The sequence below is a fragment of the Triticum aestivum genome, chromosome 7B (assembly GCF_018294505.1).
Source record: "Triticum aestivum cultivar Chinese Spring chromosome 7B, IWGSC CS RefSeq v2.1, whole genome shotgun sequence".
NCBI classification, from domain to species: domain Eukaryota; kingdom Viridiplantae; phylum Streptophyta; class Magnoliopsida; order Poales; family Poaceae; genus Triticum; species Triticum aestivum.
The window spans coordinates 628938290-629010378 of NC_057813.1; the positions used below are offsets into that span (position 1 = coordinate 628938290).

Sequence of the window (72089 nt, forward strand, 5' to 3'; positions counted from 1 at the left end):
TCTCGAAAGAATTGAGTGGGAGGATGGTGGATACTTGATGAGGTTATTGAACCGTCACTTCAACTAGTGTGTAGAAGGGCACAGGAAGTTGTTCATGTGGCGCCTACACCAATTGAAGTGGAAGCTGATGATAGTGATCATGAAACTTCGGATCAAGTCACTACCAAACCTTGTAGGTCGACAAGGATGCGTACTACTTCAGAATGGTACGTAATCCTGCCTTGGAGGTCATGTTGCTAGACAACAATGAACCTACGAGCTATGGAGAAGCGATAGTGGGCCCGGATTCCGGCGAATGGCTCGAGGCCATAAAATCCGAGAGGATCCATGTATGAAAACAAAGTATAGACTTTGGAAGAATCACTTGATGGTCGTAAGGCTATTGGATACAGATGGATTTTAAAAGGAAGACGGACAATGAAGGTAAGTATCACCATTAAGAAAGCTTGATGATGTCTACTACGCAACCTTCTTCTTTTAGACGTTGTTGGGCCTGCAAGTGCACAGGTTTGTAGGACAGTAGAAAATTTCCCTCAAGTGGATGACCTAAGGTTTATCAATCCATGGGAGGCATAGGATGAAGATGGTCTCTCTCAAACAACCCTGGAACCAAATTACAAGGAGTCTCTTGTGTCCCCAACACACCCAATACAATGGTAAATTATATAGGTGCACTAGTTCGGCGAAGAGATGGTGATATAAGTGCAATATGGATGGTATTTGTAATATGAAATTATAAAAATAGCAAGGTAGCAAGCGATAAAAGTGAGAATAAACGGTATTGCAATGGTAGGAAACAAGGCCTAGGGTTCACTAATGGCGCACTAGTGGCGCACCAGTTTTGCCTACTAATGGCGCACTACTGGTGCGCCACTAGTACCACGCCACTAGTATTATATACTAATGGCGCACCATAGGTGCGCCATTAGTATACTAGATACTAATGGCGCACCATGTGGTGCGCCATTAGTATACCATTCGGTGCTCCACTAGTATTCCCTCCAGGTGCGCCACTAATAACCTTATAGGTGCGCCACTAGTAATAAAGGAAGGTGCGCCACTAATACGGGCTTAAATGCGCCACTAGTAATGTATTTGGAAAACAAAAAAATCTAACTTTACAGAAAACAACCTATAAGGAAAAATAATTTAAAAACAAAAAATGAAATAGAATCATAATTTTTATTATAGTAAGAATATTACAATGTCTTTACAAGTTTCCAATAAAAGGAAAATTGCAAGGAAATAAAAGAAAATCCTAAAACTAATCTTCTAGTAATCTTTTCTTCTTTTTCATCACTTTATCCCTGCAAAATGTAACAAAATAAATAGAAAGACAAACAAACTATTTATAACATGTCAATACTGTCATTTTTATGCAAAACTAGATATGAGCATATATTTCCAAAATTACATGGTGTGAATATGTATGAGTAAGATTATAATGGAAATGAATTTCGATAGGAGCCCACTTTCGACGAGTATTTATCTGACAGAGCTAAATAATCAGGGTATTTATCTGCTTCTTACTGTACACATGAATACAAGGAGTACATGGGTCTCTATAACTACTTCATGTCTACATCAGTGCTTGTCTACAGGAGTAATATGAACATCATTCTACATGGGTCTCTGAACATCTTCTTACAAAGTTGGCTACAAAACAGATCAAGACAACGCAAGAATACTTTTGAGTACACTGTTGATATGCTCCAGCTAAATGAGTACAGTACAAATGAGTACTCCTGCTGCTTAATGATGCATCTTAATTAACAGAAAATGTTTCAATTAATTTAAATTAAAGTAATAGTCGTGCTGCTTAATGATGCATCTTAAACAGGCAAATGAGTAGAAAAATATCAGTTAATTTAAATTAACTGAAAAGGTTTCAGTTAACCTCTTCACTGCCACAAACTGTCCATTAGCAAGTTGTCCTTTGTACACCTCAGCATGCCGTCCCTTTTTGATCAAGTTATCTACAGAAACATTGTACATTCAGTTTTCAAGCAAAAATGTTTAGAGATAATTAAGATACAGAAAACTATGGCTGGTAATGCTTCATTAACATAAGAAACTAATTCTTACTTTGACAGTAAACACACAACAACTGAAAGTAGGGAGTAAATAAGTTTTAAGTGTATGATGCATCTTAATTTCTCATAATTTTGAAGAAAGCATCAATGCTAACAGTAGGGAGTAAATCAGTTAAGAAATGTTTCAGTGTATGATCATGATAATGTACACTACTGAACAAGAGCAGTACACTACTGAACAAGAAGAGAAGAGAAGACAAGAGAATAGAGAAGAGAAGAACACTAAATTCCTACACTACTAAACAAGAGCAGTACACTACTGATGCACTTGCTACTCTAGAATTTGGAAGCAATACTCCAATACCGCGGTATTGGAAGGAATACTGTAGTAGTTCAAGCAGTACTTCAGTGGAGTAGCTGCAAAGAATTAACACTAAGCATAAGATACACTAAGAATTTTTAGTGGAGCAGCTGCATAGAATTAACAGAATTAAGAGAGCATCAGCAAGTTAACAAGCTACTGAAAAAACACTGCAACCAATACAGTACTGCAAAATTACATAATTTGCAAAATTTTGTAAACTGAAGTTTTTGCGAAGGAAACAAAATTTTATAGCTTCAGGCCTACAGAATAGCTTCAGGCTGGAGAACTACAGTTGTTGGTAAGACTTCTTGTAGCTTTAGGCTGGTTGGAGTACTACAGCAGCAAACATTTCATGGTTAGAGTACTCCGTTTGCAGTAGCCAAACATTCAGATATCTACAGTAGCTTCAGGCTGGTTGCCTGACTAAATAGTCATCCTCTCGTGAGGATTCTGGAGCAAAAGAGCTGCTGCTTAGGTAGTGGGAGTAGTTGATACTACACTAAATTACTCTTTGCAATTTTGGACTGAATGTGTTGAGATCTTTAGCTACTGTCAGCAGAGTTACAGAGTAGTGATTGATGGACGTGGTGTCATGGGATCACCGAGGTAGAAGGCGGCATACTCGGCGTAGACCTCGCCACAGCGGTCGTAGGCATCGCCCAGGAGGCCCCAGCCGAGCTTGGCGTCCCCCTCCTACTCGAGTTGCTCGTCCTGCCATTGGCGACGCCTGCCCGCCTCGGCCTCCCGCACCCGCCGCCCCTACAGGTCCTCGACCAGCGTGGCCTGCCGCAGCTCGTACACCGCCTCCTCGGTCGCCGTCCACGCCGCGTACCTTCTTCACCTTCCATTCCACTAAGAAATCAGTGGAAAAATTAGGGAGCAGAAGCTCAACAGAATGCACCAAATCGCCAAAATTCCATCCCAGCTACCTCCAGAAGCAGCAACCGGGAGTGAAGCTTCCGGCCTACACGCAACATCCCCCGCAACCCACAAGATAGTGGAGGAGGGAAGCACCTTGGCGGAGACCGCTCGGGAGGCGGGCTGGGCCAAAGGGAGAAGCCGCCATAGGGACCCTCTGCCGCGGCGGGACGACGCTGTCGAGGCGGGAGACGGCAGGCGGAGACCTCCATCGGCAGGCAAGCGCTCCGGTTGGTGGGGAATTTTCACCTCTCCTCCGTCGCTAGTGGGGGTGGGGGAGAAGAAGAGGGAGGTGGAGCTCCTTGGATTGCTCGTCATGGAAGGTGGCTGGTGGCGGAAGGGGTGGCACCTGTAAAGCTCGTGGGGCGGATCTGGCCGGTTCCCGGCGAGTGGAGACGGCGGCGGCTCCACCACTCCCAGATCTAGCACCGAAGCTGCCTTCCGACCCGTCGCCGCCGAGCTCGGGCTCCTTGGCTGTGACAGCCGCGAGGAGGCGCGAAGGGGACCGAAGAGAGAGGAGGGCAAGGGCCGCCGCACAGGAAGAGGATGGAGCACTGGGAGGCGGCATCGATCGGGGCCGGGGCGAGGCCGAGAGACGTGTGTGCGTGGGGTGAGGGATAAGAGGATAGGGTTCCTTGTGAGAGAGAGGAGAGAGATGGTGGGCGGTCGGGCTGCGGCACTTACCTACAAAACCACAGTGGCGCACCGCATGGAAAAGTGCGCTATTAGTATCAAAAATAGCAATGGTGCATCAGGGAAAAGTGTGCCATTACTATGTCCAGAAGTGGGTCAAAGCTTGGTCAAACATAGTAATGGCGCACTTTTTACTCGGTGTGCCATTATTATTTTAGATACTAATGGCGCACTATGTATAGGTGCGCCATTACTATATAGTAGTGGCGCACCGCATGTATAATGCGCCATTAATGTCTATATTATCTATAGCCTGTTTTCTAGTAGTGTTATTGCAACTCCTACAAGCATATGTTCCTCCCTCATAATAATTTTTAGTAGCATCATGAATGAATTCAACAATATAACCAGCACTTAAAGCATTCTTTTCATGATCTACTAGCATAGAAAATTTACTACTCTCCACATAAGCAAAATTCTTCTCATTCGGAATAGTGGGAGTATCCTAAGAGACTTGAACACTAAAAATTGTTTCCACATTAAAAGAGCAATGTTCAGAAAAAGGGTAATCATAATCATGACAAGATTTGTAATTATAATCATCACTACTTTTTATAGCATAAGTTTCATCACAATAATCATCATAAGTAGCAACTTCGTTCTCATCATAATCGATTGAAACCTCTCCCAAGATAGTGGAATCACTAAATAAAGTTGACACTCTTCCAAATGCACTTTAATATTTATCAGAATAAAATTCAACATCCTAAAAAATAGTGGGATCACTACTTCCTAAAGTTGACTCTCTTCCGAACCCACTTTCATCAATATAATCATCATAGGTAGGAGGCATGCTATCATCATAACAACTTTGCATATCAAAACTTGGGATGCTAAAAATATCATCTTCATTAAACATAGCATCCCCAAGCTTGGGACAAACATTAATTTCAGCAAATATATTCTCAAATATTTCATCCTCATCAAACATAGCTTCCCCAAGCTTGGGCCTTTTCATATCATAAACATAATCACTCTCATTATTAATAGTATGGATAGCACCAATAGTATAGCAATTATCGTCATCACAATGAGTAGTAGGAGCAACATCATTTGGAAGGGATACCTTTTTACCTTTGTTGCCCCTTGTCGGTGTCAAAACCGGCGGATCTCGGGTAGGGGGTCCCGAACTGTGCGTCTAGGCGGATGGTAACAGGAGACAAGGGACACGATGTTTTACCCAGGTTCGGGCCCTCTTGATGGAGGTAAAACCCTACGTCCTGCTTGTTTGATATTGATGATGTGGGTATTACAGGAGTAGATCTACCACGAGATCAAGGAGGCTAAACCCTAGAAGCTAGCCTATGGTATGATTGTTTTATATTGTATATCTGTCGACTAGCCTGGCCCTGGTTTATATAATGCACCAGAGGCCTAGGATAACAAGAGTCCTAGCCGAATACGCCGGTGGGGGAGGAGTCCTTGTCTTGATCGCCATGTCTTGTGGAATCTTCCTGGTATGTGGCAACTGTCCGGACTGGCCCATGAGTATACGGCCATGGGGATCCTCGGCCCAATCCAACTGATTGGGAGACGACGTGGTAAGTACCCCCTAGTCCAGGACACCGTCAATAGCCCCCTGAACCGGTCTTCAAGTTACGGACGCTCCTCGATTCTTCCGAACTGTTCTTCATCTTCGGTTGCCGGTCTTGAAAACTGGTTCAACAAATCTTCTCATCTTTGATCTGGAGGATCGCCGAAATGCATTCGACAAGTTTATACGTTGGGTATCCGAGGAGCCCCTTTAAGTTTTCGGGCTTTATCCATGCCTTGTTATTTTTATGCCACACCTCAGGTTTGAAGTTGTTCCCAGGTGGCAACGTCCTCTTGCGTCCGAGATCCAACGCCGGACTACATTCGAGGTATCTTTTGCAGCCAAGCACCAATGCCGGACCGCTTCCCAGCTCTAACGCCAAAATGTATCCGAGCTCCAACACCGGACTATGTGTACGAGCTCCAACGCCAGACTATGTGTCCGAGCTCCAACGCCGGACTATGTATCCGGGCTCCAACGCCGGACTGTATCCGAGGTGTCGTAAATCACCTTGGTTCAAAGAAGTTTGAAGGAGTTTAGCCAAGCTTAATGCCGGAAATGCCCTCTAAGGAGCCAGCCACTTGCATCCGAACTATATGCCGAATTGCTTCTGAGGTGGTGCACCACCCCGAATGTGGGCTGATTTTTGGTCAATATTTTTTATTGATGCAATTTATTCTCTGACGAGATATATAGCCAGTAGCCCTCAAGGTGTCTATCGGTCTAAAACCCGAGATGCACCTGAAGGATGACATAAGACCGCTGATCCCAGTAACCGCTGAGACTCAGCTTGATTTGCCAAATCGGCCTGAGGATCAAGTCCTAGCTCGGCAGAATACTTCGGGGCGCAAAAAGCGGCGTGCTCAGACCTCAAAACTCAGGTTGGGTGCGGCCGACCAACCTGAGGATCAAAATCTCCTCGGAAACTGTATTGCACTTAAGATTTTCTGCATAGAACAAGCAATCCAGTAGCCCCTGAGACACTGGTCGGGTGGCAACACCAGATCAGGGGATCAATGTGCCCCTTTAATATTTGTAAATAATAAGCCCGAAGCCCAGTAGCCCCCGAGCCTTAATGCGGGCACGGGAGGCCGAATTAAGGATCAATATCCATAGTAAAATCCCAAATTATGTGTAATGACTCAATGTATCCAAGTACTTTATGTCATTAATGCTCGGATCCGCATTGTACAAAACTTTGTTGACCGACCATCGGCTTCAACCTCCTCGGCCAGTAGCCGAGGAGTGTTTGTCCTACTTTATAAAGCCTTTATGAGGGCAAAGATTTACGACAAACAAGGCAATCTCTCCATACGGTTTTATAAACAAAGGTACGTAGAGAGATATGTTATATTGCTGTTTAACAGAAGAAATGTCTTTCAAAGAAAATAGTCCCGCTATCGGTTCCTTTCTATGGTTGTCATGCTAAGCATGATCATGAAACCTCATCTCCAATGTAAGAGCAAAAGATCGAGGATTTAGTTTGGGAGGCCAGTTAATAGCCCCCGGTAGTGTTCGGCGACAGTCGAGGTCAAGCCGGAAACACTTCGGCCAATGTTATGAATGGCCCATCATTTAATATAGTCATCGGATTGCTGACCAGTTTACACCTATTGTGACAGTCAGTTTTCGGCTTTCTCAAGTGAGGTGCTTGACCATGCGAGCTGGAAGCACAATCGCAATGGTTCTCCCTTTGCACACCTAGCCGAACAAAGCGGAACGTATGAGGCAAGCGCGGGAGCCGGGCAACCCAACTATTGACCGAAGACACAATTCGAAACTGATGCATATATAGCAATATCTGAGAATGTTTTTGCCGAATCTCTAAAGGTGTCCGGCGTTGCGCTGCGAGACTTGTGCTGAAAACACACAAATAGTTAAAATTTCCAAGAGCTTGGAAAACCAAAAAAATGTCAGTAAAAACATGACGTCCGAACAAGATCAAGTGTTCGGTGCCAATCAGAAAATTGGTCTTTAGAAAAAAAAGGTGCTTCTGCCGTGCTTTAACTTTGCAATGACTAAGAAGAAAAACACTTAGTATGAAACGGCTCAAATAAACATAAGAGCCCCCAAGTGACTTGAGTAAAAGTTGACTATAAAATGTAAGGTGACATGTAGAATGCCTTCTAGCCGGATTGTAGATCGTTTGTCGTAGCGGACCTTTTCGCTTCAACCTCTGGACCCAATAGTCCGGAGTGTGTCCGAATACCCTCGCGGTTATAAAAACCGGGGCATGCGTGGAGACCAGGCGTAGGGGTCATTAGTGCTTTATCAGACAAGTGCCCAACTAGTTATTTTATATTACATGGTTAGTAAGAAACATCTTCCAGGGAGAATAGTTCCGTTAGGGGTTCCTTTCCCTGGGAGGCATGCCCTAAAGTGCATGTCCGGACTGCGAAAAGAGCAGAAAAACATCTGGGGGCCAATAAGTAGGTAAGAAATCATCTTTTAGTTCACCGACCGAGTATTCCCTTAAGAACGCTAGCTTTCGGCTTCACCTAGTCTGAGGTACACATCCGGCTGACCCGGCAGTAACAATCGCAGAGGTGCTCCCTTTACAACCTAGCCGAACAATTGGGAACGTAGCGGTAAGCACAGGAGCCAGGCAACCCAGCTTGGCCAAAACTTAAGTCATATCGATGCATATAATGGTGAATAAAAGGTACATGCAGAAGTGTGACACATGTGTTGGGCATAAAGCCCGTAGTAATAAGCTTCTATTAAAGAAGCCCCCAGGTATAATGAGCGCGGGTAGCGCGTCAAGGGTGTTCGAACAAAGTTTCGACACGGAAAATTTTTACAAGCAACTTTTTTCCAAAAAAGTATAATGCTTGGTCGAACTGAACACAAGTTAGAAATTTAAAACTTTGAGCATGAAGGAAACTTAGCTGGTTAATGTGTTCGGTATTGACGATGCGGTCCGAGCTTGATGCGGGACAAGGTTCTATCCCCCAAGTCGGTCCCGAGGTGGCGGAGCAAAGAGCTCAGCACTGTGAAGTGGTGACTTAGCACGGTCAATGCAGGACGGCAGAGTGATGCCGAAGTCCCTGGCATGGAGTAATGAAGTGTTGACGAAGCCCCCCGTCCAGCCGAGGTGACATCAAAGGATATAGTCCGGCTGGATCAGTTTCCTGTGCACAAAAAATAGTGCAAACCAGAGATAAAAAAAATGTTGCATAATAAATAATTTATGCAAAGCGAGTAATAAAAGAAATATGGCCTGGCGCCGAAGTCGGTGCAAGGCGGCGGCGTGATGCGGTAAAGGCATGGCAAGTCCTGAATTCGCAGGTCGGTTCGAGTTCTGGATGCGGCGTTCGCCGGACTATGTATGGAAACTGACCGAACCATCATGCGACCATCGATAATGCGGCCACCCCTTGATAGACCTGTGTACATATGATGGACAAACCAGAGTAATAATTCCTTGGAAAAAATGAGCCCAAACAAGCAGAAAATACTAGGATTAATAGCACCTGGTTTATTTGTTGTAGTAATCTGAAGGAAGGTGATTCCCAGAATCGGGACTCGATCCGCGCACCCATTGCCTGATGGGCGATAAAACGACGGCATGGTAATGCTGGCAAAGGTTGGCTTGCCGAGGCAAAGCCCTCGGCCCAGCTAACGTGACGGAGCTGGTCGGCTAGTGACGCCGAAGTGTCCGGAGTAGGTTGATGAAGAGATGATGAAGCCCCTGGTCCAGCAAACGTGATGAGGCCTTGGTGTCAGCCGATGAGTCAAAGTAGGTCGGCGTGATGGACACCAGCTTGAAGAAGCAATAGTGTGGCCCTGCCGATGCAGGTCGTGACATGGTCGATGCCGGCTTGATGAAGCGACCATGCGGCGATGCCGGTATGCCCGCTCTGTGTAATCCATGGGGCGGTGATGTTGGTGATGATTTATCCTTCGCGATGCCGGACACTTGCTCGGATTGCCAAGATGATGATCCGAAGAAGTTGAGCTTGGCTCAACAAAGTGACGACCTGTCTAGCGCAGGTCGGCAGCCGTGGAGCAATGTTGCCGGACTGGTTTGACACCAGCATGATGTCGAAGATCATGTTCAAAAGATCTTAAAGTTAGTGGGATGTGTTAGGGAACAAAACACAATACCCCATACAAAACTTCCTTCAAAACGGATGTCCGAAATCCCGTTCATAAAAAAGACGAATTCGGGTCGGATTCGTTTTCGCGTAGAAAACAGATCCAAAAAGTGATGCACTAATCGGAAGGTTCCCGGAGTTTGGACGGTCGGATCGAGCTGAAATTTTGAGTTGTGGTAGATATAGGAATTCCGCAGCCGATCAATGGTTGGATCTTCCAAAGGACGTCCGAGCTAGAATCTGGACACCACGCCCTAAACTCGTCCGGATTCTCGTCCAGATTCAATGCGGCTCCGATATATCGGAGATTGCCAGAGATTCCCCAATCGGAACTCGACGAAATTTTCCAGGGTTGTTGTAGACTCAATTCCGCACAGTTCCACCGACGAGGAGGCGGTCGCGGCGGGCACAAGTCCGCTGTCCAGAAAAATAGTACGGTCGCCCGAGGGCAATGTTGACGTTGAGCCGCCGGGCTCCCTGGATGATTCCTCCATGATCTTGATAGAGATCGGAGTTGATGTTGATGAAGGCCCTCATCCAAACATGACGATCGGAGGTAGGGCGCAGTCCTTGATCGAACCAAGGTGACCAGTCGAGCTGGTGACGAAGATGCCGAAGTCGCAGTTGATCTGCAGGCAAGCCATCGACCTTTTGCCGAACACACAGAGGAACTCTCAATGAAAGCACCAATGTCGGTGTCAAAACCGGCGGATCTCGGGTAGGGGGTCCCGAACTGTGCGTCTTGGCGGATGGTAACAGGATACAAGGGACACAATGTTTTACCCAGGTTTGGGCCCTCTTGATGGAGGTAAAACCCTACGTCCTGCTTGATTGATATTGATGATGTGGGTATTACAAGAGTAGATCTACCACGAGATCAAGGAGGCTAAACCCTAGAAGCTAGCCTATGGTATGATTGTTGTATATTGTATATCTGTCGACTAGCCTGGCCCTGGTTTATATAATGCACCAGAGGCCTAGGATAACAAGAGTCCTAGACGAATACGCCGGTGGGGGAGGAGTCCTTGTCTTGATCGCCAAGTCTTGTGGAATCTTCCTTGTATGCGGCAACTGTCCGGACTGGCCCATGAGTATACGGCCATGGGGGTCCTCGGCCCAATCCAACTGATCGGGAGACGACGTGGTGAGTACCCCCTAGTCCAGGACACCGTCACCCCTTCTTTCCCTTTTCTTCTTCACATTATGTGTGGGTTCAACCTTCCTCTTTGAGATCCTTATTGACGAGATTGGTTGAATAGAAAGCTCCTCCTCGTTACCTGATTCATCATAAGAAATAATAGGAGGATATTGGGAAGTCTCTTCCCTTTCATTAGTATTCTCATCATCTTATATTTTCTTTCTTTTCTTTATGTAATTGGCAATATAAGGATTTTCAATGCAATTCTCCGCACAATACAAATAAATCTTCTCTAGATCAATATCAAGGAATTTCTTTTGGGCAAATTCTGGAAGGTCCTGAAGTAACGTTTCAATTCTTCATAACCCAAAAGCAAACTAAGTTCCTTGTAATGAGCAAGGGAGATCAAATCATCAAAAAAATTGGACACGATTCGATCATGAAAGAATTTGCATAGGAGATGTAAATGGCCACGTTCATTGGAAAGTTCACAAGTACGGCAAAGGAAATTCAAAATTTCAGCACTCACATTTAGCCTTTCTTGCAACCATTTAGTTTCTACATGCTTATGCCTCTTGCAATATATATCTTCTCTATTTGGTGTGTTCATGCAAACATGCACTCCACAAAAGTTGACATGCTCAAAAGATATATTTTCATCATGACTAGAGCAATCATCATTAGTACTATGGATATTCAAGGAGTTTATACTAACAACATTGCAATCATACTCATCATTCAAAGATTTAATACCAAGCATTTTAAAGCATTCTTCTTCTAGCACTTGAGCATAATTTTCCTTTCCATCGAACTCACGAAAGATATTAAAAAGACGAAGTGTATGCGACAAACTTAACTCCATGTTTTGTCATTTTCTTTTATAAACTAAACTAGTGATAAAACAAGAAACAAAAAGATTCGATTGCAAGATCTAAAGATATACCTTCAAGCACTCACCTCCCCGGCAATGGCGCCAGAAAAGAGCTTGATGTCTACTACGCAACCTTCTTCTTGTAGATGTTGTTGGGCCTGCAAGTGCACAGGTTTGTAGGACAGTAGCAAATTTCCCTCATGTGGATGACCTAAGGTTTATCAATCCGTGGGAGGAGTAGGATGAAGATGGTCTCTCTCAAACAACCCTGCAACCAAATAACAAAGAGTCTCTTGTGTCCCCAACACACGCAATACAATGGTAAATTGTATAGGTGCACTAGTTTGGCGAAGAGATGGTGATACAAGTGCAATATGGATGGTAGATAAAGGTATTTGTAATCTGAAATTATAAAAACAGCAAGGTAGCAAGCGATAAAAGTGAGCGTAAAACGGTATTGCAATGGTAGGAAACAAGGCCTAGGGTTCATACTTTCACTAGTGCAAGTTCTCTCAACAATAATAACATAGATAGATCATATAACAAGCCCTCAACATGCAACAAAGAGTCACCCCAAAGCCACTAATAGCGGAGTACAAAGATAGAGATTATGGTAGGGTTCGAAACCACCTCAAAGTTATTCTTTCAGATCAATCTAATAAAGAGTTCGTACTATAATAACACCTTAAGACACAAATCAACCAAAACCCTAATGTCACCTAGATACTCAATTGTCACCTCAAGTATTCGTGGGCATGATTATATGATATGCGTCACACAATCTCAAATTCATCCAACCAACACAAAGTACTTCAAAGAGTGCCCCAAAGTTTCTACCAGAGAATCAAGAAAATGTGTGCCAGCCCCTATGCATAGGTTCATGGGCGGAACCCGCAAGTTGGTGACCAAAACATACATCAAGTGGCACGTGATATCCCATTGTCACCACAGATAAACACGGCAAGACATACATCAAGTGTTCTCAAAGTAAAGACTCAATCCGATAAGATAACTGCAACAAGGAAACTCAATTCATCACAAGAGAGTAGAGGGGGAGAAAATTCATAAGATCCAACTATAATAGAAAAGATCGCGATAAATCAAGATCATGCCATAGAGAGAACACGAGAGAGAGAGAGATCAAACACATAGCTACTGGTACATACCCTCAGCCCCGAGGGTGAACAACTCCCTCCTTGTCATGGAGAGCGCCGGGATGATGAAGATGGCCACTGGTGATGGATTCCCCCTCCGGCAGGGTACCGGAACGGGCTCCCGAGAGGTTTTTGGTGGCTACAGAGGCTTGCGGCGGCGGAACTCACAATCTATCTTGATATTCGATGGTTTTAGGGTATGTAGGGTTATATAGGCGAAAGAAGTCGGTCGGGGGGTGCTCGAGGAGTCCATGAGACAGGGGGCGCACCCTGGGGGGCTATCTCCTGGGCTCCTTGAGTATCTTCTGACTTGAACTCCACGTCTCCAGGATGATACTCTTCCAAAAAATCACATTGCCGAAGGTTTCATTCCGTTTGGACTCCGTTTGATATTTCTTTTCTTCGAAATACTGAAAGAGGCAATAAAACAACAATATGGGTTGGGCCTCCGGTTAATAGGTTAGTCCCAAAAGTAATATAAAAGTGTATAATAAAGCCCATAATAATTCAAAACAGATAATAAAATAGCATGAATGCTTCATAAATTATAGATACGTTGGAGATGTATCACTCGACTTGTCGTTAACATATTTTCTGACAAGTTCAAGGAGTTGACTATGATGAGACTTTCTCACTCGTAGCGATGCTAAGAGTCTGTTGGAATTATATTAGCAATTACTGCATTATTTACGAAATCTTGCAGATAGGATGTCAAAACATTGTTTCCTCCATGATTTTCTTGAGGAAAGGTTGTATGTGATACAACCAGAAGGTTTTGTCAATCCTAAAAGATGCTAACAAGTATGCAAAGCTCCAGCAATCCTTCTAAGGACTGGAGTAAGCATCTCGGAGTTGGAATATACGCATTGATGAGATGATCAAAGATTTTGGGTTTGTACAAAGTTTATGAGAAACTTGTATTTCCAAAGAAGTGAGTGGGAGCACTATAGAATTTCTGATGAGTATATGTTGTTGACATATTGTTGATCAGAAATGATGTAGAATTTCTGGAAAGCATATAGGGTTATTTGAAAAGTATTTTTAAATGGAAAACCTGGATTAAGCTACTTGAACATTGAGCATCAAGATCTACAAGGATAGATCAAAAGACGCTTAATAGTACTTTCAAATGAACACATACCGTGACAAGATATTGAAGAAGTTCAAAATAGATCGGCAAAGAAGGAGTTCTTGGCTGTGTTATAATGTGTGAGTATTGAGTAAGACTCAAGACCTGACCACGGCAGAAGGGAGAGAAAGGACGAAGGTCGTCCCCTATGCTTTAGACATAGGCTCCACAGTATGCTATGTTGTGTACCGCACCTAAAGTGTGCCTTGCCATGAGTCAGTCAAGGGGTACAAGTGTGATCCCAGAATGGATCACAGGACAGCGGTCAAGGTTATCCTTAGTAACTAGTGGACTAAGGAATTTTCTCGATTATGGAGGTGGTAAAAGAGTTCGTCGTAAAGGGTTATGTCGATGCAAACTTTCACACTAATCTGGATGACTCTGAGTAGTAGACTGGATTCGTATAGTAGAGCAGTTATTTGGAATAGTTCCAAATAGTGCATGGTAGCTGCATCTAGGAGATGACATAGAGATTTGTAAAGCACACACGGATCTGAAAGATTCAGACCCATTGACTAATAACCTCTCTCACAAGCGAGATATGATCAAACCCAATGAGTGTTGGATTCATTACAATCACATAGTGATGTGAACTAGATTATTGACTATAGTGCAAGTGGGAGACTGTTGGAAATATGCCCTAGAGGCAATAATAAAATGGTTATTATTGTATTTCCTTGTTCTTGATAATTGTCTATTGTTCATGCTATAATTGCATTAACTGGAAACCGTAATACATGTGTGAATACATAGACCACAACATGTCCCTAGTGAGCCTCTAGTTGACTAGCCAGTTCATCAACATATGGTCATGGTTTCCAGGCCATGGGAATTAGATGTCATTGATAGCGGCATCACATCGTTAGTAGAATGATGTGATGGACAAGACCCAATCCTAAGCATAGCACAAGATCGTGTAGTTCGTTTTCTAAGAGCTTTTCTAATGTCAAGTATCATTTCCTTAGACCATGATATTTTGCAACTCCCGGATACCATAGCAATGCTTTGGGTGTACCAAACGTCACAACATAACTGGGTGGCTATAAAGGTGCACTACAGGTATCTCCGAAAGTGTCTGTTGGGTTGGCACGAATCGATACTGGGATTTGTCACTCACTATGACAGAGAGGTATCTATGGGCCCACTCGATAATCCATCATCATAATGAGCTCAATTTGACTAAGTAGTTAGTCACGGGATCATGCATTATGGAATGAGTAAAGTGACTTGCCGGTAACGAGATTGAACGAGGTATTGGGATACCGACGATCGAATCTTTGGCAAGTAACATACCGATTGACAAAGGGAATTGTATACGGGATTGATTGAATCCCCGACATCGTGGTTCATCCGATGAGATCATCGTGGAACATGTGGGAGCCAACATGGGTATCCAGATCCCGCTGTTGGTTATTAGTCAGAGAACATCTCGGTCATGTCTGCATGGTTCCCGAACCCGTAGGGTCTACACACTTAAGGTTCGGTGACGCTAGAGTTGTTATGGGAAATAGTATGTGGTTACCGAAGGTTATTCGGAGTCCCGGATGAGATCCCGGACGTGACGAGGAACTCTGGAATGTTCTGGAGGTGAAGATCAATATATTGGTTCAAGGGTATTGGAGTCTGGAATTGTTCTGGGAGTACCGGGTGACGACGAGCGTGACCGAAAGGTGTTTCGGAGGCCCCGGCAAGCGTTGGGGGGGCCTTATGGGCCAAGGGGAGGGGGCACACCAGCCCACTAAGGGGCTGTGCGCCCCTCGCAACCCCTCTTACGTAACTTGGAGAGGTGGGGGCGCCTCCCCTAGGGCAGCCGCCCCTCCCGGCTTGGGGGCAAGTTTCCTAGGGGTGGGGCGCCCAAACCCATCAAGGGTTTCCCCTGTGGCCGCCACCCCTCCCCTAGGGAACCCTAGGGCGCCTCATCCACCCCTTCCCCCTATATATAGTGAGTGAGAGAGAGGGCAGCCGCACCCCTTGCCCGTGGTGTAGCCCTCCCCCTCTCCAACTCCACCCCCTCCTTAGTAGTCCTTGGCAAAGGCCTGCCGGAGAACTGCAAGCTCCACCACCATGCCGTCGTGCTGCCGAAGCTCTCCCTCAACTTATCCTCTCCCCTTGCTGGATCAAGAAGGAGGAGAAGTCCCCGGGTTGTACGTGTGTTGAACGCGGAGGCGCCGTCCGTTTAGCGCTTAGATCGGAATCGACCGCGATCTGAATCGCTGCGTGTACGACTCCACCAACTGCGTTCTTGTAACACTTCCGCATCGTGATCTTCAAGGGTATGAACATACAATCATCCTCTCCCTCTCTTGTTGCTAGAATCTCCATAGAAAGTGCCTCTCATCGTGATCTTGGTGACATGTAGGAAAATTTTGAATTATTGCTACGTTCCCCAACAAGGAAGTGCCTCCTTATTGCGCACAAAAAATGAATACCCCCTGCCAGCTGGGACCCACCATAGTGGGAGGCTGACTTGTGGGCCTACTAAGTTGACGGGGACGGAGGGCTTTGTCAACTTAGTCAATATGAACGATTCTTGCTCCACTGACTGTACGATGTCCATCCAACGGCCATAGTGCATCTTCAACATCTGGTCTTCTTGCTACAGCCGCCCAATCCAGCACTGGTCGTGCCACATGCTCCTGCCTCCCGTGGCCGACTGTGATGTCATGGAGGCCTCACCCACACCCCTTGTTATTCTGCGGCGACGGCAGCCACACACCGCACCTGAACCAGTGAACCCTCGTACTCCACTCTGCGTGGGCTTCAACTATCGCGTCTTCCCCGGATCCGCGTCATCCCCTTCCTAGGCCTCGCCGTCGTCCATCACCCTGGTGCTCTCAGTGCCGCGTGGTCGACGTGGTCAGGGAACGACTTCCATCGAAAGAGTATTGTATGTGGAGAGGCTGACAGCTGGGTCCACGGCAGCCGCAAGGAAGTGCCTCCTTATTATGGGCAAAATAATTATTCCTCCACCTGACAGCAGGGACCCACCGGACGGGCCACGGTATTTCGCGAAAAAAGTTCCCCCTGACTGTTGGGACCCACCACCTACATCTTTGCATGCAAGGAAGTATGTCCGGGCAAAAAAAATGATTGGCCCCCTTGACTGCTGGGACCCACCAGCTACATCTTCGCACGCAAGGAAGTGCCTGGCAGTCAGGACCCACCTGGTGGAAGCGTATGTAGCATTGTCATTCTTGTGAGGAATGTGTACGTACATACAGGTCGATCGGTCTGTCTTTAGGCTGCAGCGATGAACCGTGACCGTGCAAGGAAGGAAGGGCACATGTCGTAGTAGAGGCGCGCACGTAGCATGTACACATACGTACAGCGGCCAGGGTGCAAGAAAGTAAATACGGCCACGTACGTACATACGGGCGGGGTCTCAAATGCCTACTTGCGCATACATATGGTCCGGGCTCGTGTACATAGCTGTGTCGAAACGGAGAAACTGCATCTTCATCGTGTTCTGGGGAGGCAACCGGCTGGGTCGGAACAGAATGTGTCATCGTGTTCATCGTGTTCATCATGTTCATCGGAACAGCCGATAGAAATGAGGCCTGGCGTACCGTAGAATGGAGAAAATGGCCCTGTGTTCGACCGGCCACGGTCGAAACTGGATCATGTTCATCAAGAGGGGTCTGGCGTACCGCAAAACGGAGGAAACGGACTTATGTTAGACCTCCTACAGTCGAGACGGGGTCTTGTTGATCGGGAGGGGTGTGGCGTACCACAAAATGGAGGAAACGGACTTGTGTTGGAGCGCTACGGTCGAAACAGGGGTTCTATTCATCGGGAGGGGTGTGGCATACCGCAAAACGGGACTCCACGGGATACTGTTCATCTCCATCGTCGACCTCCTCCAGCCTCCACGAGGTATTGTTCATCCACTGTCAACCTCCTCCAGCCTCCACCTGCGACTGTTCATCCATGGGCTCCTGTTCATCCAGCCTCCACCGCGCTCCTCCACCGGCTACTGTTCAACCAGCCTCTCCATGGGGTCCTGTTCAACCACCCCTCCACAGGCTACTATTCATCCAGCCCTCCACCGACTACTGTTCAACCAGCCCTCCACGGGGTCGTCCTATTCATCCAGCCCTCCACGGGGTCCTGTTCATCCACCCCCAACCGGCTCGACCGATGTCCTGTTCATCCAGAGGCAACACCACAGGGTCCTGTTCATCCACCCCCACCGGGAACTGTTCATCCAAACCCCCCTGTCGGTGTCAAAACCGGCGGATCTCGGGTAGGGGGTCCCGATCTGTGCGTCAAAGCTGATGGTAACAGGAAGCAAGGGACACAGATGTCTACCCAGGTTCGGGCCCTCTCGATGGAGGTAAAACCCTACTTCCTGCTTGATTAATATTGATGATATGGGTAGTACAAGAGTAGATCTACCACGAGATCCTAGAGGCTAAACCCTGAGAGCTAGCCTATATTGGTATGATTGTAATTGTGATCAGCCTTCTAAGGACCAACCTCTCTTGTTTATATAGACACCGGAGAGGGCTAGGGTTTACATGGAGTCGGTTACAAGGAAGGGAATATAATATCCGGATCGCCAAGCTTGCCTTCCACGCAAAGGAGAGTCCCATCCGGACACGGGCCGAAGTCTTGAGTCTTGTATCTTCACGCTTCAATAGTCCGGACGTTGTACACAATGCAGCTGTCCGGATACCACCTAATCCAGGACTCCCTCAGTAGCCCCTGAACCAGGCTTCAATGACGATGAGTCCGGCGCGCAGTATTGTCTTCGGCATTGCAGGGCGGGTTCCTCCTCCGAATACTCCAAAGTGGTTATCGAACACGTAGACCATGTCCGGATCTGCAAGATGATCTTCATATGCCACCGTAGAGAGAATGATATTTCACAAATGCAATCTGCTGACAACTTTTTTCGATGACGTGACATGTTATTACGGCCGGATCATTATTCTATCCGTTTTGCCACAACCAGCTACAGCGCATATTACGAGGCGGTTTTTTTGACACGTCTTGTCAAAGCAGAGATCGTGTCCCCTTATCACGGGATTCTCATCAATACGGGTATGGGTAATCTCACCCCGCCATTAATCATGGCGCTTGGGAAACAAGTGATTCTCAACGGGCAAGTGGGGAGGCGCACCGCTCTCGGCTCCTCTATAAAGGGATAAGATTTTTCCCATTTTCACCCACGCCTTCTTCCTCCTTTGCCCACTCTTGCCCCCTCGAGCTCCAGCGCCCAAGCCCAAATCTTCTCCACACAGCTAAACATGTCCGGAGCAGGAGGCAAGTGGGTGGCTTCCACCGTCAAGGAGAAGCACATCGCAAATCTTCGGACGGCCGGATACTTGGCCGCGGACATAGCGCACCGTCTACCAGACACCGGGCAGGTCATTCCGACCCCAGGACCCCACGAAAGGGTCGTATTCGTCGCCCACTTCGTCCGTGGACTGGGATTTCCACTCCATCCCTTCATCTGCGGGCTCATGTTCTACTACAGGCTAGATTTCCATGATCTAGCCCCGAACTTCATCCTCAACATCTCGGCGTTCATCATCGTATACGAGGCCTTCCTCTGCATCCGGCCTCACTTTGGCCTATGGCTGCAAACCTTTTGCGTGAAGCCGAAGGTTGTAAGCGGCCAACAAGCGAAGTGCGGAGGGGCCACGGTGGGCAAAATGCCTAACGTCACATGGCTCGACGGCTCCTTTGTGGAGACCGTAAAAGGATGGCAATCGGGGTGGTTCTACATCACCGAGCCGCGCGGCGCCAATTGGGCAGCGGCCCCCAAGTTCCGATCCGGAGCCCCCATGCGACTCACCTCTTGGGAGAAGAAGAGCCTGTCCTGGGGCGATTCCACGAAGCTGGTCAGACTCCAGACATGCATCAAAAGCATGAAGGAAAAGAACATCAAGCTTGTCAACGTGATCCAGGTCATGCTCGTTCGGCGGATCCTGCCCTGCTAGAGGCGGGCGATCAATCTGTGGGAGTTCGTCCCAACCGAACACCGGACGCTCCAGAAGCTCTATGACATGACGCACAAAGGCGCATGGAAGGTGCTGTTCAAGGCCTCTGAAGTACCTCCTCCAACATCCGAGGACCGCGGGCTTCATGCTGCGCGGGCTCCTAGGCCGATAAGTTCTCAGACTGACTCCGGACCCAGTTCTTCCCGATATATTCATGGGAGTGCCTTAAGTAGTTTGAGCATATTTGCTTCAGGACTATGTGGAGATAACGGAGCAGGTCTACTGTCTGGCTCCGCTGCCAGAAGGCCCAGCGGATGCTCTCCTGACGGAGATGCTGGTCCCGGCGCCGTACATGGTGCCGGAGAAGAAGGCCGAGAAGAAGGCCGCGGGGATCCGAAAGGGTCTCCGGCGTAAGGTTGTGCCGGAGGCCTCATCCGAAGACAACGAGGCAGACTCCTCCCATGAAGGGGAGGAGGAAGAAGAAGAGAACACCCCATCTGAAGAGGATGAGAGGCCCGGGGAAGCGGACCAGGGGCCGGAAAAGGCCCTCGGCGCAGGGCCGTCATTCCCCTGTCGTCTGATGACGACGAGACGGATTCTTCCCACGGAGGCGGGGGGAATCAGGAAGAGATTCTACCTCACCACACTGGGGGGAGAAGAAGAGGAAAGCCGCCTCGGGAGGGGAGGCTGGGGCGTCCAAGAAGGGGAAGGGATCCGTTTCGGACTATTCTGTCACGACCGCTCACAGCAAGGAGGGGTGGCTGCCCAGGGGGAAGCCCCCAGTGCGATCGTAAGTGTCCGCATTCTATCATGTTTTCACTTCATAGTTTTTGTATTTATAATGCCAAAAATACGTGCAGTCCGGCCAGGGATCACCCTGAGGTATCCTCCTCCAGGTCCCTGAGCAATTTGGAGATGAATTCTCTTCCGAAGGCCACTACTCCTCAACCCGCGGACGACACAGAGGTGTTGTCCCAAAGGCTCCCAGAGCGGGGGGAGGTGACTCTGGAGACACCCCGAGGCGGGGTCCCAGACGTCGGACACGCGGGGTTCAAGATCCCCGCGGATCATGTCGATGAGAGCCATGGCCAGCCGGGCTCTCAGCCGAACACAATTCCAGAACCTTCGATGGTTCCGGACACAGGCGGGCGTCCCCTCATTAGGGAGGGCGAGCCGTCTATATCGAGGACTTCCGTTGCGCATGAGGCGCCGGACTATCTGCTGGAAGTGCTTCGCGGCGCTTCCATAGATGAAGAGCACCATACTCATATGAGTACAGTGATTCGAAGGGTTTTGTCCGCCAAAAGCGGACTAACCGAAGCTTGCACCAGCCTCCTGACAGGCTTTGAGGTAAGTAATAAATATGTGCAAAATTGCCACCCGATAGTTAGTAGCCCTTGATACTCTGTTTGGTGTTCGGAAAGAAAAACCAAACGGAGGGTCAATAATAATCCGCAGGAGTCTAACAATAAATATTTGTGTGTGTAAGCAGGCTGTGCTGCTTGCTGCTGCTGCCTGTACTGCCGAGGTTGCCGAACTGAAGCGGGGCCTAGAGCAGGCGCAGGGAGAGCTCAACCTCACGAGGAGGCAGCTCGAAGAGAACAGGGGTAAGTGATTCCCCTCTCTTATGTATTTGAGAATATACCAAATTGGCTAGTCTAACGCCAAAGCATCGTGACTGCGAAACAGGGGCCACCACCGAAGTGGCATCCCTGAAAAAGGTGCTATCCGAGGCCGAAGAAAAGGCGGCCTCAGAGTGTAAGGAGCGCGAAAAGAAAAGTGCTAGGGTAGGTGAGGTACAGCAAGAGCTCCAGGACCTCGGCAAGAAATGCGAGTCTGTGGAGCATGATCAGAAAGCGAAAGAGGCCGAGCTTGCGAAGGCCCTTGTGAATTTGAAGGACGCCAAGGCCGAAGCCGAGAAAGCACAGCAGGAGATCCAGGAGGCCAAGAAGATAGCAGCGGGTAAGAAGTTCTTTATGCAAAGCGAACATGTGGAGGAGGCGTTTCTTTTACTTACTCGAATTCGGAGCTCTCCATGGGCGTTCGCAGATCTGCCACACGGCGTATCAGACGCTGCGGAGTTCTACCGTGCCCAGGAGGGCAACTCAACGGAGAAGCTGTTCTGGTCCCAGTATGCTGGGGCTGAACACCCGATGCCTCTGAGTGACCAACTGAAGCAGTTGGTCAAACTCCACAGGGCGGCCGAACTAGCTATGAAAGGTTTCATAGTCCGGATGTGGCCTGGTGAGCTCATGCCTAGTAGCTACTTCAGCCTGATCAAGCGGATGGTGGATGCCTACCCGTGGCTTGAGGTGATCAAGTGATCCATGTGCATCGAGGGTGCCCGCCGGGCCTTTGCCCGCGTCAAGGTGCATTGGGGCAAGCTGGATGCGGAGAAGCTGGTCAAGGACGGGCCACCGGAGGGCAAGGTGCATCGCCATCCTGAGATGTACTATGATGGCGTTATGAAGGGTGCTCGTCTCGTCGCCGATGAATGTACCAAGGACACCATTTTTGAATGAATTCGCTTCTGTCATGTTTGTAATTTAAGGACGAAGTTACTTGCGCTCTGTAGCGCTTTTGTTATTTAAAATATTACCTTCTGTGCGGCTGTTTATAAAATTCTGAAAGTAGGCCAGTCGTCGGCTTCCTCCCCCGCGTAACTAGTAGTGGGGTGTTCGTGGAAAACCCGGACACTCTTTATCCAAATGTTTGGTCCCTTAAGGAGGTGTCCGGCACAGCGAACAAGGCAATCGGACTATACGACTTTATAACTTTCACTTAGCCATAGAAGTCTACAATTTTAAATTTCGGCGAAGCCCCTAGAATACGGAAGACCGAATCGGGGCGCTATGCATGGCTAGATCGGACGAAGCCGATATATCGCCTAAAGTAGAAAATCTTTAAGGATTTTAAGACCTCTCGAACAGCGACCAGCTCTCGCCACATCATGCCGGTCAGTTTTCGGCTTTCTCTACTGAGGTGCTCATCCGGAAGAACCGGGACACAATCGCAGTAGTTCTCCCTGCACTACCTTAGCCGATATAATAGAATGTAAGGCACCAAAACAAGGGAGCCGGGCTATCCCAACTGTAGACCCAAGACATGATTCGGAGCTGATGCATATAGTGCTATAAGTTCGGGATGCCGCACTATTGAAAGTGTTCAGACTTTGCTTACCATATTACGGGGTGCCATGAGAAGCCCCTGGCAAACCGACGGTACCAAGGTGTACGGATGCGATATCGAATAAACATTTATAAGAGAAAAAATGCTCAAATAAGAATAATAAGCTGACGCTATATATATAGTCTCCCATTGACAAAAAATGTATTTAGGCGTATGTTTACAATGGATGCATTAAGCAGAGATAAAAATAGGACTATTTGACATGTCCTATCCATGGGCGGGCTGTGTACAGATAGACAAAACAGGTATAATGATCGTAAATAGATTCCACCTAGGTATTTCCTTCTGTGCACACCGTCTGTTGCCTCCTTGGATGTCTCTCCCATATGAGTCCGGCAATTCGGCTCTTCTGAGGATGCTGCACTAACGCGGTGTCCTGAAACGTGAGGGGAAAAGAGTATGAAGGTATTTGGCAGTTACCCGCACTATTGAATGAGTCGTTGATGCGCCTCCGCTTATGCCCATGGTATCTTGAGTGCGTAATTGTGTACGCGTGGCGTGAATGCTGCTTTGAAGGAGCTTGGGCGGAGGCCGGACTGCTAATCACGCTCTTGGCGTTCAAGATGATCCTGTTGCGTGGTGCTCTAGACTCGCTTGACTGTACTCAAAGTTGTCGCCGGATTGGTTTTTCGGAGTAGGCCCCATTGTACTTCTGCCGCGAGGGCTGCCGTATGTTCTTTTGTTCGAAGGGAGCAGTCCATATTTCCATTGACAGTGATGACCCCACGCAGTCCTGGCATCTTGAGCTTGAGGTATGCATAATGTGGTACCGCATTGAATCGAGCAAATGCGGTTCATCCGAGCAGTGCGTGGTAGCCACTTTGGAAAGGGATGATGTCGAAAATTAATTCTTCGCCCCTGAGGTTGTCCGGGGATCCAAAGACCACTTCCAGTGTTATAGAGCCTGTACAGCGGGCCTCTACTCCAGGAATGACACCTTTAAAGGTGGTTTTAGTGGGCTTGATCCTTGAAGGGTCAATGCCCATCTTGCGCAGTGTGTCCTGATAAAGCAGGTTCAGGCTGCTGCCGCCGTCCATAAGGACTCGCGTGAGGTGGAATCCGTCAATGATTGGGTCTAAGACCAATGTGGCTGAGCCGCCATGACGGATGCTGGTAGGATGATCCCTACGATCAAAGGTGATCGGACAAGCTGACCATGGGTTGAATTTGGGGGCGATTGGCTCCATCGCATAGACGTCCCGTAGTGCTCATTTCCGTTCCCGCTTGGGGATGTGAGTGGCGTAGACCATATTGACAATTTTCACCTGGGGGGATTTCTTTTGTCACCCTGTATTCAGACGTCGGGGATCTTCGTCGTCATCGATGTTCAGCCCCTTGTCCTTGTTTTCAGCGTTTATCTTACCGGCCTGTTTGAACACCCAACAGTCTCTATTGGTGTGCTTGGCTGGCTTGTCCGGTGTGCCGTGAATTTGGCACGGGCGCTCTAGTATGCGGTCCAGACTAGACGGTCCCTGATTATTTCTTTTAAATGGATTTTTCCATTGTCCGGACTTAGATCCGCTGAATCTGGCATTGACTGTCGTGTCTTCAGTGCTGTCACCATTGTTCCGTCTCTTATGTCTATTGCGCCATGGCTTGCTGTTAGCATCGCGGCCGTTCAAAGTGCCGGAATGTGGCGTGGTGCCACTGCGAGCCAACCAACTATCCTCACCTGCACAAAAACAGGTCATTAGGGTTGTGAGAGCTGCCATAGACTTGGGTTTTTCCTGGCCGAGGTGTCGAGCGAGCCACTCGTCACGGATATTATGCTTAAAAGCCGCCAGAGCTTCGGCGTCCGGACAGTCGACTATTTGGTTCTTTTTAGTGAGGAAACGAGTCCAGAATTTCCGGGCGGACTATCCGGGCTGTTGGGTAATGTGGCTCAGGTCATCAGCGTCTTGCGGTCGCACATATGTGCCCTGGAAGTTATCAAGGAATGCGTCCTCCAGGTTTTCCCAACTGCCAATGGAATTTGTTGGCAGGCTGTTTAACCAGTGCCGGGCTGGTCCTTTGACCTTAAGGGGAAGATACTTGATGGCATGTAGATCATCTCTGCGGGCCATGTGAATGTGGAGAAGAAAATCTTCAATCCATACTGCGGGCTCTGTTGTGCCATCGTATGATTCGATGTTTACGGGTTTGAACCCTTCTGGGAATTCATGATCAATTACTTCGTCAGTGAAGCAGAGGGGGTGTGCGGCGCCTCTGTGCCAGGCTATGTGGCTACACAGCTCGAATTGGTCTGGGTTGCTGTATTCGGCCCGGCCGGACTTGTTGATGATGTATCCAGCGCGACTTTCATCGTCGCACGTTGGGGCGCCCCCCCGTAATTCGTAGATCGATCTTGGCTGTCCTGCTTTATTTTCCAGAATATCTTGCAGGTCTTGCCTGTTGCCCCGAGCCGTAGTGTATCGGCGTGGGGGTGCGGGCTCGTATCCGGGATGATATCTCGTTTTATCCCGGCCACGGGGTGGCCGGTCGGCCGTTTGGTGTTCGAGTCCATATTCCTAGGCTGCCAGGACTTCAGTCCATCTATCTGTGAGCAGATCTTGATCAGCTTGGAGTTGCTGCAGCTGCTTCTTCTGGCTCCCCCAGTGGCTATAAGCCTGCGCTTGAAGTGCTCCTGTTCTACGGGATACTCAGGCATGCCGAATTTGTCGGCGCCGAGGCTTATCTTGTCTTCGGAGGGGGCATGTAGTTGTCCTCCTCCGGGTATGCGTCTGTTGCCTGTTCTTCTGGGCTGGCCTGCTCATCTTCCTGTTCGGCCTGCTCGAAGGCGGGTTGGTCAGGGTCATATTCTTCTTCGGCGCCATCCGGAATATTTTTCTCTCCGGGGCCGGTATTGCTGTGGCGGGGCTTGGAGCGGCGCTGACGATGCCGATGCTTTGCCTTTCTTCCCGAGGGGTTATCCTCCGTTGCCTCATCGCCATTTGTTTCCTTTGGAGTGTCCACCATATATATATCATATGAGGAGGTGGCCGTCCACCGCCCGGTGAGCGGTGGCTCCTGTAATTCTCCTACATCGTCGTCCATGCCGTCGATGTCTTCGGAGTCGAAGTCAAGCACGTCGGTTAGATCATCGATCGTGGCAATGAAGTGGGTGGTGGGTGGGCAACGAATTACGTCGTCGTCTGCTTCCCACCCAAGCCGGACATAGTTTGGCCCAGAGTCTCCTGACAAAGAGAGAGACTTCAATAAGTTCAGCATGTCGCCAAAGGGCGAGTGCTGAAAAACGTCCGCCGCGGTGAACTCCATCACCGGAGCCCAATCAGGCTTGGCGGGCCCGGCCAGACTGGGAACTACAACCGGATATGAATCTGGGGGTCCGGAGTCACAGGCTCTCTCAAGAGCGAGGCATGTGTTCGGCTCCATCGCCGACGAGGGTACGGCCTGCGGGGCGGGGTCCAGCCCTCCATCCTTAGGCAACGCAATCTGCCCCGGATTTAAGTCTAAGGCTTCTGCCGGGGTGATTTCCCGAGCAGCATCCGACAGCAGGTCTAAGCCATGCTCATCATGACTGTTCGGCGCTCCTGACGCTGGCCCGAATCCGTCGAAGATCAAGTCTCCTTGGATGTCCGCCATGCAGTTCCAGTTTCCGAACCTGACCTGGTGGCTGGAGGCAAAGCTATCGATCTTCTCCTAGTGGCCAAGCGAATTGGCCCATAGTGCGAAGGCGCCGAACACGAAGATCTATCCGGGGAGGAAAGTCTCGCCCTGGACAGCGTCGTTGATGATAATCGTAGGAGCCATCGAGCCTGACAGAGACGAGACAGAGGAACTCTCAATGAAAGCACCAATGTCGGTCTCAAAACCGGCGGATCTCGGGTAGGGGGTCCCGATCTGTGCGTCAAGGTTGATGGTAACAGGAAGCAAGGGACACAGATGTTTACCCAGGTTCGGGCCCTCTCGATGGAGGTAAAACCCTACTTCCTGCTTGATTAATATTGATGATATGGGTAGTACAAGAGTACATCTACCACGAGATCATAGAGGCTAAACCCTGAGAGCTAGCCTATGATGGTATGATTGTAATTGTGATCGGCCTTCTAAGGACCAACCTCTCCAGTTTATATAGACACCGGAGAGGGCTAGGGTTTACATGGAGTCGGTTACAAGGAAGGGAATATAATATCCGGATCGCCAAGCTTGCCTTCCACGCAAAGGAGAGTCCCATCCGGACACGGGCCGAAGTCTTGAGTCTTGTATCTTCACGCTTCAATAGCCCGGACGTTGTACACAGTTCGGCTATCCGGATACCCCCTAATCCAGGACTCCCTCACCCCCAGCAATGCTCACTGTTCATCATGGGAAGGAGGCAACAGCGTTCGATCAGCTTCAGTTAGCAGCTGTAGCAAAGAAATCACTCGGGTTCAGTTAACAGTAATGGATCGATCGCTCGGGTTCAGTATCGTAGCTAGTGCGGTCGCTCGGGTTCAGTTAGAGCCCAACGCCTTGCTCGGGTTCAGTTAGAGCCCAATGCCTTGCACATATGCGCGTACGTGAATGAGAGAAACGCGCATTTCTCGGCCCCGACCACCCACCGTAACCGGGAACTCCCCGAAATTTTCCTCGCCCTTGCTTCTACCACGGTTTTTTTCCGTCAAGGACGGCCCAAAGAATGTCATGCAGCTGCGTCTCCGGCCCGCCTAGGACGAAAAGCCCATTTTCTATCAGGATTTTTTGTCATAGAAGTAGGAGCCCACCACATATATGATGATACTGGGTTTTGTCACAATTATCGTCATAGAAGTGTCATAAGCATGAAAAAAAATTGTTCGGCCCAAAATGTCACGGATGTGTCATTTTTTTGTAGTGAAAGTCTGGTACATTCTCAGTTTGATCTGCTTATCATAGGGAATGGGAGCATAAATTTGGACAACATATGCATGCGGAGGATGGCCAAGGTCAAGCAAATCCTATCCCCATTTGGGATGACATCTAGAAACTTAAGGTGCCGGCTAGTATAACATGGCATCCTTCCCTGTAAAGGTGTACTAGCAAACAGACATGTTTTAACACAAGCGCAATGTCTGGTCTGCTTGAGGGGAACTGATGATATTCAACACTGTCTTTTTAGCTGTAAGAGGGTTAAATTTATTTTGGTAACAGTTGGATCTAACAGAGACGATCAGGAAGGCCATATGTCGAGACCGATCATGTTTTTTAAACTTGAATCAATTTAAAGATGAGAACTCAGGGAAGAGTATTGGAGGTTTACATATACCCGAGATTGTGATCGCGGCATCTTTGTACCTTTGGTGGCAATGTCGACAGCTAATAAAGAGTGCATCAGTACTGCCAGCAGATAGAACAACAACATCCATTCGAGCAATTGCCACAAATTTCTGGAGAGCAATTGAAAAGAAGGATGAAAGGAAGAAGGAACCGAAAAAGTGGTGCAAACCATTGCATGGCTTTATGAAAATTAATGTAGATGCTTTATTCCACGTAAAAGACCGATCAGGAGCAAGTGAGGAAGTCATCAAAGATGAATTGGGTTATTTTGTAGCTGCTGCAGCATGTTCGTTCCACATGTTTCTGATGCGGCCTCTCAGGAATGGTATTAATTTGGCAGCTCATGTGGGATGCTTGAGGATAGAAGCTGAGTCAGATTGTGATCTTGTGATTGATGTAGTAAAAGATACTTATAGATTCAATGGTTCCCAGGCAGCAACAATTATTGAATGCATTCAACTCTCTTGTGACTTCGGACAGGTGAAATTTTATTTACGCAACCGAGAAGCAAATAGTGTAGCAGATGCTTTGGCTAAACAAATATGCTGAAGAATTCTTATGTTTGGGAAGATGACCCGCCTGATTTCATTTCTTCTTTGATTGTAAATGCCATTGCTATTGTCCGAGAAACAAAATCTTTACCCTGTCAAAAAAAATTATTTCTCCCCAATTATTTGCTCATCATTGGAATTGTTCTCAAAGTTTATAAATTTATTCCATGCAAGAAACAAAAATATTGATCCGCTTGCACCTTCAATTAGTAATTTGGACCAAAGTGTCTGGTCTGAACTAAAGTGCCTCTTTCTAGATGCTTAAGAAATGACACTTAAGAATATGACCGACCGTTTTGTAAAGAAAACATGATCGACCATGATCTAGAAGCCCCTAAACCAAACCAAGTTCGCCAATTGGGACTGGAAAAATGATGCAAAAGAATGAACACACCAGAAGGGGAACTCAGATCCAAGCTGTATTTTGCGGCCATAGAATAAATCAAACAATGATCCAACTCATGTTCTTCAAGGTACCCATTTAGAAATTTGTTAGCACTATCAAATAGCTCCTAATCTGAATACTAAGAATGTGATTTGTATCCCTACTTTAATGTGTATTTGATCCTTTGAATCTACTCAACTATAGCAATTGCGGTAGAGGAATGGTATTAGGAAGACATCTAGGAAAAAATGATTGATTAAATTATTAAATGACTACATGGCATAACATTTTTATTCCCACTCTTTTGTTTGTTTTTCTTATCTTTCAAACTAACTAGATACTTGCTTCCCTTTGATCTCCACCGGTGAGCCCATGGATTCGCCTCCTCTCCGCCTGCTGCTCCGGCGGCTGGTGGCGGGTGAGGGAGTCCTGGATTAGGGGGTATCCGGACAGCCGGACTATATACTTTGGCCGGACTGTCGGACCGTGAAGATACAAGACTCAAGACTTCGTCCCGTGTCCGGATGGGACTCTCCTTTGTGTGGAAGACAAGCTTGGCGATCCAGATATTAGATCTCCTTCTTTGTAACCGACTATGTGTAAACCCTGGTCCCCTCCGGTGTCTATATAAATCGGAGGGTTTGGTCCGTAGAGGGACAATCATAATCATCATAGGCTAGCTTCTAGGGTTTAGCCTCTACGATCTCGTGGTAGATCAAATCTTGTAATACTCATATCATCAAGATCAATCAAGCAGGAAGTAGGGTTTTACCTCCATCGAGAGGGCCCGAACTTGAGTAAAACATCGTGTCCCTTGCCTCTTGTTACCATTAGCCTTAGACGCACAGATCGGGACCCCCCACCCGAGATCCGCCGATTTTGACACCGACATTGGTGCTTTCATTGAGAGTTCCTCTGTGTCGTCGCTGCAAGGCTTGATGGCTCCTTCAATCATCAACAATAACACGGTCCAGGGTGAGAATTTTCTCCCCGGACAGACCTTCGTGTGCGGCGGCTTCGCACTGCGGGCCAATTCGCTTGGGCATCTGGAGCAGATCAACAGCTACGCCCCTGGCCAGCAGGTCAGGTTTGGAAACTTGAACTACACGGCCGATATCCGCGGAGACTTGATCTTCGACGGATTCGGGCCTACGCCAGGAGCGCCGAACAGTCACGACGAGCACGACTTAGACCTGCTGTCGGACAATACTCGGGATATCGCACCTGCAGGAACTCCAAACTTAAATCCGGGGCAGATTGCGTCGCCCGAGGACGGGTGGACGGACCCCGCCCCGGAGGCCGCACACTCATCGGCGGTAGAGCCGAACACAGACTCCACCCCCAAGGAAGCCTGTGTCATCGGACCCCCGGACTCGTGTCCAGATGTAGGTTCCAAACCGCGTGCCCCCGAGCCCGCCAAATCTGGTTGGGCTCTGGTAATGGACTTCACCGCTGTGGACATTTTCCAACACTCGCCTTTCGGTGACATTCTGAACTCATTAAAGTCTCTCTCTTTGTCATGAGACTCTCAGCTGAACTATGTCTGACTCGAGTGGGAAGTAGGCAACGAGGGAATTCATTGCCCACCCACCACCCACTTCGTTGCCACTATCAATGATTTGACCGACGTGCTCGACTTCGACTCTAAAGACATCGACGGTGTGGACGACAATGTAGGAGAAGAACAGGAACCACCACCCACGGGGCGCTGGACAGCCACCTCCTCGTACGATATATATATGGTGGACACTCCAAAAGAAACCAATGGCGATGAGGCAATGGAGGATAACCCCTCAAGGAACAAGGCAAAGCATGGGCGTCATCGGCACCGCTCCAAGCCTCGCCACAGCAATACCGGCACAGGAGATGAAAACAATCCGGATGGTGCCGAAGAAGAATACAACCTAGGAATTTTTACTGGTTGGTAAAAGAGGAATTATAGAAACCGTTGGACATCTTGACATATGATGTTCTTAGCCACGGCTAGCTCCTGAAGCCACATGCACGGCTTGAGCTTGACTGAGCTATGGACGGAACAGGCGGGTGTGGCTTGCCAATGGACGAGCGGGCTGGCGTTTTTATAGCCGGTGTGAGAGTGCGGGAAGCGGTCATATAGAGAAAAATTCACTGTAGGTCACTAAACTTAAGGCGGTTGACAGTTTGGTATCACTATTTCAAAATACAAAACTACGGTCCAAGTACTTGCGTAAGGGGTTCATTTTGGTCCATTTGTATGTTTTCGTGTACGTATTTGCTGACTTGGCCAAGTGAGCGGCCGCCAGCCCGCTTTGACCGCGACGTAGTCGATTCTAGGGTGAATACTATTCGATACAGTTTTTTTACAAAAACGCCATGACCAGCTCCCTGTCTGTCTTCTTCCGCATGGTTGGATTCCTCAGGAACAGATTGACCTTCCTGTCGAGCCAACCCACGGTGGTGGTGCTGTCCATCCACCACGGAGATTCGCTCCTCCTCTCCGTCGTGGATTCGCTCCTCCTCCAATCCCGCGGCACCGTCCTCCACCACGGCTCACTCGCCTCCCTCGATGCTGCCCTCCTCTCACACGGCTTCGCCGTCCCCGCGCAGCTCAACCCGCTAGAGTACGCCCTCGAGGTCATCCACTAGATACCCCATCCCTCGCCCTCCTCCCCTGAACCCAAGTCAGCGCAAGATCTCACAACCAAGGCATCGGATTCGGACCGCCACAGGCCGGCCTTGTCGTGTACTTCGCTGTGCTCACGGATACATGAGTTCGTGGTTCTGTACAAGAGGGCGTGGAAGGTGGTGTATCGCAGCAAGCAGCTGCTATTGACCAACTTCCTCGAGGCTGTGATCGTTGGGACGCTGCTGGGCACCATCTACATCAACGCCGGATATGGCAAGGCCGGCGCACACAAGCGACTGGGGCTCTTCGCCTTCATGCTGACGTTCCTGCTCACCTCCACCATGGAGACGCTGCCAACGTTCATCACGGAGCGAGTAAATTGCTCAAAGCCACCACATTTGTGGCTAGGGTACTCCAAAACTACCATTTTTGCCAAAAATCATAAAAAACCACCAATTTTGTGGCAAGTGAGTCACAAAACGCACTGATTCAAAACTGACCAACGCTTAATAGCAAAACTGACAGGGTTGGCCCAACTGTCAGGCTGACTTGGCATGCACATCTGTACAATAAAGTGAGGTGGAAGGGGGCCCCACCTGTCATACTCCCATCTCTCCCCCGTTGACTCTGGCCCTGCCCCGACTCTTGGTGCCCGGTGAGGTAGGCATGCGATGGCGAGCAGCGCCGCTTCAGCTTCGGCAAGCGCCCCTCCCATCGAGGTAGCCATGCCGGCGGCACACAAACCCAGCAAGCCGTGCCCGGAGCCTGAGCTATCAAGCAGCGCCGCTCCAGCTCAGGTGGTGCTGTCGGTTCCCGCTGGATCTGGTGCCCGCAGTACGGCGGGGAAGACCCAGGCCGGCAATGGGCTCGAGCGCGGAAACAGTTGAGCACAAGCGCAAGGTGGCCTGGTCGGGGATTGGTAGATCTCTTCAGCCGGGGAGGGGAAGACATCCGTGGGTCGGGGACTGGTGGATCGCCGGCGGCCGTGAGTTTGCTCACCGGGCGGCACATCCGTCTTGGTGTCCGGGTTGCGACGGCAAGCAGAAGGGTTGAGACGGGGGCTAGGGGAGGTCGGAGCACTAGTAGAAAAGGGGGCAATGGTCCAGGCCGGGCCATCCCATTAGTCCCGGTTCAGTCTAGAACCGGGACCAATGTGGGCATTGGACCCGGTTCGTGAGCCCCGGGGGCCGGCCGGGCCACGTGGGCCATTGTCCCAGTTCGTCTGGACCTTTTCGTCCCAGTTGGAGGGACGAACTGGGACCAATGGTCCTCGCTCCTGGCCCACCACTATTGGTCCTGGTTGGAGGCATGAACCGGGACCAAAGGCTGCCCATTAGTCCCGGTTCATGCCACCAACCGGGACTAAAGGGTTGGTCCTCGTTGCGGCCAGAGGTTAGTCCACCTCGCCAACCGAAGGGGGCTCACACCGGTTTATAAGCCCCTCCCACTCTGCCTTGTTGAGCTCCTCTCAAAATGAAAATAGATGCCCTTATACAGGGAATTTGACCTAAATTCATACTGAATTTCTCTGAAGTTAGTAGAAATTTATTGTGAATTTAGGTTGAATTTTCTCTATAAGCGCATCTATGCTCATTTTTTTAGTAAAGTTAATCACAACTATTTTTTCTTCTATTTATTTCTAAGTAGTTTTTTATATAGTTTTTTTTCTTTTCTACTATATTTATTTTTTTCTTTTTAATTCTGAGTTGTAGTAAGTCATTAAAAATAAGCATCTATGCTCATTTTTTTAGTAAAGTTAATCACAACTATTTTTTCTTCTATTTATTTCTGAGTTGTAATAAGTCATTAAAAATAAGCATCTATGCTCATTTTTTTAGTAAAGTTAATCACAACTATTTTTTCTTCTATTTATTTCTGAGTTGTAATAAGTCATTAAAAATAAGCATCCATGCTCATTTTTTTAGTAAAGTTAATCACAACTATTTTTTCTTCTATTTATTTCTGAGTTGTAGTAAGTCATTAAAGATAAGCATCTATGCTCATTTTTTTTAGTAAAGTTAATCACAACTATTTTTTCTTCTATTTATTTCTGAGTTGTAATAAGTCATTAAAAATAAGCATTTATGCTCATTTTTTAGTAAAGTTAATCACAACTATTTTTTCTTCTATTTATTTCTGAGTAGTTTTTTATATAGTTTTTTTTCTTTTCTGCTATATTTATTTTTTTCTATTTTTTCCTGAGTTGTAATAAGTCATTAAAAATAAAAAAGAGGCGCAATGCTCGTTAATTAGCTTCAAGCCTTTCGGAATAGTGTAAACTGCACTACGCATAGCTCCGTGCAGTCTACCCTAATCCTAAAGGCTTGAAGCTCACCAACGTGCAGGTGAGCATTGAGCCTCTTCTTCATCGTCTCTGCACTCAGGGCTTATAAACCGCTGCGAGTGCCTCTCGCTTGGCGAGGTGGGACTAATTAAAAACGGCTGCAGAAAGAATCAACTAAAAAACAGCTGCAGAAAATAAATAAGTAATTAGACAGGTGCATTGGTACCGGTTGGTGGCTCCAACCGGTACCAATGCCCCTCTTTAGTCCCGGTTGGTGGCACCAACCGGGACCAATGCCCCTCTTTTGTCCCAGTTGGAGCCACCAACCGGGACAAAAGGTCTTTGTTTCCCGTCCTTTGGGCTGCTGAAAAGAGGCCTTTGGTCCCGGTTGGTGGCAACAACCGGGACTAAAGGGGTATTAGTCCCGGTTTGGGTCACGAACCGGGACCAAAGCCTTTGCTATATAAGTAGCACTTAGGAAAATTTCAGAACCGCGCATCCCCACTTCGATCTCTCCTCCTCCTCTCCAGACGCCGCCGTCCCCTGCCGCCCCGACGCCGTCGCCGCCCCGCCCCACCCCGACGCCGTCGCCGCCCCGCCCCGCCCCGACGCCGCCGTCCCCTGCCGCCTCGGCCCGCGCCATCGCCGCCCCGCCCCGCCCCGACGCCGCCGTCCCCTGCCGCCCCGGCCCGCTCCGTCGCCGCCCCGCCCTGCCGCCCCGACGCCGCCGTCCGCCCAGCCCCGCGCCGCGCCGTACCTCGCCGTCGCCGTCGCCGTGAGCAACTTTTTATGATTTTTGTTAGATTTTGTTAGATTTTTTAGATTTTTTTGTAGTTCCTAGATTTTTTTGTTAGATTAGATGTGTAGTTCATAGTATGTTAATTTAGATTGTGTAATTAATTTGTTCATATTGTGTTAGATTTTTTTCTGTTACTAGATTTTTTTGGTGATGTTATTGTTGAATATGCATGTTTGTATGTTCATATATATGCAAAGATCGAATATGTCAAATTTTTATGATTTTTTTCTGTTCATAATTTTGTTCATAGAATTTTAATGATTTTTTTGTTCATAGTATTTAGAAAAAGGAAAAAATAAGAAGAGAAAGTGTTTAATATAATTAGTTAGAAAAATACTAGTATATTTTTAGTAAGTACTATTTTATTTTATTTATAGTAAGTGCTTCATATATAGTTGAACTAGCTAGTTGATTTAATAAACTACTTTATTTTACTATATATAGAAGTAGTTTGTTTTTAATAAGTACTACTTTATTTATTTATAGTAAGTGCTTAGTAGTTGAACTAGCTAGTTGATTTAATTAATAAGACTACTTTATTTAACTATATATAGAAGTAGTTCCCGCATCGACGTTAGCGATGCCTATCCCGCATCCTCGTCGTCGTCGACTCGGCGGTGGAGGCTTGTTTGATCAGGGCCATGTTCGGGACTGGGCTCCGCCGGGCTGGTATTGGGAGGTGCTACCTTTCGGGGGACGTAGGTTGTTGAGGAGGCAACCCGTTGTTGACCCGATTCTTGTTTGGTGGTGGTCGCGTGGGCCAGTGATGGTGCTGAGGCTTCCGGACACCGCGGAGGTGGTACGTCACCGTGTCAGCGAGGAGGACGAGCACGTCCGTCGCTACATGGTTACATTGGAGGGCAGGTTCGACAATACCTGGCAGGTTCTTCAGGGATCTCACTGGAGCTATGATCCTGTGATGGTTCCTTATCTTTGGGTGTCCACTGCCCGCGACGATACCCGTCGGGCGCTACGATTCTAGTTGTATTAGTGATGCTATATTAGTGATAATATTCGACGATGTACGGACACCAAGAAATGATGTACTTTTGCTTATAATTATTGAATGCATGCTAATTTGAATACTCCTTTATTTTATGATTTGGTTTTGCTTATTTTATGATTTGGTTTTGCTTATTGAATGGTCATATTGGATAAGTTCTCCTTCATTCCCGTGTGCTAGACAATTTGGTGTAATAATGCACTCGGGAATGAAAGGAGGAGCTACGTACATCACCGATAGTCAACCCGTGATTAATAATAATGATCTAGTTTAATATTTGAATTATGAACATAGGCCGGAAATGCCGTACTCGGACGACGAAAACCGCCCAGGGGAGTGTGACTGGTGCCACGACGACCAAGGTATGTGCCACAGGTTCATTTAGCTGGACGAAGATCGGCACTTCAGCATTAAGCTCGAGAAGACCTTCGATGTTCATACGGTACGCAACGATGACAATAGTTTTTTTTCGTAATTAAGCACGACTTCAACTATTTTAACGTGTATTTTTCATCTTTTCCAATTCGAATAGCTTATCCCATGCTATGCAAGACGCTATGTCTTGGAGAGGATGGCTTTTGAAGACCATGAAAGTATGGAAACCAAAAAATTATCCTAAGTACCCATCATGATGTGGATTTTCAAGTAAAGTTGTACAATGCTGAGAGTGTAACCCATTTTGGTTGCAAAAATTAGGAAGCACTTTGCAAGATGTATGGTTTTGATGAGGGTATGCTTGTCACCATGGATCTTGGTGATCCTACAATCGAGCAAGAGAGACCTTCAATTTGGGTCCTTGTGGATACACCTCCAATTCTTCCTCCATGTGAGCTTAACATAGTTATTAAGTAATTTATATTGTTTATTTCAAAATAGTTGACAACTTATTTCCATTGACAGCTTATTTTCATTCTTCAAAGAATGTGCGGAAGATGGTAGACAGAACCTACTATACCGAAGGCTCCGAATTAACTTATCAGGAGAAAAATCATCTGGTCGCATTTTGCACTAATCTTGAGAATTACAATATCTACAATCAAACTCCTCAACATTATGGTCAATACGTGCCAGTAGTGCACGTGTTGAACTACGGTAACTACCATGGAGATGCCCTGGTAAGATTTTTTACTATTACGACATCCGTGCATCTTTTTGCACACTTCTAAAACTAGTACATCATTGCTAACTATGAATTTATTACTATGTTTTTCAACAGATAATCCCGAATGATTGTGTGCCTCATCTGATGTATACGCACGGTACCCTTCATGTTTTGAACATACAACCAGGTCTTCCTACGAATCTCAACTGTCCATACCGGGTTTCTAAAAGAAGTGAAGACATGACAATCAAAGAATGGAAAAAAATGTATGGACAGTCGTAAGGAGCTTCTTGGAAGCAAAAGGCAGCGAAGGGCAAGAATTGGAGACAGGATGATCGCCATTCTTCATAATGAAGAGTCAGGGTCTATATTGTTTTATGCTATTTTACCTTAAGGGTGTTTAGGTCCTACCTGATACTGATGATCATGTGCTAAGAACAATTATGTAGGGTTGGGTTCGATGACTATGAGGATGATGATCGTATGACTTATTATTAATAACGAGTAGAAGTTGTATGATGATGCATGATTAGTAGGACTTGTTATTATATATGATGGTGTATGATGCATGAGTTATTATATCAGCGGGTGAAATGGACATAGCAGCAGCGTTGGTAAACCAAGAACGAAGATATAAGAGAGGACACTTCTCTCTATTAGCTAGCTAATAACAACCTAAAAATAACCCCCAAAACCCCTAAAGCAGCCACTTTTTTAAAAAAAAAGAAAAACATGGACTTTTGGTCCCGGTTGGTGCCACCAACCGGGACCAAATGCCCCCCTGACTGGGCTCGGCGCACCGGCCACGTGAAGGCACATCTGTCCCGGTTCGTGTTTGAACCGGGACTAAAGGGTGGAGATATTAGTAACGACCCATTAGTCCCAGTTAATGAACCGGGACTAAAGGCCCTTACGAACCGGAACAAATGCCCCCTTTTCTACTAGTGGGGACGCGTGGATCGCCGGCGATCGGGGCCAGGGGTGGCCTAGCTAGCAGAGTACGGATCTCACGGAGCACAAGCCCGACTCAGCCTGACTCAGTATGTCTGCGTGGCTTTCTTTTTTGCCAGCTCAGTCTGACAGATGGGCTAGCCCTATCAGTTTTGCTATTAAGCGCTGCTCAGTTCCGAATCAGTGCACTTTGTGATTCACTTGCCACAAAAGTGATGGTTTTTTGTGATTTTTGGACAAAACGGTAGTTTTGAAGTACTCTAACCACAAATGTGGTGGCTTTGAGCAATTTACTCTCATGGAGCGGCTGATCGTGCTCGCTGAGACGGCGGCAGGTCTGTACCGGCTGTCCACCCATGCCACCGCGGCGGCACGATGGTGTTCCTCCCGTACCTCCTGGCGGTGGCGTTGCTCTACTCCTCGTGCGTCTACTTCCCCGTCGGCCTCTGCCCGTCGCCGGCGGCATTCGCAGTGTTTGTGCTGGCGGTGTGGGCGGTGGTGCTCATGGCCAACTCCTTCGTACTGTTCATAAGCTCGTTCGTGCCGGAGCCAAGTGCCGGGCAACTGGGAGCCGTCAGACATCCATGTCGCCTTCACGGCCCTAGTCTCTGCGAACGAAGCTGCTCCCAGCGCGCCACTGGCAGCCACGGCCTCCTCTTGAAGGCGCCTTCTTGCTCGCAGCTCCTCGCCGGCGTTGTATTTGTACGCGTCAGAGCGCCGTTGGATCGCATCTGTCAGCGAGTTGACCCGCACCTTGAACTCGTCGTACTCCCACTTCACCTTCTGCCTCTCACGGATGAAGTCCAGCCACACCTTGTTCTTGAGGAAATCCCGCTTCTGGCCGAAGTATGACTCTGGGCAGCGCGGCTCGACGCCGTGCTTCCGGCAGAACTGCACCCACGTGCGCGCGAAGCTGGCGGTCTCGGCGAGCGCGTCGAAGGTGAGGAGCGCGCCGCTATCATCGCAGAGGTAGTAGGCGAGCTTCTTGACCGGGTAGTCGGCGGCGAGGATGGAGAGGATGGTGTTCGCGGTGACAAGCGGCGGCTCTTCTCCGGGTTAGCGCTGGAGACGAAAACGTCAATGTCGGGGAGGTCGGAGCGGCCCTTGGGGTTGCGTGCGGTGGGCAACTCGAAGCGGTCGGCGGCGGCTCCTTCTTCTCCATGCATGCGTTCACACACACTCGTATACGCACTACGTAGTGTAGTAAAGGGAGGAGAAGAAATTCATGGATTGATCAATGGTCACCTCTTGGATCTGGACGCTCTCCGGCTGAGCACGACCCAGTAGAGCACCCGGTAGAGGAGGAAAAATCCAAACAGCACCTGCACTCCCGTCCACCGCTCCTCCGCCGTGAGGCCCCTCGCCGCCAGCACGTCGCGCCCCATCTCCGAGCACTCCTCTCCGGCGCCGGCCACCCCGAAGCACCGGTTCGCCGCGCACGAGTACTCGTTGGCGAGCATGGCGTCCAGCGTGTGCTTGTAGGGAGAGGCGTAATGCATGAACACCCAGTACGCCGGCGCCCCTCCTCCTCAGCTGCGGGCGCGTCCGTGGACGCGGACGCCGTGGTCCTGTCCGGCGTGGGCGGGATGTGCACGGTGTAGTGCACGAACTCGGCGCTCGCGTCGGCACCGTCCCTCGACGCGTACCGGCTCTCCCCCGCTCCGGCGCACCGGCGAGACCTGCAGCATCGTGGTGGAGGAGCCGATGGAGTACCTGGGCACGGGACTGGTGAGGCCGGACCCCCTCCTCACGACCCCATCCCCGGGGCTCCCGCAGCCAGCACCCTTCCCTCTCATCGGCGACATGATCACCGTCACCGGCGAGCCCGCCGGCAATGACAGGCGCCGCGACATCCCTCCACCGGTTCACCCCCGCCTCCTCCAAATCAGCTCAAAACTCCAGACGATCAAGAACCAACAGCAAGCAGGGCAATCAGCAGCTCTAACTGATTCCTCGTGCTCAAAGAAGAGAAAAGAAGTGTAGTCACGGCGTTTTTGCAAAAAAAAAAACGATCGAGTAGTATACACCCTAGGATCGGCTAAGTGGCGGTTAAAGCGAGCTGGCGGCCACTGACTCGGCCAAGTCAGCAAATATGTATACGAAATCGTATAAGTGGACCAAAGTGAATCCTTGCGCAAATACTTGGACCGTAGTTTGGGTATTTTGAAGCAGTGGTACAAATCTGTCACCCGGCTCAAGTTTGATGATTACAGTGAATTTTTCTCGGTCATATAAATCTGACTGTGTAGGTACTGCACCGTCGAATCCGATGCCGATCGTCGTGCACGAGAGCGTGTGGCGCTATTGAGGTCGTGGGCGATCAGGGCACAGCTCTACTGTTTACGCCCGTACCTTAGTGCATCCATGGTCATTGAATGTTATTGCTGCCTGATGGCAGCACCACGTACCATGCTGTACCTGGATGGTTACAAGTCTCGCTGGACTTCTCGATGTGGATGCACATATGAACGGCGTACGTGCAGTCGTGCATCCTTGGATTTAAAATATTTTTCGGAGTGTGACACACACTTACGGCGCAGAAAATCAAATACCATTTCTGCTTATAATTTGAGAGGGGGAGGCAGATAGGCACCGGGGAATAACAAGGTCGCTATTCAGAACGAAAAGACGATGCATGTCTTGTTGTGCGCACGTGCCCTACCGCTCATGGCATCGCCGGGTGGTCGCGGTCGACGTACCATTTCAGGATAGACAATGCCACGTGCCCGCAGATGGTCGTCCGCCCGTCGAGAATTTCTGTGCACCCGGGTTAACGGCGTCACGGGCCAAGCCGCCCAGAGTAGCATGGCGGGCACATGTATGACCGGTCGTGTTAATCAATCCGCTGCCGCGCGCCTTTCCATGGAGGCATGCGTACGAACGTAGATGCCCTCGCCAATTTATATCGTTTCGATGATAGACATGTTCCTGTTCTGGAATTGTGCCATCCACCTCTCCACTTTAACAACTCTTACTGATCTTTGTTATAAGAAAAGGGCAATGCCAACAAGTCTTTTTTTCACCGCTATCCTATTCTGTCACTCATTCCCTGGACGAGCACGGTTCACTTCCGTTCGCTTAATGATGACGTGGCCGTGACATCCGTGTCCCGCTACATGATCACCGAGTCCGTCCTCACCTTCGAGCTCGTCCAGATGCAACCGGTGCTAACACTACTAGGGAAAAGGCTAGCAGCAGCGCGGGTTTTAGATGTATCAGTAGCGCGGGGATAGGCGCTACTAATAAGGCGCTACAACTAACACATAGCAGTAGCGCTTGCTCACCGGCGCTACTGCTACACAAGTGTAGTAGCAGCGCTGTTAGCGGAAGCTCGCTACTGCTAGTAGCTCTAGCGCGCTTTGCCTGGACGCACTACTGCTATCACGGCGCTGCTGCTAACTTTTATACACTCGCCACTGCTAATTTAAGTAGTTTTTTGTTTTTTTGGCATATTTGTTTTGTATTTGAACAGCCTTTATAGAAGAATCTTTAGCACATAGAAATGTCATCATGATACACATACAAATGCCTGCGAGACCACAAATGTAATCATAGCATGTACATACAAATAGTCTCATCATAATCATCATCCAACACAGCGGTATCTTGTCATCATCTCGAAAATAGCGATACATGCATGTCTCGAATACTTGCAACTACAACAACGTCATCCATCTAAACAAAGGTATACGCAAGAAGAGCTATCACTATGAGTGAGAGCGGAACTATGCAGTACATGAGGTGGCGGTTACGAGTCCTCTCTCGCGCTAGCGTGAACCTCAAGTAACTAGCTTCTCCTTCTTGTCTGCTTTTGAAGCCTTTATGGCTGGCGCCCGTGAACCCATTCACTTGCGCCTGACACTCATGCCACTCGTTGTACACCCCCGGAACCTTCCCTTTGTACACGACATAGCAATTCCATCTCGCCATCAAGAAACTAGGTACCTGTTAGAGATGCATGTTCATGAAGAGGATGTACAATCATATATATGCAACAAAATATACTAGAGCAACACCGAAAAAGAAAGGGTTAGCAACTAGATGCAACATACAGTATGCAAATTAATTAACTAGAGGTACGCAGGTCATCGTACGCAAACTAACAAAGTAGCGTTACGCAAGTTCGGCAGGGACCGTGGACATCACAAAGTTTCATCGCTACAAAAAGTATACAAGTTCAACCGACACATATCATCATCATCGGCATCATAAATCACTAGAAGTTCCATCCTTCCATATCATCGAGGATGAACCCTAGCTTCTTGAACGGCGTGAGGTCTAGACGTTGCATGCCTATGCGAGTTCGGACGTCAGCTCGCGATATAGGGCCGTGGTGGAACATCCCCTTCTCATCGACGACTTCTTTCATGATGATCGTCGCAATGTCGCTTTGGATGCGAAAGAAGTCATCTCTAAGTTTATAATCCGCTTCTCCATGAGATTCTAGCCACTTGTGGATATGATCATCATTTCTGCTTTCATGCGAAGCTTTTGGTGATCCGTGTTGAACTGAATCATGAGATGGACGATGTAGAATCCATCCTTCTTGCTTGGTTTTGGGACATGGATGCAGGAGAAGTTAGTTTTATGCGCGAAACCCATCTTCTTGTTCCTTTGTTTCCTGATCTGCACGTGGCCACCTCTAAAGCTGAAGCCTTGGAGAGCATCATCTAGAATATTCATTATGTGGGTGTAGTCTTTTTTCTCGTAGTCTCTGGAAGGGTCAAAATACACGGCGTGGGAGACTTGCGGGTAAAGAACGATAAGGACGGCGCGCCCGTTGCTGCGGGGAAAAGACACCTCAAATTATTCCCCATATGAGAGAGAAGGAATGATTGAAATGTACGAAAGGGTTGTCCGGAACTGACTTACTTTGGATGATAAGGCACGAGGACAATTTCCCGGTCCTTATTCTGTACCATGAAGTTTTGGAGGTACTCCCTAGCAGTTTCACGCTCAAAGTCGCCGAGACTCAAGAAAGACTCGTGCATGTAGTACGGATCCGCCACACAGATTTGCGAGACTTCTTCACTCTTCATGACGGAGCTCATATGTAGCGCAAAAAGGCGGACGATTGTAAAATCGAGCCGCCTTGTTAGAAACATCTCAAAGATATGGTCAAACCGCAGGAAGAACACCTCCGCGGGCCGTGTGTCGACGTAGCACTTCCCCTCAGGCACACGAGCCGCGTATGTCGGATATCCTGGATCCTTTGAGGCTAGTAGGCTTTTCTCAGTCGACAGCACATGGTCGTGCAGTCTCCTGAGATCCCCTGATAGTGCCTCCAGCGGTTTCGGCGGTAGCATCGGCTCGCCCGTGAGATGGAACATGACCGCACCTTTCACGGGTACACGCTCTTCAGAATGCATCGTCTGGCTGCTATGTGCTCTGGCTTGTTTGGAGGCAGTTATCTTCCCCGATCTCTTCCTCTCCTTTTTCTTGGGCACACCTTCCAGACCCTTCCTTAACCCCTGCCCCAGTGTTCCCGGGCTAAGTACTGTACGACCCTCGCGCCCGGCTAGTTGAGCCTGTGTTGAGGCGGCATCTTCAGGCGTGTCCTGTGAGGATTTCATGAAGAGAGACTTTTTGCAATCCTGCTACGACCCTGCCCGGGCATATCATCCATATCCTCATTAGCAAGCTGATAGCCTGATTCGTCATATGGTTGACTCATCATATCTATGTCACAGTCATACGCGTTTGTATTGAGGAAATCCATAGGGTCGACCTCCGTCTCATCATCCATTCTCTGTTCTACAGGAGAAATTACATCAGCCAGTACTATTGCACCCCCTTCATCATGTCGTCCGCCGCTCTCACCCGGCACTACAGGAGCTGGTAATTGCGTAGGCGGGGTGGTGGTCTCCGCACATGCTTGTTGATGTGTGGTTATTGGTGTGCTCTCGGCCGGCTCCAGACGAATAAGATTCTTCGGCCATAGCAGCACCCAACCCTTGCAGCTTCCAATCCGCGGCGGGGTCTCGTCGTCCGCTCCCACATGCTGTACTGGAGGAGGCAAATCCTCGTGCCCCGATTTCACACTGGTCAAGCTAACCCTGAAGTGCCCAGCGGGGATCGGCTGGTTGTGGAACGTGGGTTGCGAGGGGTCCATTATCATCCCCTTTCCCACGTCCACCTTCTGGCCTTTGATCAAGTAGAGTATGGTGCACGGGGTTTCTTTCGCCTGCAAACACATATGTCTGTGGCGTAAAACAACCGAAAGGCAACAAAAATGGAATATTATATATATATATATATGTTGGTGCGACATGTAATTACCGTGACGGCGTCGAGCTCAGCCAAAGACGAAGGCCCACCTAGCGCGCCTGAGAATGTGGACGGGCTGCTATGAGCGGGAGCGGCTGCGAGAGGAGGCCCGGTTGCGTGAGCAAGTGATGGTGCGATGGTGTTGTTGTTCATGGAGTTGCTCCCGACGAAACTGGGCAACGGGAAATCATGTACCGTCTTGTCTGGATTTTCCTTCGTCCAGTTGATGATAACTGGAACCAAGTTAGTAGCAAAATCATTTCTGCAGGCAGTTACAGCTGCATTGACTGCCTGCTGTAGCAACTCATATTTGTCCTCGGCTGCTTTTTTCGCGTCCTCAGCTGCTTTTTTCTCGACCGCAAGCTTCACCTTCGCGTCGATGTCCGCCTGACTAAACTTCTTTTTCTGCTTCTTGGCCTCCGGGCCCTCGTTGTAAAACACCTTCCACGTGGCGCCGTCTCCAGCGCCGTGCACACGACCATATTGCGGCCGCTGGCCCAAAGGGAGTCCCTTAAGTTCGTTCAAGGCCCGGTTGAGAGGGGTGTCCCACTTGGGCCTCATCGGAGAAGTAGGGCTTTCGGCTGCAAGCTGGTGTTGCTTCTCCAGTAGTCTAATCAATTTCCTCGTGATCTTGTCCGTGTAAAAAACCTTTTTCTCCTTGTCCCACTTGTAGCGGGCCCTGATGAAGTCACGCTCCAAGGGGTTGGTGAACTTCGCGAAGGGGTCTGGGAGACCCGCGGCTTCACGTTCCGCGTCCTCCTTATCCCATATGGGCCTTTTACCGAGGTAGCCACGGCTTCCGAGGCGATGCTTCCCCGTGTTCCTTTGCTGAAGGCTCTTGAATTTCGCAGCCTTAGCCTTGGCTGCCTCGGTAGCGCAAGTGTCCTTGAACTTTTCGAACTCCTCTTCCGTAAGTGTCGGATTTTCCTCCAGAATCTTGGACAGGGGTTCATCAGCCTCAATAGCTCGTTTCACCCTCCCTTTCCAGGAGGCCAAATCATTGCTGAACATGCCCATGGCGTGATTGTTAATCTTTTTCATCTTCGGATCATCCCACGGTTGTTCTATGTTATCATCCCGGTCGGGGAACTTGAATCTCTTGTGCAACTTCGTTAGGAGCAACTGCGTCAAATGTTCTTTACTCCTTAAGTCATCGTCGTTGATGCTCGCGCATTCCTGTAGGATGCATCCTACTTGGTTCCCATAGCACTTGCGAGGTTCTTCCGGCTCTAACGGCTCAAACTTGCCAGTTGCCATCTTTGTGATCACAAGTCGTCCAATCCCTAGTTTGTTAGGTTTTCGGATCCTCTCCTTCTTATGATTCCTCTTTTCGGTAGAGGCATCGGGGCCGGTACCATCCCCGCCGGTATGTTCCCCGCCGGTACCTTACCCACCGGTCTCGGCGCCGCCATCGGTGCCAGCGCCGTCGGTGTCGATGTCGGCGTCAGTACCATCATCGAGGCCGACCTGCAAACCTTGCTTAGCAGTCAAATAGTCGAGGTACTCTTGTTCACCCTCATAATCCATCTCGTCTGCATCTTGGTTAGAAGGCCCAGTTTCTTCGTTGTTCGACATGTTTCCTATGATTAAGTGTCCTCATTTATTTCTAAAAGTATGAATAAATGAGAAATGACATAAAAAGAAATCTATGTGCCAGCACTCGATATGCCAACTATGTAGCACAAATCATGCCTCTATTCACGGGAAATTTCGGCATGACCTTTGCTAAAAATGGACATATCGAGCACCTGAAATTCACCGGAACGGAAATGAATCAACATTCCAGCGTAACAGAGGCCACTCAGATCATTTTCCAAACATGACATGTCCAAAATATAACATATCCACATATCACATGTCCAGTTCAAATTTGCATATAAATTTAGCTAATTTTGAAACCTAGCTAAATTCATAACTAAATAGATAACCTAATTAACAGACTTCCCTAACTAAAACCTAAGTAAATTAACCGAAGAACCCTAGCAGAGAGAGAGGGGGGGTTTACAGAGGGTGCAGGGGCGAGGAGGCAGGCCCGAAGACGGCCGAGGTTGGGAGGGGAGGAAGCAGAGGAGGTAGGTGAGGGGCGACGGGTCGGGGGCGAGCGCCGGTGCCGGGGTCGGGGGCGAGGGACGGGTCGGGGGTGAGCGCCGGGGTCGGGTCGGGGGCTAGCGCCTGGGTCAGGGGCGAGCGCCGGCGCCGGGGTCGGGGGCGAGCGACGGGGGAAGAGAGAGTGGGGATTTGGGGGGAAAAGGCGGGATGAAGCAGGGATAGTGAGAATTTTGGGTTAAGTGGACGTAGCAGCAGCGCGTATGGACAAAACGCGCTGCTACTACCTTCAGTAGCTGTAGCGGTTTATATGAAATGTGCTACTACTACCTTCAGTAGCTGTAGCGGTTTATACGAAATGCGCTGCTACTACTACTGCCAGTTTTCCTTTTTCTTTTCCTTTATTTTCTCCCACTTTTATTTCTCGAGAGCAGTGAACGAAGGGAGGGCGATATATATTGCATCATTTGACGGTTAAATATGTATGCAAAATAGGAACATTATATTACATCATTGGACCCATGCATAATAATGGCTAAGTGTGTATACAAAATAGGAACATATATATATATATATATATATATATATATATATATTACATCATTTGACCGATAACAAACGGTTCCTCAGCGCTGACGTTTTCGTTTTTGAGTCAGCTTCTTTCCCTTCTTGTTCGTCGAAGAATAATTGAGCCCCTCATTGTGACTTTGCCTTTTCCATGGAGTACGATTTTTCTTAGGTAATGTAGTATTGATTCTTCTTTTGACGTATACTTCATCATCATCGTCATCTTCCCTCATTGGGTTGCCGTACTGATCATAGTCTTCCTCGTTGGCGACTCCATCCATTCCAATGATGTTCCTTTTGCCTCTCCTCACGACAACACGACTGGGATTGCATGGGTCGGTTATGAAGAAGCATTGTGTCACATGCTTAGCGTGTACCCATGGCTCGTTTTTTGCGATAGCGTTCACGGTAGCGCTCTTGGCGTCGGGTATACTCATGGTAGTGAAAATCCGGTTTTCTCTTTCGACATTCTTTGCCCATCTGACACGGAACATCGTCGTGTTGTGTAGTCCAGAGTAGTCAAGCTCCCAGATCTCCTCGACCCTTCCATAAAATCATTCAGTTGCGCCGTTGTCGCTGCCGGTCATGCATTCCATCGTCACCCCTGAGTTCTGATCATCACTGTCCATATCTTTGGCCTCCGTGTAGAACGTGTATCCGTTGATATCATATGCCTGATAGGTTACGAGGTTGGGCGAGGGGCCATGTGCTAAGGCGTATATGAGCAATCCGTCCTTAGAGCCCTCCTCCGGGGGATTAACAATAATATGCTCTTTGAACCAATGCAGGAAAGTGGAGTTGTGCTCTCTAGTAACTTCGGCGTTCGTCCTGCATACCCCCGGTCATGATACTTCTTTGCGATAATTTCTTTGTGCAGTGCCACGAAAGGATCTACCTCGTCTAGGTGTTGTAGCACTACCAAGTTTGCTCTGTCAAAGTCGCTGCGTCAATCTGAGTATGCCACGTGCAGTTCCCTGCGACCGTTGCAGTGACCATCTCCTTCGAGCCTCCCATCGTGCTTGTTAACGGGCAAACCAACACTAACACTAGGCGACTGGTCTGCGCCATATAGAAAATTTTCACAGAAAGAGATGCACTCTTGTGCCAAATAACCCTGGACGATGCTTCCATCCGGACGGGACATGTTACGAACGAATCCTTTGATGATCCCATTCATCCTCTCAAACGGCATCATGTTGTGCAGGAATGACGGCCCCAGGTCTATTATGTCATCCACAATATGGACACACAGATGCACCATCACGTCAAAGAACGCGGGCGGGAAGTACATCTCAAGCTCATTCAGTATCACAACGATCTCTTCCTGTAGCCTTCGGAGCTGCTTCACACTGATCGACTTTCGAGAGATGACGTCGAAAAAGTTGCAGAGACCAATAAGCGTGTCACGGACGTGCTTGTCCATTATCCCTCTAAGGGCAACAGGTAGTATCTGCGTCATCATCACATGACAGTCATGAGACTTCATCCCGCTGAACCTTTTCTTGTCCGTGTCTAGATATCTGCTTATCTTGCCACAGTAACCGGAACTAACTTTGACTCCGGTAAGGCACTTAAAGAATTGATTGATCTCAGCCTGACTTAAGGTGAAGCAAGAAGGGGGGCAATAATCCTCTTTCTTTATTTTCTTGCCCTTCTTCTCCCGTGCCTCTGTCTCCGTCTCTGTCTCGTCTGACATTTTACGGGGCGGCATGTGCAGATCTTCCCTGATTTTCAAATCTTGCAAGTCTTTTCTTGCCTTCGGCCCATCCTTGGTCTTATCCGGCATGTTCATCAGTGTTGCGAGCAAGCTCTCAAGGACATTCTTACAGATATGCATTTGATCAAGGCAATGAGGTGTATCGAGTTTGTGCCAGTACTCCAAGTCCCAGAACACAGACCTCGTCTTCCATACCTTCAGCAGCGGCTCCGGCGCCTTTCTCATCGTCTTTCCCGGCGCGGGGCACTCCTTCCAGTTTTTCAACAGCTCATCGATTTCGGCACCGCTCCGCTTACGTGGAGGTCCTCGATGCTCAGCGTGACCATTGAATAGATCTCCACGGTTTCTCCACGGGTCGTCCTGTTCAAGCCATCTTCGATGCCCCATGTACACGATTTTCCCAGACCCGCCATCTTTCCTTGACGTTAGCTGCTGAGACGTCGTATCATCCATGCACCGCGTGCATCCGCAATATCCATGGCACACCTGGCCTGCCACATATCCGTAACCGAGATAGTCCTGCACTGTCGTGATCAGCGCGGCTCTCATGTTGAAATACTCACCTTTGCTGGCGTCCCATGTCTTGGCCGGTGTTTTCCATAACGTGTCTAACTCCTCTTGAAGTAGCCCCAGATACAAATTAATATTATTTCCTGGTTGTTTCGGCCCTTGAATAAGCATGCTCATGTGAATGTACTTCGATTTCATGCACAACCAGGGGGAGGTTGTACATCCATACAAACACGGGCCATGTGCTATGGTTGGTGTTCTGGTTGCCAAACGGATTCATGCCATCGGTACACGCGCCGAGCACGATGTTCCTTGCATCACATTCAAAATACCGATAGAAGCTGTTCAACGCTCTCCACTGGCTTCCATCCTTCACGTGTCTCAGCTTCGGATCATCTCCATCGTCGGGCTTCTTCCTCTCCGCGTGCCAGCGCATTAGCTTTGCTTCCTTGGGATCTACAAAATACCTCTGGAGACGGGGAGTGATCGGTAAGTACCATACAACTTTCTGGGGACATTTCTTCCCGGCCTTCTTGTATCGAGAAGCATTGCACACCGGACAGCTTGTTTTTTCCGCGTGCTCCTTCCGATAAATTATGCAATCGTTGATGCATGCATGGTATCTAACGTGTGGCAGATCAAGAGGGCACACGATCTTCTTGGCCTCATCAACACTAGTAGGACATAGATTACCCGCGGGAAGAACATCCTTTAGGTACTTGAGATGCTCATCGAGGCTAGTGTCGGTCCATTTGTTTTTAGCCTTCGTCTTCAGGAGTTGGAGCGTGAAACTCAAGCGGGTCACCTCAGGATTGCAACCATCATACAATGGAGTGTTCGAGTCTACCACCAGTTGCTCCAGCTTAGCCTCCTCTCTAGAAGCAGCTCTCTCAGTACTCGTCTCCTTGCGAAGCAATGCTTGAACATGAGGGTCCCGCACGATTGAACTTAGTACCGACGAACTCTGCTGCGTGGAGTCCATGTCGTTCTCTCCGCCGCCATGTCCGGCCCCTTCTCCTCCGCCATGTCCGGCCCCTTCTCCGCCGCCATGTCCGGCCTCTTCCCCGCCGCCATTATCGATCATCTCTTCGTCTTGCCCCGTGTCATCATTGCCTGCCCCGTCGGCATCCTCAACATCGTCATCCTCATCTTCAATTATCCACCGAGTATAGCCATCCATGAAACCAGTCATGAGCAGGTGCGCTTCGACACGACCATCGTCATGGGGGTCGAGCCAAACTATTCCTTTGCATTTTCGACACGGACATAAAACCTCTGTCCGGTTATTTTCTTTCATGTCCTGCACCGCCGACCGCAACCACCTGTCCACCATCGTTCCACTGACCATCGTCAACTCTGCACGGTAATAATAAACAAATTGATTATAAAAATGCATGCATGCATCAAAGTCATACAAAAATTCGGCATGACCTTCCCTAAAAATAGGACATATATGGATCTAGAGTTTGCCCGGAATTCGCCGAAACGGAAATAAATCGACATTTCGGCAAAACATAGGCAACTCAAAAGCACAATTTGGCGTCAACTCATGCCACACACACAATTTCCACAAACATATCACACACACATAAACATATTTCCATTTTGCAAAAGCATGAAATTTTCATGACCTCTATCTCGAGATCGAGCACACGGTGGAGATGATGTTGTAGGGAGATCAAAAGTGCACAAAGCTCTTCTTGACAAAGATAGATCTAGTTAGGGGGCAAATAGGTCACTTAACTAAATCCTACATCTACCTAGCTACCTAATTTGGGAGGAGACAACTTCAACTAGTGGAGGGGAAAGGAAAAAAGAGAAAGGAGATGCATTAATGGAGGTGGTGTAGTTAGGTAGGAGTAATGAAGAGAGAGAAAGGTGGATAGAAGAGAGAGAGTAATGGGGGAGAAGTATTGAGGAAGAAGAAGAGTGAGAGTGGGAGGATGTGGGGGAGGTAGGGGAAAGGGAAGAGAGGAGGGGGAGGGGGAGGGACGGGTGGGAAAAAGGTGGTGGGTTGGTGCGGATTAGCAGTAGCGTGGGAGCTAAAACGCATTGCTGCTAAGGAATTAGCAGCAACGCGCTTTGGGCGATGGCGCTACTACTAACAGGGACAAAAAAGTGTGCCAATTTGAAATTTAGCAGCAGCGATCTCAGAAAAAGCGCGCTACTACTACATATGTAGCAGTAGCGTCGTTCGCGCCACCGCGCTACTGCTAAATGGAGTTAGGTGGACACCGCCGGTCGATATTTCTAGCAGCGCGGTTTACACCGAGCGCGCTACTGCTAAAAACTTATCAGTAGTGAGTTTCCCGCACACGCGCTACTACTAATTAGCAGCAGCGCTCCTTTTTGAGCCACGCTGCTGCTAAGTTTCTGTCTATAGGCTTTTCCCTAGTAGTGTAAGCCAGCTTTGGTGTAGCTCCATTTACACCATCCTCTCCACACGTTGATCCACTTTCGTGCACACCACCACAGCATGGTAGATCATACTGCCGGAGTTCTAGTGAGATTTGTGTGCTTAAACATGTGTGCATATTGTTTTGAGTAGCAGTAAAATGTGATGTTGCTTGTATGTAATCTTAATGTCTCGCGTGTTTTTGTTTAAGTCTTTTTTTGATTCTTTCTTTGGGTGTTCGGTGTCACCTTATTTCCTCTTATGTGCTCCCATAGCCGTGAATATCTAGTAATTGTTCCTAGACAGTAATAGTGATTAACCTCTTTATGTAATATCTATACGTATGCTCATTTCTTAGAGTCAAGATCTGGTGTACCCATTTTTTGTCCCGATTTCTATGTTTTCTAGATGGATTTCTTTGTTACTTGATCATGTAATATCAACAAGGACATTCCTTCGCATATTGGAAGCCTATTTTTTTTCTATTTCGATGTATGTTAAAATCCTATGAATCAATGAGAACCAGTTATCATACCAATGGAAACAACAAGTGACGAGGCTATGCAATTTTTTTAATACACACAAAAAGGTCAAATACACATCAAATGCCATTCATCTGACATCATTCTTTGCTTTATTTAATTATTTCTCCATTATGAAAATGGTCTTACACTTAAGGCCTAGGTACTTGCCGCGGGTGGAGGTGGTAGCTTTATTTCCGGAACACGATAACCTGCAAAATTTCATTCTTCACATCATAATGATGAACATGAGAAATTATATACAGTGTAAATATATATATATTTGTGTGGGTTTGTGTGTTTGTGTGTGCGCACGCAAATATGGCAATATACCAACCCGCACAGTGAGTGTCTATGTGCAACCCATTGCCGCATACATGTGTAGCCATGGCAAACTTGGCTAGACTGAGCAAAGTCAGTTCGTGAGCGGTGAAGCGATCATAGACGCAGTGGATGTCTTTTGCATCTCTTATTGTATTGCAACATGCGCTATGGAGTGGCGGGTACTGGTCACCAAGTTTCTTTTCGATGTGATGCCAACAGTCTCGCATCACCTTTTTTTATCAAGGAGGCAGTGATCTATACTGTTGGCTTCTCGTGCATGGAGCGAACAAGAAGAAAGAGCCACAATGACTAGGAAGCATAACACTCCAGCTACTTTTGCGTTGTTCATGTTCTATGTTGTGTAGCACTATTGGTATGTGTTTATGCAGGACTTCTGTGCCACTCAGTCTCTATATATAGTGGTCATAGTGAAGTTTTTAGACTCCATTCGCTCATCAATCGCTTAATTGGACTCTTTTAACTAACTGAGAGATATATGACTTGGATATGTTATAATTTAATGTTTGCACATCTAGATCTTGTATAAAGTTGTTGGCAATGGATGTGGATGCAACCCATTAATTATTGGCAATGGAGTAGTTAATTTCGAACTCTTAACAGATATGTGTACATAAGTTGGGTATGTTGATAATTAATGTAGGGACATGTGTGGTCCTTGTAGTATCACATCGATGGTAAAGGATACTTCTAATTAAATATAGCTAGGTGCATCCATTTCTTGTATCAAATTGATGGTAGCGGATATGTAGATAAGCCTATTTATTTGTCTATCTATCTATATCTCTATCTCTATCACTATCTCTATCTCCATCTCTATCTATCTATCTATCTATCTATCTATCTATCTATCTATCTATCTCTATGTCTATCTCTATCTCCATCTCCATCTATCTATCTATCTATCTATCTATCTATCTATCTATCTATCTATATATCTATATCTATATCTATATCTATCTCTATCTCTATCTCTATCTCTATCTCTATCTATCTATCTATATATCCATCTATCTATGTCTATATCTATCTGATACTAATAACGGACTCCCTACATATTAAAACTTCAATCAGTGAAAACAAGAAATAGAAACCAGTGATTTTAGTTGGCCTGAATTACTACGATTATGATTTATTAATAAATCCCTTGGATATTTCAATTGAAAAATATAACTTGGATCTCAATCAGGAAAAAAAGTAAAAGATATGATGCAATCTAAACAACCGTTCAAATTTGACACGGTAGCTGAGAAGTCATGCAATTGTCAAAATCATGACCGTGTTTCTTTGTGACTAACCTAGATACGACCTGATTCGTATATCTCCAGCCAATTTGCAGTCCATTGATTATTCCATTGCCATCTCATGGCCTTGGCTTGGAGGAACTATGCCACATGATAAAGCAGTCCCGATGTAATCTCCCTGACCTTCTCAGCATTCGCCACGCCTGTTCCTAGCCATGGATATCTGCCGGCACCAACCAGCACACAAACTGTAAGTAGAAAAAGACGATCGAGAGTTATGGTTATAGGGATTTAGACATAGTTTTCTTATCTTTTAGATCCGCTGAGGATGTTGTTACAGTGATGGAACATACGTCTGGCTACCTATATGCTCAACACGGGGTGGTGCATATTTGATTCCATCAATAATTTAACGCACTAACCGACATGGAATCTTTCTTTCTTTTTCTTTTTTACATCCTCCGCTAGTTCTTGAAATCTTCTAAATATGTCATGTTCAGTTGGTCACTGTTTGTTCATAGAGTTCTTTCATGATCAGTAGAAAGTTGATGTGTGTTGACATTGGCATTGGCGGCCCAAAATAAGGATATGAATATGTTGCATTAAACTTCTCTCCTTGCCATCGATCCTCATATTTGCGCCTTGGGGGTGATCTTGGTTTCTTTGCATGATTTGGCTGATAAGCATTCTTGTCTTCACTCTTCTTTTGGTATTTATCGAATAGTTCAGCGAAGGTGATTTTTAATCTCTTACACTTGCGCTTATTTTGGCCTTTGTTTTCTTTTCGTTTGCTTCGATCATTGGAGTTTCTTGTTGCCCCACAGTCCTTAGCGTTTTCATTGTAGCTTCAATAGAATTTTCACCCTCAAGAATATTATCATTGAGCTCTTAAAAGATTTTCCTACCTGAAAGCTTAATCCCATTTTCTGCAGTTTTTCCTTCTCTTGTTTAAATAGACCAGCATGAAGCAGCCGATGCAAAAACTATTTACCATCAGAACCAATCAGAATAGACTGGTCATCTCTTGGTGTCTCAACAAATTTGAACCGTCCTTATCAATGGCCGATTTAACTATTTGATGAAACATATTGCAATCCTCGAAATTATGTTTGAACGAATGATCTAATCTACATCACATTCGTCCTTGGTTTGATGGCTTGACGTGGTGATCAAGAATTCTAATGTAATTATTTTTCAGCAACAACTCAAATATTTGATCAACATGCTTGAATTGAAATTAAACCTTTTATTTTCTAGACGATCTTGTTGTGAGAATGGCTTTAGAGGTAAGCACAAGAATGGTTCAGATTTGGAATCTCCCCATTCGGCTATGAATTTTCTTTTGCATTATTTTTCCGGTGTGATTGGATAACATATTATACTAGCATCGGTTTTCTCAAAAGAATCTAAACTTGACATTATGTTTCTAAAAAAAAATAGTTAGAACACACATGTCTCAATTGAGACGAAAAGCATGCCAAGTAAGAAATAAGGACTTGATATGAACTTTAGATAAAGCAATAGGGAAAGCCTTGGCTGTAACAATAAGTCACTCTCGGTCTTTATAAATGGCGCAATATGTTGACCGATATGCTCTATAACAATTTTATCGCTTACAAGTAAATTACCCTTCTTCACTGGTCTTTCAAAATTACTTATTAGGATTTTTTCTGATAGATGCATCAACAATAAAGTTGTGACCAAATATGAAAGCAAGTAAATTACTTGATAGACATACCTCTTCAAATTTGTTGGGAGAGCATGACGGTGGTGTGACTTGAACAATATCTTGCTCCGTATTTGGATGGCTCCCCAATGCCTTTTCATCATATTCTTTATTCTTGATTCCGTGCATTATTACATCGAAGATCTTTGTCAGCCAAGCTTTTTCGGCTACTTGTTCTTGTCCTCGAGGCTTGTCAATTTCTACGGCACAGAACTCATACGGCAGGAAGTAGGTTCCATTAACTTCAAAAAAATCAGGCACGACTGTTTTCCTATGCTTGCCATGACCTTTCTCAATAATGCATGCCTATTTGGATTTGATTGATTCAGAATATACACTACTTGATTCGGGGTTTTCAACCAAAGCATTTTCATGTTACGAATCATCCTTATTTTCATTGACTCTACCAATTGGCAATGCTTCTTTTATTTGAGCCAATTCTTTTTCTGTTTGTTTCTGGCGGTGTGCGGAAAAAATGGCTTTAAGTTGTTTCTCAATTTCAGCCCACTCCGGATATGATTGCCTCCAAATGCTTTTAGATTCTTTCGGCAATCACACATGATTGTTGCCAAAACTTTGCAATTGCATAGGGGGGTTATAATATTTGGGCAGTATAACCGCACCTAATCCCTGCTCTCTCACGCCATTAGGCTTTGTGGCTGTTTGTTCTGCTGATTTAACCATTCTTGGCTGTCAGATCTACTTGATGTAGCATCATTGCCCAATTCCTATAGCATCCAGGCCCAACTGTCGTAAGAGGCTGCTACTCTTGAAGAAAACCTTGAGGCCTCTTGTTAATTGGGCCACTTGAGGAAGCCCATTTAACCATCCTGACTCCAATCTGTCGATGGCTCACTGCAGCTGTCCCTTGTACCTAAAAAACAAATGTGCGGTCAATAGGATGTCTTGGACTCGAATAGAGAAGGCGCTCGAGGGAGCCAGGCACGTGAGGGGATCGAGCGGTGGCGAAACAAGATGAGTCGAGCAACAGGAGCCGAGGCGCGCTAGTGGATCCACCGTCACGCGGTTTAGCCGATGCGTGCGAGGGGAACCGATCCAACCTAAGAGGGGATCCAGCGGATGCGCGGGATGCGGATGAATCAGGAGCAAGTGAGGCAGTCATCGGAGATGAATTGGGTTATTTTGTAGCTGTTGCAACTTGTTCTGCCACATGTTTCAGATGCCGCTACTCCTGAAGCAATTGCTCTCAGGAATGGTATTAATTTGGCAGCTCATTTGGGATGCTTGAGGATAGATGCTGAGTCAGATTGTGAACTTGTGATTGATGCAGTAAAAGATACTTATAGATTCAATGGTTCCCAAGCAACAACAATTATTGAGTGCCCTCAACTCTCTTGTGACTTCGGACAGGTGAAATGTTCTTTACGCAACCGAGAAGCAAACAGTGTAGCAGATGCTTTGGCTAAGCAAGCATATATGCTGAAGAATTCTTCTGTTTGGGAAGATGGCCCACCTAATTTCATTTCTTCTTTGATTGTAAATGACATTGCTATTGTCTGAGAAACGAAATCTTTACCTTGTCAAAAAAAATTTATTTCTCCCCAATTATTTGCCCATCATTGGAATTGTTCTCAAAGTTGATAAAAATTACCCCATGCAAAAGACAAAAATATTGATCCGCTTGCACTTTCAATCAGTAATTTGGACCAAAGTGTCTGGTCTAAACCAAAGTTCCTCTTTCTAGATGCTTAAGAAATGACACTTCAAGATATAACTAGCCGTTTCGTAAAGAAAACATGATCGATCATGATCTAGAAGCCTCTAAACAAAACCAAGTTTGCCAATTGAAACTGGAAAAATGATGCAAAAGAAGGAACGCACCAGGAGGGGAACTCAAATCCAAGTTGTATTTTGCGCCCATCTTATACTATTTACTAATTGGAGGCACGAAGCGAGGTTCCATGTTAATCCCGGTAGTTAGAAATTTTGGACCATTAGATTTACTAATGATACATCGATGGCCGTCAGATAATGTCTTGATGCGCCTCTTCACGTGCGGGAGACAGACTCCTCTATTTGCACCTCCTTATGTGATAACAAATTGAAATAAAAATCAGCGGGGAAGCACCTCTTCACGTGGAGGAGACAGACTCCTCTCTTTCCACGTCCTTATGCATGATAAAAAACTAAAATAGAAACCAGAAAAAAAAACACGACTATGTAATCCTCGCCTCCTACCCTCCTGCCTCCCATCGCCGCTTCTTCTCCGCAAGCAGGACTGATCCCCTCGATCTGCTGACCACCAATCTCCCTCATCTGGTCTTCAAGGCAGCTCCGGCACCATCTATCTCCTTCCTCGGGCTACCTTAGAGATTGCCTCCCCAATTTATTGAGGTATCATCCCCCCTCCATGCTCGCCACGTACTTAAGTAGGTCAGAAAAATTGGCCACGTGTACAGTAGAATTCAGCAGCATGCGTTGCATTGGAGATGCATGAGGAGAATCGAGCCCCCTGCCCCTTTTTTGCTGCAGGTAGGTATATGGTTTCTATCCAATCAACTATTTTGTATCTATATAACATGGGACACTAGCAACCATGTAGATTTAAATCCTATAGTTTTTACCAATTCAACTATTATCCATACAATTGTCCATCCTTAGATTTGAGTTGAACCCAAAATGAATACCAATCTGGCTGCTAGAGTATGCAATTTACTAAGGTTAGATGGCAGTGGAATTAATTAGGTTTTTATTCAATCTGATTTCTACTATGTACAGCCAGTTTGGTTTCAATGTCAATGGAATAAAATACTGGACAAATGAATGTCAGAATAATTTTATACAAAGACTAAAAAATATTCTCTCCTTGATTTTATTATTTTGTTTCCATATCACACTGCACTAAAGATAAAGAGCGGTGTGGGGATGTTTTAATAACTCAAGGGGTTCTGCCTGAGGGCGAGAGATCTTGATGGAGAATGTGTGCTAGAGCTCAGATATAGAGGGGTCTGCGTCAATGAACACTTGCAACATACAGTATACAGCCGTGTGGAGTTTGTTCCAGACGAAGTAGCATTTACACACGTAAATGTTGCGCTGTCGTATAAGCAGTAGAAAAAGTGTTGCGACCGCCATGTATGGCTGTTTAAGGCAGACTGCTAGATTATGCAATGATTGGAAATTGTTGAGCCTGAATGACTCGAAGAGGAATTCTAATACTATGGGAAACCATTATGAATAATTAACAAATATCTAGTAACAGATGTTGATTTTCATTATAACATACCTAAAATTCATTAGAAAAGGATGTGTAATTTCTACCTAATCACTAAGTGCATAGTTTTATCACCAAGTTATCCTAGACATACATTCTCAGGAACAACATCACCAAGTTGCTTGCATACTTCACTGCAAGTTTAGAACATTTGATTGCTTATGATACAAACCAAAGCTCAAATTTGAAGAATTATACTTTTTGGATTATGGTTCAATTTTTTATTTGACAATCGAGGACACGTTTCTTCACTTCAATTTCACATGTGTAGGATACGAGAATGCCTTGGCCCAGGATTCCTGGGCGGGGAGGTTGAGGTACAAAACCTTTCACTGAGTGGAGATATCAAACGTTGCCTTGGAAGGAGCACGATCCAAGATCTCATAGGCAGGTAGCAGAATCGCATGGAGTGGAGCTCGCTTCCCCAATGTCCTCTTGGCTGACTTAAAAACAAATCGGGAATCTCGTACGTGAGCACGTCCTCAAGCATGCATCCGTCACCTGTAGTATTCAACTGGGCTCCGTTAGCACATCAGCAGTCTCGAAGTTCAAACATGCATGCAGCCTTGTAGCAAGAAGCAAAGTATATACGATCGTATTGAAGACTTGGCTCATAGTAGCAATGTCTAATCCATGGAACCCAAAGCTATGCACTACTGCACTAGCACATGATAGCTAGGTATATACATTTTTCACTACTCCATCTGTATAATACAACACACCCTCTACATTTTATCAGTATCAACTGCAACTTATGGACTATGGGTGAAAATTTTACTACAACATAGTTTTGGAGTGTACATTTGTGAATTTAGGATATTTTTTTGTAACAAAACAGATACAAATGGTATACATATTTTAGATGACCAATTTATTTGCTCGATGTTCACACAGAGGAATGCCTATGTGGATAAATTACTTTTATTTGTCACCCAAACATTGCTATACAATTCGACATTTGCTTGCAATTACGGGTTCCATCCTTCAAGCCATTTCTAGATGGGATGTGACATTAATTGTGCGAGTGACTAGAAATAAGTTCTTAGCGAATTAGGCACTGAATATGCATCTGTACAGGTTACGTTGCTACATAAATAAAAGAGGCGGGCATGCACAATACGATAGTTCAAAGATAGTTGAAAAGATAAAATAATTGATAGGGTGTGCTAATGGAGGGGTAGATATTAATAGTATATGTGGACTATCCAGTTACCCATGACACTCAGAATTACAAATTGACATGTGGGTTGTTACTCAACTTACTACACATATGTATTATTAAATTTCATATAACCTTGGGAATATAAAAAATTTCTTTTGCAACCAGCCATCAAATTTGATATTTGTATCAAGATTATGTTTTCCATCAATTGGAACTTGCAGCTTTTATTCTATTTCTTTATCGAAACCAAAATATACAATTGAAAAACATGAACAAGTATATTATACCATGTGCCCTTTAAACATGCTACCATTATTTACACAAAATAAAACAATATGATGTCATTACCAAATTGTCTAAAGATCTAGCATGCGCATCGAGCGGGCCACTTTGCTAGTTCAAGAAAATGTCACGTCTTTACAGAAATGTTCAATTCCCCCTCAGTTTGAACTTGTAAGGTGTACTGATTTTTTAAAAATTCAAACCTACCTAATTTTGACCAAGTTTATAGAATAAAACATAAATATCTACTATAGAAAATCAGTATCATTAGATTCATAATGAAGTATATTTCCATACTTGATTTATTTAGGGGCTGTTCGGAAAGCCTCCACGCCCTCGCCACGGAGCGGAGCGGACGGAGCGACCTTCTGGCCACTCCGTAGATTATAGTTGCATGCCACTCCGCTTCGGAGCGGAGCTGCGGAGTGGGAGTGAGTCCGAACAAGCCTTTAGTATTGTAGGTGTTAGATGTATTTTACTACAGATTTGATCAAACATAGGAAACTTTGACTTTTGGAAATTTAATTCACCTTATATTTTGACAGACATGGAATAGTAATTGATGGGACCAGATCCATGCACCATCATCTGAAACCCATCTATTCATGAGGTGTGATGTTAATTTTAACAAATCTGCCAATGGACAGAACCTCGATACCATGATTCACAGACCAACCCACATAGAATTTCTGTAGACTAACATATACGCCGAGTTCATCTTGTGGTATATCCCTGAACTTTTCTGATGAAAATGCTCTTAGTTGGGATACCATCAGGCTCCAAACCAAACCAAAGCAAACCCGGGAGCACTTTACTTACCAATAAATTAAGATAACTTTTGCAGAAGGTTTTGTCGTAATTCGTTACCAAGATGGGTAGCACTGTATAGTTTCCTAGCAGCAACATTTGGCCAGCTTCTTAGATTTTATCTATATGAATAGTAGATTTGCTCATTTCGATTTATAACATTGTAAATTTTCACCTCAGCTGCCAGATTAACATAATGGAACGTTGTCAGGTGTATTTGAAGGTTGCCAGTTTAGGTGGGCCAAACAGCCAGTGCGTTGAGGTCAAAATAAGCATGACACCAGTTTGATTCTTTTAGGGGTCACCTACATGGTGAAAGATGCTCAGGCACACATCATTGTTCTGTTTTCCCATGTCATGTCATACTTGGTCTGTAACTGAATCTTGAGAATTCATTTCTATGACTTGATGTACAAACGTGTTATTCATAATGAAAATAATATCATTGTACGTGCTTAAAATATTATGTCATAATTCTGTAAAAACACTGGCATCTTCTACTAGATAAAGAAGTGATAACGGTAAAAAAAAAATCTTTGGGCAGTTTCCATGTGTAGAAGGTTGGAACGTTTAGATATTAGGAAGTGTGCATTAATTCTCCTGATGGAAAATCGCCCAACTAGGGAATGAGAATAGCGACACGAAATAAAGATTTTTGATGTGTTTGTATTTAAAACAAGATAAGGGCAAGATAAGAAAAATTGATGTATGTTTTGATAAATGTTTAAAGAACTATAGATAAAAATGTCTGCACACTATCGATACACACATGCACTCACATACATGGATGGGTATCATCACTATCCTAACCATTCAACTATTGGCTGGTTTCAATAACATTTGGTTTATCAGCCAATAACATATTATTGTGTTTGATAGTATGATTTATGTTAGTTGATTGGAAAAAAAGAGACGCGTGTTCTTTTAGACGACATTGTTCTCGGCTATTTTAGCTTTATGAATTGCATCTTAAATTTTTGTAAAAGCACGTGGCAACGCACGGGCGTTATACTAGTCAATGTAATGACATACAGATTAAACTTACTATTTATCTCTGTTACTCAACTGAAGTCCTCTTGGTGATAATAATTTCATGTAATGCATGATGTGCTTCTATGTTATTGGTTTCCACAACGTATCGGTGTCAGTTTTCTTTTTTTAATATGTTGAAGTATATAAGTATTTATAATATTACGTTGTACTGAAGTCACTAGTATAAAAAGCCTCATTCGTCCCGGTTCGTGAGGGCCATTTGTCCCAGTTGCCGAACCGGGACTAAAGGGTCGGTACTAAAGACCTATACCTTTAGTCCCGGTTCGCCCAGAAACTGGAACAGATGAGGCTCCACGTGGCCGCTGTCGCTTGCCCAGGCAGGAGGACCGTACCTTTTGTCCCAATTGGTTCCACCAACCAGGATCAAAAGGTTTCCAGGCGTCAGCAGTTTTTTATTTTTTTCTGAAGGGGGGGGGGGGGGTTGGGGGTTTTGGGTGGTTTTGTAGGGTTAATTTAGGGATTTCATATATTGTGTTAGCTAGATAATAGAGAGAAGTGTCCTCTCTTATCTCCGCGCTTGGTCGACGCTACGTATAGAGAGGACTCGACACGCTAGCTAGCTAGTAAGCAAATGAAGGAAACCATTAAGTACAGAAGATCGTCATGAACATATATACACAGAGAGAAGTGATTGACCTCTCCTTCTCCGATAGATTTGTTGAACAACAAGTCTTCGTATATCTATCCGACGCTACTGGCTACATATATATATATATATATATATATATATACACACACACAATATAAGATCTCTTACAAAATCCCCTAACATCTGAACTCAACTTCCACATGGTATTCTCCGTGTTTGTCGATGTCGTGGTCAAGAAAGAATCCCGCCAATTCCTCTATGCGATCTTGTGGTAGGAGTTCATCCCGCATCTGCCAATTTCAAGAAGAGGGTCAATACGTATATATGAGTGAAACTGAACACAAATGATGGTAATAGAATAAAATTGTGAATATTATTGCTTACACACTTCATATTGTTGTTTAGAGTAGCCCCGCTCACAGGTGGTGTGGTGGATGAACTCGCAAATGTAGTATCCACAGAAATCATTCCCGGGTTCCTGCCACAATCACTTTACAAGAAATAAAGGTCAATAAAACTGATAAGGAAGCATGCTAAATGGTATTGATGAAACTAGCTAGAATCAATGGGAGATGCGCGGAACTAGCTAGTAGCTAGTACTTACTTTTGGGTGGTCAAATCACAGTTGCGCCGGCAGTCCCGGAGCTTGTGCAGTGAAATTTTTCCAAACCCTGCAAGACAAAGAAAACAATTACTTGATATCAGGAAATGAACAAAGTTGCCGATATGGTGCGATAATGATTGATTGAACTTACTTCTTGAGCATTTTAGTCATGGTCGCATACTCCTCTCAATTTTTTTGTTTGGAGTTTATGACGGTTACTAGTCCCTGCTCAAGCTTAATCTCTAGCAGAATAAAGTGGAAGCTGTACACGCATGCATAACTCATCAATTACATTATTATAACGTCGAGTAATAAGGGAAACCGAATATGCACAAGACAGTAACACTCACTTGTATTCGTAAGGAAAGAGTATTGTAGCTTTGTTTTGATTTCGAAGTAACGATGCGAGCAAGTTGGCCTCGGTTTGTCTGGCATCATGTTTAACACTCAATTCATCCATGAGATTTATGTTAATGAACACAATATCACTTACCTGTCTTTTCTTCAATTCGACGATGTTCAATCTGCATAATATAGTGAGGATAACTATATATACATGCAATGAAAGACCTGAGCTATATATAGACACTTAATTAATTACAAAGAAGTAGTACTAATAGACAGTAGCAAGTGATGATTGTTTTATCGAGCGCCTTTTGATTGAAAAACTGAAAGACCTCCTCATATGGAACTAACAACATCAATTCCAACGAGGTCGTGTTCCTCTTTAACTCTCAGTGACAAAGTATTTTTCTCAGACTTCCTCCGGATGTCCATGTATCAATCATGGAATCTTCGCATCATCGTTGTTAGGGAAGTACAAGGTCTGACGAGAGGCTTCCCGTGCTCGAATCTTAATGTTTCCACCTTCATTGTTTCAAAAATTATTGCATCGTCGTCAGTCATGTAATCTCCAGGATTGGTACCGGGCAGCATCGCCGGAAGATTAGCGATGATATCGCTAGACAAATTGAGCGGGGGGCACAATTGCTTCGCTTGTTCGCCGAGATGGGGATTTTTTCCCCTTTTCTTTGTTCTGCTAGCCTTTGATCAGTGCAAGTACTTCCCGACCGCTCCTCCTCCTTATATGTCCTTCCAATGATGCGGTCATAGTTGGATTGCGGCGGAGGCGGTGATGGTCGCTGTAGGGCATCCAAAGTGCACTTCGCTTTCATCGGATCTATCTTCGCCGGAGGTGGATGTTTCTTAGCTTTTACCGATTGAAAGAAGTCTCTTGTCGTGCTTCTTCAGTCTGTGATCTTCCTGCTCCAGCCGCCCAAACCAGCGCCGGCAGAACCGCCTGCTCTCTCCTCCCGTTGCCGGCTGTGCTGTCGGGCAGGCCTCAAGGCCCCACCATACTCGCATCCCTGGCCTGTCTATCCCTCTACTCACCCACACCTCCTGTTATTTTCCGGCGACGGCGGCCGAACCAGTCAACCTTCATACTCCACACCGCGTGAGCAGCCACTATCGTGTCTTCTCTGGCTCCATGTCGTTCCCTTTGTAGGCCTCGCCGTCGTCCATCGCCCTGGTGCTCTCGGCGCAGCGTGGTCAACGTGGTCAACGAACGACTTCCATCGGAAGTGGACTGTACATGAAGAGGCTGGCAGCTGGGTCCACGGCCGCACACAAGGAAATGCCTCCTTATTACGCGCAAAATAATAATTCCTTCCCCTGACATCTGGGACCCACGAGAAGGGCCTCTATATTTTTCGCGAAAAAACCCTCCCCCCGCTGACAAGTCGGACCCACCAGCTATATCTTCGCATGCAAGGAAGTGTCTCCTTATTGCGCACAAAAAAATGAATACCCCCTGCCTGCTGAGACCTACCATAGTGGGAGGCTGACTTGTGGGCCTACTAAGTTGACGGGGACGGAGGGCTTTGTCAACTTAGTCAATATGAACGATTCTTGCTCCAGTGACCATACGATGTCCATCCAATGGCCATAGGGCTTCTTCAACCTCTGGTCTTCTTGCTCCAGCCGCCCAAACCAGCACCGGTCGTGCCGCATGCTCCTGCCTCCCGTGGCCGTTTGTGATGTCACGGAGGCCTCACCCACACCCCTTGTTATTCTGCGGCGACGGCATTCTCACACCGCAGCCGAAACAGTGAACCCTCGTACTCCACTCCGCGTGGGCTTCCACTGCCACGTCTTCCTCGGCTCTGCGTCGTCCGCTTCCTATGCCTTGCCGTCGTCCACCGCCCTGGTGCTCTTGGCGCGGCGTGGTCGACGTGGTCAAGGAACAACTTCCATCGGAGAGTACTGTACATGGAGAGGCATACAGCTGGGTCCACGGCAGCCGCAAGGAAGGGCCTCCTTATTATGCGCAAAATAATTATTCCTCCACCTGACGGCAGGGACCCACTGGACGGGCCACGGTATTTCATGAAAAAAAGTTTCCCCCCGACTGCTGGGACCCACCAGCTACATCTTCGCACGCAAGGAAGTGCGTTCCGGCAAAAAAAACGATTCGCCCCCTTGACTGCTGGGACCCACCAGCTACATCTTTGCACGCAAGAAAGTGCCTGGCAGTCAGGACCCACCTAGACGAAGCGTACGTAGCTTTGTCATTCTGGTCAGGAACGTGTATGTACATACTGGTCGATCGGTCTGTCTGTAGGCTGCAGCGATGGACCGTGGCCGTGCAAGGAAGGTAGGGCACGTGTCGTAGTAGAGGCGCACATGTAGCATGTACACGTACGTACAGCGGTTAGGGTGCAAGAAAGTAAATACGTCCAAGTACGTACATACGGGCGGGGTCTCAAACGCCTACTTGCGCATATGTACGGTCAAGGCTCGTGTACATGGCTGTGTTGGAACGGAGAAACTGCGTCATCATCGTGTTCATGGAGAGGCGACCGGCTGGGTCGGAACGGAATGTGTCATCGTGTTCGTCGGGAGGGCTTGGATGGAAACGCCGATGGAAACGAGGCATGGCGTACCGCAGAACGGATAAAACGGCCTTGTGTTCGACCGGCCACGGTCGAAACGGGATCATGTTCATCAAGACAGGTCTAGCGTACCGCAAAACGGAGGAAACGGACTTATGTTGGACCTCCTATGGTCGAAACGGGGTCCTGTTGATCGGGAGGGGTGTGGTGTACCGCAAAACAGAGGAAACGGACTTGTGTTGGAGCGCTACGGTCGAAACAGGGGTCCTGTTCATCGGGAGGGGTGTGGCATACCGGAAAACGGGACTCCACGGGATACTGTTCATCTCCACCGTCGACCTCCTCCAGCCTCCACGGGCTACTGTTCATCCGCTGTCGACCTCCTCCAGCCTCCACCTATGACTGTTCATCCACGGGCTCCTGTTCACCCAGCCTCCACCGCACTCCTCCACCGGCTGATGTTCAACCAGCTTCTCCACGGGGTCCTGTTCAACCACCCCTCCACGGGCTACTGTTCATCTAGCCCTCCACCGGCTACTGTTCAACCAGCCCTCCACGGGGTCGTCCTGTTCATCCAGCCCTCCACGGGGTCCTGTTCATCCACCCCCAACCGGCTCGACCGGGGTCCTGTTCATCCAGAGGCAACACCACAGGGTCCTGTTCATCCATCCCCACCAAGAACTGTTCATCCAACCCCCCCCCAACAACGCTCGCTGTTCATCACGGGAAGGAGGTAGCAGGGTTCGATCGGCTTCAGTTAGCAGCTCTAGCGAAGGAATCACTCGGGTTCAGTTAACAGTAAGGGATCGATCGCTCGGGTTCAGTATCGTAGCTAGTGCGATCGCTCGGGTTCAGTTAGAGCCCAACGCCTTGCTCGGGTTCAGTTAGAGCCCAATGCCTCGCACACACACGCGTGCGTGTACGAGACAAACGCGCATCGCTCGGCCCCTGACCACCCACCGTAACCGGGAACTCCGCGAAATTTTCCTCGCCCTCGGTTCTACCATGGTTTTTTCCGTCATGGACGGCCCAAAGAATGTCATGCAGCTGCGTCTCCGGCCCGCCCAGGACGAAAAGCCCATTTTCTGTCATGATTTTTTGTCATAGAAGTAGGAGCCGACCACATCTATTATGATACCGGATTTTGTCACAATTATCATCATAGAAGTGGCATAAGCATGAAAAAAATTGTTCGGCCCAAAATGTCACGGATGTGTTTTTTTTTGTAGTGAAAGTCTAGTACATTCTCAGTTTGATCTGCTTATCATAGGGAATGGAAGCATAAATTTGGACAACATATGCATGCGGAGGATGGCCAAGGTCGAGCAAATCCTATCCCCATTTGGGATGACATCTCGAAACTTAAGGTGTCGGCTAGTATAACATGGGATCCTTCCCTGAAAGGGTGTACTAGCAAACAGACATGTTTTAACACAAGCACAATGTCCGGTCTGCTTGAGGGGAACTGATGATATTCAACACTGTCTTTTCAGCTGTAAGAGGGTTAAATTTATTTGATAACAGTTGGATCTAACAGAGACGATCAGGAAGGCCATATGTCGAGACCGATCATGTTTTTTAAACTTGAATCAAATTACAGATGAGAACTCAGGGAAGAGTATTGGAGGTCTACATATACCCAAGCTTGTGATCGTGGCATCTTGGTACCTTTGGTGGCAATGTCGACAGCTAATAAAGAGTGCATTAGTACTGCCAGCAGATAGAACAACAACATCCATCAGAGCAATTGCCACCAATTTCTGGAGAGCAATTGAAAAGAAGGACGAAAGGAGGAAAACCAAAAAAGTGGTGCAAACCATTGCACGGCTTTATGAAAATTAATGTAGATGCTTTATTCCACGTAAAAGACTGATCAGGAGCAAGTGAGGCAGTCATCAAAGATGAATTGGGTTATTTTGTAGCCGCTGCAGCATGTTCGTTCCACATGTTTCTGATGTGGCCTCTCAGGAATGGTATTAATTTGGCAGCTCATGTGGGATGCTTGAGGATAGAAGTTGAGTCAGATTGTGAACTTGTGATTGATGCAGTAAAAGATACTTATAGATTCAATGGTTCCCAAGCAGCAACAATTATTGAATGCATTCAACTCTCTTGTGACTTCGGATAGGTGAAATTTTCATTATGCAACCGAGAAGCAAACAGTGTAGCAGATGCTTTGGCTAAACAAATATGCTGAAGAATTCTTCTGTTTGGGAAGATGACCCGCCTGATTTCATTTCTTCTTTGATTGTAAATGCCATTGCTATTGTTCGAGAAACAAAATCTTTACCCTGTCAAAAAATAATATTATTTCTCCCCAATTATTTGCTCATCATTGGAATTGTTCTCAAAGTTGATAAATTTACTCCATGCAAAAAACAAAAATATTGATCCGCTTGCACCTTCAATTAGTAACTTGGACCAAAGTGTCTGGTCTGAACTAAAGTGCCTCTTTCTAGATGCTTAAGAAATGACACTTCAGAATATGACCGACCGTTTCGTAAAGAAAACATGATCGACCATGATCTAGAAGCCCCTAAACCAAACCAAGTTCGCCAATTGGGACTGGAAAAATGATGCAAAAGGATGAACACACCAGAAGGGGAACTCAGATCCAAGCTGTATTTTGCGGCCATAGAATAAATCAAACAATGATCCAACTCATGTTCTTCAAGGTACCCATTTAGAAATTTCTTAACACTATCAATAGCTCCTAATCTAGATACTAAGAATGTGATTTGTATCCCTACTCTAATGTGTATTTGATCCTTTGAATCTACTTAACTATAGCAGTTGCGGTAGAGGAATGGTATTAGGAAGACATCTAGGAAAAAAAGTGATTGATTAAATTATTAAATGACTACATGGCGTTACGACTTTTTCTTCCCACTCTTTTGTTTGTTTTTCTTATCTTTCAAACTAACTAGATACTTGCTTTCCTTCGATCTCCACCGATGAGCCCGTGGATTCGCCTCCTCTCCGCCTGCTGCTCCGGCGGCTGGTGGCGGGGGCGGGTATTCCTGGTACCTCGTCTTAGATAGGTAGGGTTTTAGTTCTCGCAAGGACGGCACTCGGACGGATGGCGGCGCTTCTTCTTCAAGTCAGTCTTCCGGGCTCCGATCCTCCTCAAGTTTGTCCTTCAGAACAGATTAGACAGAGCTCCGATGTAGATTCCTGCCAGCTCCTCGGAGCGGCAAGGTTAGGGTTTCTCAACATGCGTACACAACAGCGAGATTTGGTGTTAGGGTTTCTCAACATGCGTACACAACTGCGGCTCCAGAATGCTGGTCCTTAGGGGCACGTGCATGAAGACCTCCCGGCTGTCATCGACAAGGTCAGGTCGGATCCGGTATTGGAGCAGCGACAGCGATGCGAGGCGGCTTGTTCAACCGGCGGCAATGGTCGTTCGGTTGTCCTTGGACCTCGATGTAATTTTTGTTATGTTTGGGTGCTTTGTATTTCTGATGAATCTTTATAATAAATCTGATATTTTCGCAAAAATAAAAACCTAACTAGATACTTAATTTCTGTTTATGTATTTGGATTGCTAAACTTCAGTCGACTAAGACTTAACAAAATCTCAGTCGATGCTATATTCATGAGATCTTATGTGGTGATTGATGCAAAATTTTCTATTTAATTTTTCTTTTTTTATATGTTATACATCATTTGACTGAGACTTGGTTAAGTCTCAATCGACTGAGATCTAGCCACACCCTTTATGTATTTTTAGGCTAAGGACATTTTTTCCATTGCAGCGCACAGGCATTTTTACTGGTTGGTAAAAGAGGAATTATAGAAACCGTTGGACATCTTGACGTATGAAGTTCTTAGCCACGGCTATCTCCTGAAGTCACACGCACGGCTTGAGCTTGACTGAGCTATGGACGGAACAGGCGGTTGTGGCTTGCCAATGGACGAGCGGGCTGGCGTTTTTATAGCCGGCGCGAGAGTGCGGGAAGCGGTCACATAATTCTGACTGTGTAGGTACTGCACCGTCGAATCAGATGCCGATCGTCGTGCACGAGAGCGTGTGGCGCTGTTGAGGTCGTGGGCGATCAGGGCACAACTCTACTGTTTACGTCCGTACCTTAGTGCATCCATGGTCATTGAATGCTATTGCTGCCTCATGGTAGCACCACGTACCGTGCTGTACCTGGATGGTTACAAGTCTCGCTGGACTTCTCCGCGTGGATGCACCGCGTACCTGCAGTCATGCATCCTTGGATTTAAAATATTTTTTCGGAGTGTGACACACTCACTTACGGCGCAGAAAATCAAATAGCATTTCAGCTTATAATTTGAGAGGGGGAGGCAGATAGGCACCGGGGAATAACAAGGTCGCTGTCCGGAATGAAAAGACGACATGTCTTGTTGTGCGCGCGTGCCCTGCCACTCATGGCATCGCCGGCTGGTAGCGGCCGACGTACCATTTCCGGATAGACGACGTCACGTGCCCGCAGATGGTCGTCCGGCCGTCGAGAATTTCTATGGACCCGGGTTAACGCGTCGCGGGCCAAGCCGCCCAAAGTAGCACGGCGGGCACATGTATGACTGGTCGTGTTAATCAATCCGCTGCCGCGCGCGCCTTTCTGTGGAGGCATGCGTACGAACGTAGATGCCCTCGCCAATGTATATCGTTTCGGTGATAGACATGTTTCTATTCTGGAATTATGCCATCCACCTTTCCACTATGACAACCCTTACTGATCTTCATTATCAGAAAAGGGCAATGCTAGCAAGCCTTTTTTTCACCGCTATCCTACCCTGTCACTCATTCCCTGGACGAGCACGGTTCGCTTCCGTTCGCTTAATAATGACGTGGCCGTGACATCCGTGTCCCGCTACATGATCACTGAGTCCGTCCGCACCTCCGAGCCCGTCCAGATGCAACCGGTGCTAAGCTAGCTTTGGTGTAGCTCCATTTACACCAACCTCTCCACACGTTAGTCCACTTTCGTGCACACCGCCACGGCATGGTAGATCGTAGTGCCGGAGTTCTAGCGAGGTTTGTGTGCTTAAACATGTGTGGATATTGTTGTGAGTAGCAGTAAAATGTGATGTTGCTTGTATGTAATCTTAATGTCTCGCGTGTTTTTGTTTAAGTCGTTTTTCTGCTTTTTTCTTTGGGCGTTCGCTGTCGCCTTATTTCCCCTTATGTGCTCCCATAGCCGTGATTATCTAGTAAATGTTCCTAGACAGTAATAGTGATTAACCTCTTTATGTAATGTCTATACTTATGTTCATTTCTGTAGAGTTGAGATCTGGTGTGCCCATTTTTTGTCCCTATTTCTATGCTTTCTAGATGGATTTCTTTGTTTCTTGATCATGTAAGATCAACGAGGACATTCCTTCGCTTATTGGAAGCCTATTTTTTTTCTATTTCGATGTCTGTTAAAATCCTATGAATCAATGAGAACCAGTTATCATACAAATGCAAACAACAAGTGACTAGGCTATGCCCAATTTTTTTTAATACACACAAAAAAGGTCAAATACACAGCAAATGCCATTCATCTGACATCATTCTTTGCTTTATTTAATTATTTCTCCATTATGAAAATGGTCTTACACTTAAGGCCTAGGTACTTGCCGCGGGTGGAGGTGGTAGCTTTATTTCTGGAACATGATAACCTGCAAAATTTCATTCTTCACATCATAATGATGAACATGAGAAATTATATAAAGTGTGTGTCTATATATATATATATATATATATATATATATATATATATATATATATATATATATATATATTTGTGTGTGTGTTTGTGTGTTTGTGTGTGTTTGCGCAAATATATGACAATATACCAACCTGCACAGTGAGTGCCTGTGTGCAACCAATTGCCGCATACATGTGTAGCCATGGCAAACTTGGCTAGACTGAGCAAAGTCAGTTCGTGAGCGGTGAACCGATCACAGACGCAGTGGATGTCTTTTGCATCTCTTATTGTATTGCAACATGCGCTATGGAGTGGCGGGTACTGGTCACCAAGTTTCTTTTCGATGTGATGCCAACAGTCTCGCATCACCTTTTTTTTATCAAGGAGGCAGTGATCTATGTCGTTGGCTGCTCGTGCATGGAGCGAACAAGAAGAGAGAGCCACAAGCACTAGGAAGCATAACACTCCAGCTACTTTTGCGTTGT

At 46.8% G+C, this 72089-nt stretch overlaps 1 long non-coding RNA gene and 1 pseudogene across 1 annotated transcript in view; one reads left to right on the forward strand and one right to left on the reverse strand.

Moving 5' to 3' along the window:
- The first annotated feature begins 31588 nt into the window (after positions 1–31588).
- LOC123158294 (ABC transporter G family member 8-like) lies at positions 31589–51704 on the forward strand (annotated as a pseudogene).
- Positions 51705–71331: 19627 nt separating this feature from the next.
- The window catches only part of LOC123159868 (uncharacterized), a 1595-nt gene continuing 837 nt past the window's right edge, over positions 71332–72089 (reverse strand). The window contains exons 1-2 of the long non-coding RNA XR_006479896.1: positions 71757–72089; positions 71332–71575 (exon numbers count right to left, since the gene is read on the reverse strand). The exon at positions 71757–72089 is cut by the window's right edge and continues 837 nt beyond it. This is a non-coding gene — a long non-coding RNA (uncharacterized lncRNA). The remainder of the gene's footprint in view (positions 71576–71756) is intronic.